Below are 71,254 nucleotides of genomic sequence, written 5' to 3'. Positions count from 1 at the left end.
CAAGTGCTCCCTGTGTTGGAGTATTTATTTACATTTATCAAAATAATGGTGGAGGGCTGCGCCGTCCTGTAGTGGTGAACAGCCCTGACTCTGATCAATGATGGCCTTGCTTTAAACAAGGGTTGGGATTTGGAGAATTTATGTGGAGTTCGCATGAATATTTCCCTCACAGGCGCCCTGATGAATGTGAATGTGTCTGACTCTCTGTGTTTACTGTGTGTAAACCCTCCTGGGGTCGACTCCAGCCCCCCCACACCCACAGAACACACATGGATAAAAATGGTGTCAACGATGACTCGATCTGCGTTTTTTTTTTTTAGGTAATATAAATGTCCGACAGCAGGGGGAGCTGTTGTCTTTGAAGCAACTTGGCATTTTTCTGAGGACACCACGTGAATTGGATGGCCGCGAAGAGGGTGACCTCATTCGATCCTCCCAGTTTGCCGCTGGACAAACTAAACAGAGTGGCTGTTAGAAAGAAAAGCTCCAGTGTGGCTGTCGCACTGTGAGTGAGACAGCTGATGGAGGGACGCCCGGCAAGATCGCCTGCTTCCATTTCCAATAAAGTCTCCCCGAAGACAAACATTGCAACGTCATCTTTGTGTGGAATGTGAAAACTCTTTTAAAGCTCGAGATAATTCCCGTTTCTGAATCTGATGTTGCTTTTAGGAGAGAACATTGGGCTCGCGGTCTGGCGCTCGCAGTGTTTTGTTTGTTTTTTAATCTGTTTCTGCTGTGCTCATTTTTATATCTGTTTGCATTTTACCAAACATGTGGAACCTACTGCTTCTGGTGTATGGCATTGGAACTTATTAGCGCGGCGAGCAGATGTCGATGCTCGATGGTGTTTGTATTTTTGAACTGATTCAAACCACACAAGTGTCCGACAACCTGGAAACTCTTAACTCCATCACACATTTTTATAGCTCCCTCAAACTGAACTGTTGTCCCAGGGGTTTTTTTTTTTTTTTTTTAATTCAATAAATTATGCAAGGAAGCAGAAGTCTTTAGCTTTTGTCGTGCCACTTTCACCCAAGAGTCTTCTTCATTGTTCCTTTAATAATAAAAAAAAGAAGACAAGATCTCCGGGTGAATGGAAGCGCGTCGACTTTTTCTTCTGACACACATGGAAATACTTCCAACCGTTGTTTCATGTACTCATTCAAAACATGGTCAACAAGTAACACGTGCACATACTATACCTGTAGTCGACACACACACACACACACAAAAAAAGCCAACCCCATTCAGAAACCTCTGGAGGAACTTTCATTGGGTCCGCTGGTGGGTGGTGTTTCCAAAACTACCTTCAAACCACATCCATGCCGTGACTGGAGGGGTGCCAGGCCACATCTGGAGCTCATTGCGGCTGACGCCACACAGCACAGGGAGATGGGGTGTTGGTGGGGTGGGTTGGGGTTGGTGGGTGGATGGGGGGGTGGGGGACATTATAACTCAGAGAATTGAGCCGAGGGAACTGTTTATGCTCAGTGACAAGTTCCTACTTCCACGCAAATTCAAAAGCCGTGACTGAAATCGCCTCTTTTGATTGCCACACGTCGGTGATTGCGCCAGAGTTTTTTTGCCGCGGTCCTGTAAATGGAAACAAAAGCACATTATGCGCTTTGAATTGAGCCTGTGGTTTTCGTCGAGGCTGCGGCCCGCCAGGCCCGCCCACAGCCCCCTCTGATTGTTCCTGCTCCAGGTTCCAAAGTAACGTAATCAAAGTTGATGTCTTAGATTTGCGAGCAGCAAGTGAGGTAATGAAAACCCTCTGTGTCACTTGGTAAAACTGGAGGAATGTGGAAGGGCCTCATTCTTTTTTCTTCTTTTTTTTTTTGATAAATTTTCCTGAGCTGGTTTGAATTTTGAGGCTTGCTTTAACCTCTTTATGTGGAAACAATCAAAAGAACCAGCTTCCGCTTGGTGAAAATAAGCAGATCTGTCAGAAAATACCTTTTTTTTTTTTTTTTTGCACTTTTTTAAAAGAAGATCATGCTGGTACAAACATCACAATGTGAAAGAACGAACAAGATGGGGGTTTTAATGTCTGGCTGTTGGAGAGCCTTCACGTAACGTGAAGACTTGGGAAGGACTCCACAAGATGAGGAATTTGGACTACAGCTCTGTTTAGCAAGATTTATTTGGAAAGCAATGAAACTTCCTGGCCCTGGAACCCACTTCCACCATAATGAGCCCAAGTTAAACCAGGACTGGATGTTATTTTCCTCAGAAATAGAAGGTGGTCTGTGTGCCATGCTTGCGTGGAAGGATTTGAAGTCAGAGCTCAGGACTTTATTTTTAAGTACTCTTTAGTCTGTGGGTGAATGATGAGAACAGCTTGTCCTTTGTGTGCAAATCCAATGTTTGACATTGGATTCAAACTGTAATATGTGTGTCTAAATCATAAACAAGCATGAAGGGACACACGCACACACACACAAAATGAAGTTCATAATGTTTTGTGTATTCTTTTGTTTCTTTTCTATTCCACTGGATCACAAACTAAAGGGTCTTTATGTATTCTGTGCCCACTTGCCATAAAAACTAACGCTGCTCTTCGGCCTCCCAGCTGCCCCGGCGGAGCCGGACCTGACTGAGCTCTCCAGAAATAATCAAGTAAATGGCTGGCAGATGGGCACACATTAGGAGTACAGACTCTGGCACGGAGGAGCGCTCCACCTCATCTCTCCAGCGTCTGGGGGAAGAAAGGAGTGCGGCGGTTGGGCGACGGGGACGTGTGTAATCAAATATATGGGAGCTGCTCCTCAGTGATGCTGCATAATCCAATCACGGCACCCCTCCCACTTCAAAGGAACACGTCGTCTTGTGGTTGATGTGATGTTCGCAGATCTTATGCTCCCACTCTCCAGGTCAGCGGGTGATGGGATCCAGGAGTCCAGAGGCGACGGCTCAGTTCTCCAAGGTCAATCAGCACTGGGACTATGGGAGGTGTCGCCGTCGTTATCGGGTGATCCGGAGTAACGGGGACATGAGACACACCTCCGTAGGCTGCACTCCTTCATCTGCACGCATGAAACGTGTCTCCGAGCAGAGCAGATCCGTGGTTTTGACCCGTTTTATGAGGCATTTGATTCTGTGTCATCCAAACTAGCAAGAGTGCAGTGAAAGCAATGACAGGTTACACGGCGGGACTGTGGGTGAGGTGTTGCTCGTGCAGGACTTTGAGAAGCAGAGCAGAACACTTGTGCTTGACACCAATCGTGGGAACTTCATCAATTCTATTTGCCACTTTGCTTCAGCGCTGGATCCCACATAGTGCTCCTGATTGACTTCATTTTCACGTGTACCATACACACTTAATAGATAGATCAGTGGCAGTATTTCTATTTTGAAAATATGCCCATGTCTAAAAAAATTTCATATTTAGGTTTTTTTTTTTTTTTTTTTTTTATAAAAATGTTCTCTTGTATGATTTTACTCCATGTTTACTCAAAGCTATTTGTTATGGCCTCCATAAGCCTCCAATCTGTACACCGTCTGAACACCCTGCTGTCACTGCTGATTATGAAAAGGCCTCAACAAGAATCTGTGTGCAGTGGAAACGCTGGAGCTTTTGTGTTATTATGAGTGTTTTTGTGTGCAATGGGACGATTTCCCAGATGTTTTCCTGCAGATGGATGGTTAAGTTTCTTTTTATTGATTATGGAGATGTAATCTTCTCAAAAGCATGACCAAAGAAACTACCCGTAAGCGGTTCCATATGAGTCAGAGGACAATTAATGAATCTTTTGGGATCATATATCTGTGTCCCATCAGAGCAGACTGTTTTCTGCAATTCATACAGTCATGGATCATCTAGTGAATCTCCTAAGGAGCTGCGCAGATCTACACTGTGTTTAGTGCTCCTGATGTTTACGCGCTGAGGTTTGCTTATCGCCGGCTCAGAGGAATTTTAATGTCTGATTTCTGTTTTCCATCTAATGGCGATGTTTACCTGAGTTCATTAATTCCTGCAAGTTTAAGGCAACATATTTCTGAGGCTTTTGTCATAAACAGCATGCGTTCGTAGTCAAGATGTGGGGCTGAAACAACCACTTTCTGCCAGTCCTGCTTTAATAAAGTTGCAGTATTTGACGTTGGAATCCGCTGATGTGGGTTTGTGGCTTCAGCTGCACTGTTTTCTCCTGTCTCACTGCTAAATATAATTGTGACCAAAAAAACCAAAACTTTTAATTATTAAGCTCATTAAATAGAAAAAATAAATTATCTGTGAAGGGAAAAGCTATTAGAGAAATTACAAAAAAGTAATAGCTTCATATAAACCAACAGAACAATAAAATGAATAAATAGAGAAAAAAGCTGAATACATGAGACATGTTAAAGAAAAGAAAGATTTTTGGATGATTACAAACAGCACAGATGAATGAAGTTGCATCCAATTATTTTTATACAATCGTACTTTGATTCACGTACATTTTATAATTCATTATCATTCAAACATTGAGTGTGATTGTCAGTGAAGGATACAATCATTGTAGATTAACCATATCAATCTGATTGCAGTAGTTTTGTCTTATTTTCTCAATAGTTTTATTTTATTGGAACCAAAGGGTGATGATATGATTACCGGTACCTAACAACTTGTGATTTTATTAAAATATATATATTTTTTTGGCTTCAGTTTATACCCACATGCACTCACATTCACACCTAAGGACAGTTGTAGGTTCACCACTTAACCTCGCATGCATGTTTTTGGACAATATAATATTGTGAATTTAGCGCCAAACATATTATATATGCTCAAATAGGCTTAAATAGTACTGAAATTGTTCTGTCACAATACAGTCCTGCTCACAATCACTCCTACGGGCAATTTAGAGCAATTTAGAGAGACCAATAAACCTCAATTGCTTGTGTTTGGATTGTGGGAGGAAACCAGAGTGCTGGAGCGCACACACACACACACACACACACACACACACACACACACACACACACACACACACACACACACACACACACACACACACACACACACACACCGGATTCTAATTTTGTAATGATCTCAATTCTATTCCTACATAAATGTGTTTGTAATAACAGTAAATGTTATATGACAGAGCAATATTCTGTACAAATACGTCTATATTATACTTCCGTTTTGCTGGTCACACTCAAACTTTGGAGCTTTTTGAACACTATCATTGCTCCAATTACAACTATAAAAACTCTGTTTAAAACCAAATAAGTATTGCTATTTCTTTTATTTTCTAGAGTTACGACATGGTCTCAGTGCTCACAAAGACAAAGTCCTACAAACTCTTTTATTTTATTTGTTTTTATGGATTAGATCAGATACAGTTCCATTTATACTTGGATGTTAAGGAGAGCAGGTGTAAATGATTACATTTAGTCTCAGTAATGAGTCCCAGCACAGGCAGTGGAACATGGAGCTGACACCTCATTCATTAAGAACGCCACACTACCAAACTGCAGCGCGGCCACAATGGCGGCGACAATACTTCTATTCAGTGTGAATGACAAGGGAACGCAACACCGAGCTGCACGTGTAATTGAACAAGATGGTTACGCTGATGAACTAAGACTCATAGAGGCACGCCGTTCCTCTGTCAGCAGGTGCCCGGCACACACTGGCCCATTCATATGCGCATTCCTGTCTCTCTGCTCGCGGCCCAGCAGGTTCCTCCCGGCCACTCAGGACAGGGCCTGACACACACAAAGGGTCTTCAATCTGCCTCAGACAACAGCCAGCATAAAGGCCCGGAAAGCCACAACAGCATTATGTCAAAGAGCTGGCTGGGGGTGGCGAGCAGAGCTTGGGGGGCCCTGCGTAGGACAGGGGCGCCGCTGATGGATGGATGAGGGCCGGACGGAGGCGAAGCACTGGAAGGCCCGGCTGGGGTTTTTGTGCATAGAGGGGGATATTTGTACTTGCCCGGTGACAATGGAATGCAAACAGAAAAAGGGAAGGACAATAAGACACCACTTTGGGGCGATGAAGAAGCTGCTAGGGAAATCATCATGCAAAGCGAGGATATTGTGCACTCTGAGGATCGCCTGTCTCTGTGTTGGTTCTCATGCTGATGTGCGGCTTCGCCAGCCTTCAGTTCGCGTTTGCATACGGTACCCCCAGCTTTAACAGTATCCGGCACATTTCCTTACCCTGAAAGGAAATGAGGAGTCTTCAGAAATGCCCCACCTCACCGTGGAACAGACCGTGCCGAGCCTCACCTTTTGTCAACCGACTTTAAAAACCTGCACAGTCCATGGTCCTATCTCGGCAAGATGACTCATTTATAGTGTCTCTGCCTTGTCAAACAACCTGAAAAACATTTCACAATGACCTCACGCTGTGTAATTATTAATTTAGAAAACGAAAATCATAAACTCTTTCAGCCTCATCACTTTACAGCCTTTCTGTGTGGTGTTGTCAGTCAGCTGGTCTATATGTTTCTGCAGCTACGGCGGCATGTACACATCACAGAGGCAGGTTAATGATCAATCAGGCTTCCCTCCACGTTATCCCCACATAAATGAGTTTGCTGCTTTTGTGGAGTCGTGACCCAATATGCACATACAGACATTATATAGACAGCATGTCTGTCCAAGGCTGCTATAAACAAACAAGAAACCTCTTTTACTAGTCTGCAATTACCTTCTTTATTCCGTCGCTTCTGCTCTGCAGTTTGGGGTTTTTTTTTACCACCCGGAGCTTTTTCTGCTTTCAAGAGTCGAAAAGAAATCCCTCATTTTCTGTCATCAATGAAAACAACGAGCAAAGTAAACGCTAACCATCTGTTATTACTTCTGCTGCCGCTTTCAAGTCCGTCGCTTTGTTTTTTATCATTAGCAGATTTATTCAAATGCTGAGGGAATTCTCTATCAGCGACACAGAGTGACACGGCTCTATATAATATGTGGCTCCAAACTGCTGCTGCATCAAAGACACTCGCAGTCGTGTTGCGATGCTGAAATCCTAAGATGTGGCTGACAGCTGCACATGCACGCCCAACTCTCACTGCTAGTTACCCTAATAAACATGCTTGGGTCTTTTTTTCCCCCCCCTCTCTGGTATGTGTGTGGTTGTCAGATTCACACTCCATATGCGACATGGTTTGCCGCTCTCTTTGAAGAGAAAAGTTAATTTTGAGCTCAAAGTGCATTTGAGACGCTCTGAAGCAGTTAAAAGTAAGAGTGTCTAAATGCTGCTCAAACGCGGTGTGTCTTTTGGCATCTAAGTCGGTCAGTATTACAGGAAGAAGCCAGCTTTTCAGGAAATACAGTACATGTGTCCGCTTCCCCGCCAAGGTTTCCATGAGGAGATGGACACCACTGTCGTGTCGGCGGGCTGAAGCCAGCTGCCAGTTTGTTCAGTGCAGAACAACGCCTCCAAATTAACACACGAATCCACACGAAAATACTCAAGAAGAAATGCAATTTAAGAAGAGAACATTTGGCCTTGCAATCGGAAGATGTTTATGGAAGTCCTGTGCGTGCAGCCACCTATGAAATCACATAACCACTGTTTATAGTCTATGTGTTGAGCTAAGATAACTTACAGTTAAAATTGGCTTTGGAATAATCCATAATGAGAGACTGTTTTCTATTCTCTTTGTTCTCCCTGTTTCAGTTCAGGCTGGGAACCCTGGCCCCACTTTTGAGATCAGGCTTCACACTTCCCAAAAGGTGCAGCTGTCCATTTTCATAGTTCAACTGCTTTGGGTTTACGCTGCTGGGAGACCTTTTTAATGTCTTTTTCTTTTATATGATGGAGCGCCCATAACGATATAGCCATTTCATAGCATTTGCAATAGATAGATAGAGAGAGAGAGAGAGAGAGAGAGAGAGAGAGAGACAGCACATGTAATTATGATAATGAATGTATAGAAAGTGACAGCGATGAGAAAAGCTCAGTGTAAGTCTCGCAACAGTCTGAACCTATAGCAGCGTGTCTGAATCCGCTCTAATGTTAAGCTTTATTAAATAAATAAATACATTTTAGTGACATTACACAGGTGAAGGAAAGCAGCCCTACAGAGTTGTTTGATGCTGGAGTCCATGGATACGTCATTTTCAAAAATAATTCCCATGTTACAAAAGTAACAAGTAACAAAATCAGCTCAAATAATCTCCTGCAAATATGAATAGTGCTGTTGATCCTGGATTACTTACATGACGTTTTTCTGGAAGTGAAAACATTTGGTAAACGCTGCGTTACTTCCAAGAAAGAACTGTGAAGGAACGACAGTGAGAGAATATATCCTAACATACTAACCATGATGCTGAGCACTTTAACCGTTAATTGTGTACAATCCAAACATTGTGTCGGTTCTTGTGTTTGTTTAATAATCTTTCAATAATCCCCTCACCTGTGATCACAGACTTTTACGTAATGATGTTACAACAAAATCAAAGGTGTCATTTTATGCTGCATGTTATTTCCTTGTCTTCCTAGCGTTCTGCCCGTATTACCCACAATGCAACAGCATACGCCTCAGTGTACATTGGTGGATTCCTTAGAGAAGATCCGGTCATCTGCAGTGACTTGTAACTCCACAAGTTCCAAATGCCACAATAAACCTTTTTTTCTTTTTTCTTTTTTCTTTTTCCTTATTTCAGGCTGGACTGATGCTGAAAGCTGATAAATCTCCTGGAGGCAGTTCATCACAGGTCATGCTTTCCCCCGCGGGACCACAAAAAAACTTGAATTCAACATTTTCCCATATGGAATAATATTCCAGAAGTCCCATAAACAGACTTCTATGTGTACGGTGAGGTTTTTGAGCTAATATGTTTATTCTTTTGACTGACACAATCTAGTTTACAGAATTGTAACGCTTGTAGACGTTTATTGTCTGAGAATATTGATCTGAACGTAAATAGTTGGTTTGAACACTTTTTGAGAATGTTTTACATATATATTGTTAACAATAGTACTTTTGCTTGTAATTCTTCCCAGAGTAAGTCTTAACCTTGCGTCTGGGTGAGTCGGGTTCAAATTTGCTGCTGTAAAGAACATCCAGAATAAAAAACTGTTAAAATATGCCGTGCAAAGCTGCCGTGGCTCAGTGTGGCGACCCCTGCAAAGGCATCAGCTGACATTATTTTACTTTCTATTTACACCTCTGCTGAGTACTTGAACAAATATTTAATCATTTCTTTGGGTAAATTCGCAATATTGGGCTTCCTTTTCTTGAATAAACACATGGTAACTCATTTGTTGGTGCGATTGAGACTTTGATTTTTGTGTGTGGCATAATTGTGATGTTTTATTACACTCTGTTAATAATCTTTTTTTTTTTTTTCATCGTCATATGAACTGAATCAACAAAGAAGCCAAACATCCTGAAATGTCTTCCCAAATCCTTTCCTGGAGCTTAACTCATTTGACACTATAAGGTCATGTTTACTTCCACTCTGCAGGAGAGGTGGTAAAATACTGGAGCAACAACAAATGCAAACAAAACCGGTGTGTTTTTTTTTTTTTTTTTTCTTTATCACTGTGTTTTTACTGTTAATGACTCTGGTGCTTCTTGTTAAAGCGGAATTTGGATCTCAAATGATTAACGTCCTCAGCTCATCCAAAAATTATTATTGATCTTTGTCGTGTGCATGTTCTTCTTCTATGTGAATGGGTTTTCTCTGAGTTGTACTATTCCCCCCCCCCCCCCCCCCCAAACACAAATCAAATGCATTTGATATTAATTAGTGACTCTATCTTGCATGTTGGTGTCAGTGTGTGGTCAACCTTAAGTTGAATATAGACGTATAGAAGAGATTGATTTTGAATATTGTAAATGCCAAAAAAAAAAAAAAAGATCATTTTTGTCGACGTCCTTTATCCCATCAAAGGTTCAAATTGCACAATGACTGAAGGGCGAACACATGGTGCAACGCAAATCAGTTTCCTTGTCATCTCATTCTTTAATCCGATCACGCGAAGCTGGGCTTCATGTGTCTCTTCCGGCAATGTGTCTCTGGTCGTCAATCATTTGTCAGCTGTGATGGGAAATCAAAGACCATATGACCACTTTGGATGTGAACCATGCGCTTGATCAAGAAGAGCAAAACTTTGAGTTTGCGCTGAACTGGCACACACATTTCAAACCCTGATGCCTTTTGAAACTCAGCCACAACATGCGATCTGCACAACAGAACATTAAAGATGTTTTATAGCTGCTTTCAATAGGAAGTGGATGAAGATGCCAGAGGCGTCACAATGGGGGGAAGGCAACACAGGCCAACAATTGCCTCGGGCCCTGAGCTCAAGTGGTCAATTTCAATGACAAAATAATGTAACTGCTTTAGACGCTGCAACGACAGCGCATCGACAATCCCCCGCACGGGGCCCTTTCCGAGTCGTCACTGGCTAGTTTCCAGCAGGGGGCCCCCGACAGACGGCAGATATCAGCCACACAACTTGAAACCCTTGGACACATGTCGATGATACATCGGGAACCTCCCTGATGGGGCCCCACTACTACCCTACATCAACACAGCATGCGATCTGCACAACAGAAGATAAAAAGCGGACAAAATCTCTCAGGGCACATGAAATGAAAATAAAACAAGGTCAAGGTCAAGGTCAAATTTATTTATATAGCACATTTACAAACAGCAGCCACTACCCCAAAGTGCTGTACAGATCCATACAATAAAACAATACACATTTAATACAAATAGAAAAATAAAATCAACATGAGAAGAAAAAAAATAAAATAAAAAATGCTCAGCTCAGCTCGTGCCGAAGGCCAGTGCAAAAAAGTGCGTCTTTAGCGAGCGCTTGAAACTCTCCAAAGATGTAGCAGTTCTAATATGTAAGGGGAGATAATTCCACAATTTAGGGCCGGCTACAGCGAAGGCTCGGTCCCCTCTGCTCTTACGTTTAGGCCTGGGATGGTCTAGAAGATGGTGTTCCGCGGACCTCAGAGCTCGGACAGGAGTGTGCAGGGAAATCAAATCTGACAAATAAGGAGGAGCTAATCCATTTAGACATTTAAAAACAAACAAGAGGATTTTAAAATGTATTCTAAATTCAACAGGTAGCCAATGAAGAGATGCCAGCACAGGAGTGATGTGGTCATATCGTGATGCTCCCGAGAGCAGCCGTGCAGCTGCATTTTGGACCATTTGAAGGCGCTGAATCGAGGACTGGCTAAGGCCAAAATAAAGTGAGTTACAGTAGTCCAGGCGACTGGTTACCAGGGCAAGAACGACCGTTTTGAATTGGTTAGGGGGCAAGTATCACTTCACCTTCCCAAGAAGCCTGAGATGAAAAAAGCCAGCTCTAACCACTGCGCTCAGCTGCTTTTCCAGCTTAAAAGAGCTATCAATAAAAACACCAAGAGCTTTGCCACAGGACTGGGGATGAAAAGGGGATGAAAAGAAAAAAATGTGATGTTGGTAAGTTAGTGTGTGTCACCTGTGTGTGTTACATTATAAAAAAGTTTGTCCCTGTTAGTCCCAGACACTGTCCCAAACTCCCAGTCATCCACCAAACACCAGAAAGGTTAAGTGCACATTTAAGTCCATGTAAAGTGAATTCAGCCATTTTCTTCGAAACACAGTCATAAAGTGTCTAAATATGTATATATTAATTATTCATATGACAGTAACAACACACTTCTGTGATATGACAAACTTAGAGCACATATTTATTCTCATGTTACACCAATTCTAACAGCTTTATTTTAAGAAGTAGTCCAGCTTTGCTTGCACAGTATGCCATAAGTCTTGTTGTTGTTCCAGGAGAGGCTGACAGGACAAGCACTGGTTTCCATAGAGACAGATGTTCGGAGGTCCTGAGATATGGAAGATATTGTGGCTGCATTTGCAGAAGCCAAGGCCTGCAAGCAGCAGTTTTAAGAAAAAACATTGCACTACAACTGGACTATAGATATAAGACCAAGGTGTCACAGTTCTTACTTTCCACTTCAATTCCTTGTTTTTTTGTTGTTCTTTTTTTTTTTTTTTTTATGCTTGGTTGTATTTTTTATCACACATAATATTTTGCACATTCCAGCTGTTTGTTTTTCTGGCATTTAGATATTGCGTGTAAAGGTTGAAATATTTATTTTACATGTTAATTATTTAATAAAGTATTTCTTTACTGATCTGTCGTTAATTCATCATTATTCTGGGGCCGGGAAGCCCCATAGTCCTTCTTGCCTCGGGCCCCCAGGGGGTCTAGAAACGCCCCTGGAAATTGCTTATGTTCTGCTCGTGAATTTCTATTGTTATTGTTGTTATTTAACCTGCAAAGAAAACAACCCACATAAACCCAGTCTCCCCCCTAAAGGCCACACACACACCAAACAGAAATGATCTCCACACATCCCTGTCTGAACACATCTACATCCAGCTTGTTCTCATTTAACGTGTACACAGCTTATTAACCCTTCAGTGACAAACTTACTAAATTCGATGACTTCTGCATTCTTTCCTGTTTCTTTCAAACTGGTTATTTTACACCTGGACTGTGCTTGTGCAGGGTTCTGCATGCATAAATCCGAATTGAAGTTTTAAATATGTCCAAAGTGATTAGGAAGTCACAGCAATCATTTTCACAAATAACACATTTTGAATTTAAACACAGGTGCATGTCACTCACATGAGAGAAATCCAAATATCTACTTTTTTTTTTTCATGATGTGTAGATAGAACACAGGTCTGTATTTTGGAGTAATAGTTAGAAATGATGCCTCAAAGCAAAAATGTCTCCACTTTGAGTTCAGGTGGGAAGGCTTCCCGTGCTGAGTGTGCGTCTTCTCCACGGGTTCCTCCCGCAGTGAATAAACATAGATTTGAGGCTGATTAGTGACTCTAAAGCACCAATAGGTGTGAGTGTTTGTCCTGTGGGGGACTGGTGACCTGACCTTCGCCAGGAAAGCTGCCCCAGCTCCACCTAAAGTTGGATGAAACAGGAAATGGCAAATTAGAATGTTTTACGATGACTTTGATAAGAAAGAGAAAAAATTCATGACATTTAGATTCTGGATCAAATTCTTTATTTACATGAAGTACACTTGAAACTGAAGTCAGCATCACATGGTTTCCTTCCACACTGTCCATTCGGATCCCTCAGATAGTGATTTGCTCATTTTTGTGTAATTGTGTGTGTGTGCGTGTGTGTGTGTGTGTGTGCGCGTGTGTGTGTGTGTGTGTGTGTGTGTGTGTGTGTGTGTGTGTGTGTGTGTGTGTGTGTGTGTGTGTGTGTGTGTGTGTGTGTGTGTGTGTGTGAGGTGCTGTGGATGGCAGGGGGAGCCAGGTTTCTACAACCACGCACAGCCACAAGTCAATTTCAATGGTGACAGCGTCAACTAAACCGGCAATGGATGTGTCTTCCTTTCAAAATAAGACCGACCATTGTCAACGTCAAAAGAGAAACGACACAGGGAGTCAAAAACGAAACGGTTCGTAGGGAGCAACGTTGAACTCTGAATCCCTCTTCGAGGCATGAAACATTCAGATGTTTTGTGTTTCTGTTCTGGAAATGTTTTGTTTTTTGCTATGTTGCGATGCTTCTTTTTAAATAATTTGTATTTGCTATTATTTTACATCCATTATGTATCATGTTTTCGGTCATTGTATTATAATGCAGGTTGCATCTTCTTCATTTTGCTTTTGTTGATTACTTCCTATTTCGTCTCTTTTTCACATTTTGTGACTCCATTGTGTCTCATTTCGGCTGTTTTACAACCCCTGTCGTCATGTTATGATCCTTATTTGGTTGATTTGTGTCTACTCATTTCGTAAAGTTCATTCTTTAATAACTAATTTTGGTGGCTATTCAATCTCAATTTATGTGTTATTTTGTTTGTTTTACACACCTCTAACAGTAGTTATTTATGGCCACATCTTAGTTGGTGTGTGTTTCTGCTTGTTTTGTGTAGTATTTTGTTTTCAGTCTCATTGTGATCGTTTCGGGATACTTGTGTCATTAATGTTTCAACAGTCTCTGCACTTTTTGGTCATATTATGCATCTATTTGAACACATCTGTTTGGTCTGAGTTTTTCCCCTCCATCTCCTTGCGGTAATTGTATTATGTTCTGAGATCCTTCCATGTCTCATCCGAAGACGGTGTCAAATATTGGTTGTTTTACATCCCTGTGTACTCTTGCTTGGCCGATTTGAGTCTCTGCTGATTTCATTTACACTTTTTAATTCATATTAGTTATTTTACAGCTTGTGTACTTTTCTGTGTATCTCTTTTTTTGGTCATGATAAGGCTAATTAAGGCCCATCTGTGTCCTTTGCACCTTTCTGTGATTACTTTGTGGCGTGACTTTTGATCGTCAACTCATTTTACGCAATGAATTGAACCCAATAATATTTTTTGCACCTCCCTGCAATGTCTTTGTTCTCTTTTGTGTTGATTCGCTTCTCTTGAAGGTTTGACTTCAATGCAGCGGTTTGTCGTGTGGATCCTGGCTTTTATTTGACGCCTGTGGAGGGCGGAGGTGCGGTGCGCGCGTGCGCTCGTGCGCGCTTGACGGCGCTCCGGTGGATGATGCGCACACTGAGATTTGAGGGGGGAAGGTTTGGAGCAGCTCGGACTCGAGTTGTTTTACTGCATTTCTCCGCCAGGAATGGTCCAAATACTTCCCAGGATTCATTTACAAATAATACGCCGTTTCGTGGAGAAAAGATAGCCCCCGATCGATATTTCGTTTTCGGATCTTACGCTAAAAGAAGGTTGAACAACTTTAGGAGACAGTTTTCGGACTTTAATGAAACCGAGAGCGAAACGTTTTGGGATAAAGGGAGTACCTTAAAAAAAAAAAAAAAAAAACTACCGCATTGGCTCCACTTAAGTGGTTTGGTAGGTAAGAATAAAAGAAAACTACTTAACTGAAATTCTTGGACTTTTTTTCATACGTGTTTTTTTCCGCTCCGTTGATTTTCTGAGTGGAAACCGACGTGTTCTTTTTTTTTGTGCGTGTCTTTTCGCACAAGTTTGGCACAAAAATGCGCAAACTTGCGAGCTAAGCGGCTAAAGTTTGGAGTCCAGGGAGAGGGTGAAAAAGGAGAGTTTTTGTTAAGAGGGCCTTGCGTTGAAAGTTTGGATTATCTTTTAATTTCCGTGGGGAAGTTTTCCTGCATCTAATCCGAGCTGTGGAGTCTTCCTCGTCGGGATTAACGCTGGCTGTTCCGCAGCTCCCCGCCAGTAAGGTGAGCTGCTCGGCTCCACTCCTCCGACCCATTGCGCCTCTGCTTTCTGTCTGTTTACAAGAGGAACTCAACGTATTTGTTTGTTTGTTTGTTTTTTTTAAGTTGCTACTTTTTGCATTTAATCTGTAAACACAAGACGGATTGTGACTTTCTTTCTTTCTTTGTAACCTCTTGCAGCTCAGTGAAGTTTCCTCACGTCGCGTGCATGAGAGACACTACAATGGGTTGCATGTGTGGAAACGACACATCTCTCATGCATGCTGGATAGTTAAATCCAACCATCAGCAGTAGTGATGCACGTTACTCTCAAAAAGATTCGTCAAGGTGAAAGAAGTCTGCTTTGTTTTTGTTTTTTTTCTATCGAGGCGCTATTTAATCCACATGTGCTCACATCAAGGGCCAGAATCCAGAAAAAAAAAATCCAATGTTTGAAACGAGCACACGATATCGTGATGTTGTCTCCTAATCAGAGGAGTTTGGCCTCATGGATCCACATGTTTTCTGGCCTGATTTTGCTTTAATGTTTTTGCTGCTGCTATAAATTGTGTTCTCTCTGTAAACACAACTTTTTTTTTTCTACCAACCCTCCCGATCTAAAATGCAACCACAAGTTAACTTCTTTCTAATCACAGGGCATAATCCTTAATGAGAAATCCTGTGAAGTTAAGAGAAAGGAGGAGAGAGAGAGAGAGAGAGAAAAAAACCCTCGAGACAGTCATCATTACTACATCTGTCATGAAGACTGGGTTTGGAGGGGCCAGCCTGATGTTATGCAAAGCTTTAAATGTTATGTTATAAATGGAGAGGGAGAAGATGGATGGTTTGGAAATGCAGGGTGTCCACAGGGAGTTCACCAAGGGGGGAAAAAAAAGATCTTCCTGAACCATATAATGGGAAGTGAGGAATCCTTCTGCCTTTTAATTTACTGGGGCTGCTCCCCTGGCTCAGACTTATTGTCACTTCAGCTGAATTTGTGTTTTCAACCAAACGTAATAAAAGATTCAACGCTGGATTGACAGTTTCTTATGTCTGTGTGGATTTTGCACAGGCTGATGTTTTCAAGGGAGTTTTTCTTGTGTGTCTCTGAGTGAGTTCTTGTTTAGTTTAGGATTGATTCTTGGCTTGTGTTCCTCTTTGTCAGGGGAGGGAACATAAACACTTACTGAAAAGCACTTTGGGTTTTAAGTGTCAAACCAAATGGCACGGTCTCCGATGGCTCCACATTAATTGTCTTTACATTTGAGTGTAATCTCATGACACCTGATCTCCCACCGTGGCGTGCCGGAGGTGAACCTCTCGATTCGGACTGAGTGGCTTCTAAGAAGAAGAAGAAGAAAAATAGTGTTTTTGTGAAAACAGTAGCCTGAGGGGAAATGGTCTGATGCTCGTCTGTCCACTGGACTGCAGCCGTGTGCAGACCGGCCTGTTGCAGACTGGACAGGACGGGGTGGGGGGGGGCTCCACAGTTTGGGAGCTGAGGAATTTTATGCATGGATGGAAGTGAACAGTAATTATGGTGCAGGCCATGTTATGGGTTAGGCCTGTAACCTTTGTCTTTGTATAATGAGAGGGGCTAAATGTGTCTTGTGTGTTCTAATCCGTTTAGTTTAACCCCCCGTTAGTGTGGCAGCTCCTCGGGAACAGGCCTTCGTTACTTAAGCGCAGGTTGGATTTGGTGGTCTTGATTTAGTATCTTTTTAAATCCTGTATGATGTGAAATCTCAAATATAAAGAAGGGAACGAGGATGGCACAAACCAAACGGAGAAACAAAGTCTTTTTTTTTTCTGCCATGTCTTGTGGATGAATACATTTTTGTCCACACATGCCAGATGAAGTGGGATCTGAATAGTGAATTCTTACACACATTTTCTTCCTCGTGTGTGTGTGTGTGTGTGTGCGCGCAGTGGATGGGTTTTCACTGCTTGGTGGCAAATGGCGATGACTGCAGCGTTTGAGATGTCACATGTGGGAGAGGCATTTCTTCACGGTCCTCTGCCTCGCACCGTCACCAGGGCGCCATCAGTCGTTTGAAAGCAGAAGAATCTCGGGCGGTTTTCAAATGCGTTCTTTGTGTCTTTTCCTGTTTTTGTTTATTAACTCTTAATTCCTCTTTAGATTTTCAATGTTCCTGGAGTTGTCCTTGATAGTGAAGTTGACATTTGGGCCGTGAACTGCTGCTCTGAACAAAACAAATTTCAGGGTCACCTCAAAAGTTCTTGAAACCCTTTTCCACCTTTTTCTCCCCTGCATTTTAAAATCCCCAAAAAGATGGTGCAAGAAGGTAATCTACAGATTGATACTTTGTTAATCACTACTATTACTATAGATCTGAATCCTGTATCAAAGGTAAAGAAATGTAGTGTTAAAAACAATTTTTTTTTTGCAAATTAACAACTGAGACCACCAATGTCCACAGGAAGAGCAGATTTCCACCACCTTAAAATTCAAATTATTAATTTTTGTGACACGTCTAAATCAGTTGGAAATAAATTATTTAAGAGGCCTAAGGTACTTAACTTTTATTATTCATGGAGGATAAGATTAGATCAGCATCAAATCGTATCGAAAGCAAATGTTCTGCTACTGTCTCACAAACAGGAAATGCATAATCTCTTATTCTAAGAATTAGTAAATCGATCAGTTATTGGCTGAGAATGAATGATGTTTCAGCCAATGAGAGAGAGGATGTCAATTTCATTTAACTCTCAGTCAGACATATTGTGCTGGTTTGTTAGAGTTAGACTGTTGGCAATAATTACTGCAGAAATATGCTGATTTTTAGCATGAGACCAAGAAGCATTGGTGTCGGATATTAAAAAAGATGTTTAGAACAGAATTCGCTGGGAATGGCGACAATGAAAAGTTACTTTGAGGATTGAAGTTGGGGGGGAATTCGATCAGTGAGACACTTGGACAGTTTGTCAAGAAATGCGATGTTTATCGGAAAGCATTTCGTGTTTACTGTAGCGCTGCCACTGACCATGCTGTGTAGCGTTGTCAGGTCGTGCATCGAAAGCCAAGAAACATTCAGAAAACATCGCACTTTGTCAGATTATTCTCTGAGGTCGGTGTTTGCCAAGTTGACATCGACTGTCGGTAAAGATGCAGACTAAGTTGATTTTCATTGACCATATAAGATTGATTCTTATACTGCTCTTCTACAAAATATTGCTAAAATGGGTAAAAATTACTTGAAAGCCTTAGGTTTCAGGGGGCTATGACCTTCAGGAGCCCCACAACAATCATTTTCCCTTGTTGCCACCCATGGATGTCATTTTTTTTTAAAATATGAATTTAGCCTTTTTGTAAAACGGTAACGTCCCGTATCTGTTAACATTCCCAAAACACCAAAGTGAAAACAGGAACACGACTCCATTACCGATCACCTGCCTGTGTGTGGGTCGCTCTCTGTGTGCAGCTGCTCTGAAGCAGTGGACGGGCGTTTGTGTAGTAAGACACACTTGATGTTTAACTCATGGTCCTGTGGGAGAGCGGCGTGACAGAACGTTGTGTCATACTCTGAAGAAGCTACTTCCTCCTCCTCGAGTGCGGAGCCTTGTTTTCACTGACCAGGGCCCCGGGAACGTGCGCGGCTGCTCTCTGCGGTTCCTTCTGTCTGGCAGCAGAAGCCCTTTCCTTGGATGCTTCCCAAACACTGACTCACAGCTTACAGAGCAGAGATGACCAAGCCCCCCCCCCCGACCCGGCTCAGCAGCTGGAACACTCAAGCATTCTTGGAAAGTGAAATTGAATTGGGTTTTTTAGGACACGGTGGCCGTTTCAGCGTCGGTACAAGTGATTACGTCTTAACGGAGCTACGTGGGTCCACAAGCTTTCATATGAGGATGTGCACCAAGATGAGGAGGACGACCGTGGTCCTGTTGTTCTTGTGGCTAATATGACGAGCGCTGCGGTATCATGGTTTCATTTCTTCACCGCTCTTTGACAGCTCTTAGGAACAAATGGCTACACGGGGGGGGGGGGGGGGGGGGGGTGTTGTGTTTGAGAAGAAAAACCAACTGTTGAGTGATAGATCTCTCAGCGTGGAAACGATGATGGGCCGGCAGTCTCTCACTCTACAAGGGTGTCACGTAACGGTCTGTAGTTTCTGTCTTTAACAAATTCTTCTTGGGGGCTTATGGGGGTTATGAGCAAGTGTTAATCTCTGCAGCCAGATGTGGCAGAGGCGATGATTCCAGCAGATGTGCACTCTAGGGTCACCCAGTCCTCATGTCGGAGGGCACTTATTCATCCTCGGAGCCTCAGCGGAGAGCGAGCGGCAAAAACCACAAGTTGCCTTGGTGGCATTCTCTGGGAACGATGGCGGACTTTGTGCAGTAGGAGGTCAATAACGCGTTATTCCTGACGGGCGATGGAGACGAGCCAGTATTTGTTTGTTGAAGTTGTCTGCAAAGGCCCAAAGTTCCTTATCAGTGTTTTGCGCTGGCTCGGCTAAATGCTGACGTCTCCACCATTCAGTCCTCCTACTGAATAGTTTCTTCTTCTCTGTTGGGGCACAGCCAAACAAAGTGTTTTTGTCACTGTGAAATCTGAAATGAACTAATTCCATGCCGCTGAAGGACTTGTGAAGGGTGCCATACATTCATTTGTTTTCATTGTCGTTTTCAGCTGCGCTCTGCGAATGACCCGCTGCCGATGCCCCAAAGATCTGAATGGAGTTGCAGTCGCAGAGACGCCAACAGCCGTAGCTCCTTCAGCAGGATGCTGATGAGGCCAAGGATACTTCTGTTTCTGGCTTTATTTGCCCAAGTTTTAAGAACCCAGTGCCGGCCTGCTAACGCTGATGACGGTAAGATGAGTCGACCGCTCAAAGCTGCTCTTTTCATTTATCTGTCCGATGCTTTTTTTCCCCTCCAGTTCTGGTGGGGTATTGTTAAATATTTAGCGACTGATTAAACTTATTAAGTCTGACTAATCTCGACTCTCTGCCTTGAGAAACAGTCCGTTGATAAGCACAGCTTTGTTCTGGGTACAGGAATGTAATTCTAACACACTCCAGACTTTGTTGAAGTCTGTCCTTTGTAGCGTCGGCCCCTCACCACCCCCATTTGCCCAAGTCTGATGTTGTTTGTGAGCACTTTACTGCATCAGATGTGGCACCAGTGTATTTTTTTTTTCTCCCCTCCTCATTTCTTCACCCTGATCCTGTCTAAGTCTTCTTTTGCGAGTGGCTTCGCAACAACTCTTCACAGACAAAAGCCTGCCAGTGATTGTACGTTTGTTTTTAAAGTGGACGTGAAAGTTTCCGGTGAAGAATTCAGCCCAGCCTGGCTGTTACACAAGTTCACTTTTGGGAAGAAAAAAAAAAAAAAAAAAAAAGAGGAGGGGGTGGAAGAGGCACTGAAATCAAATCCTTAAAAATGTGTTTCTTGGAGCCAGTCCAGCGGGGTAAACGCTGCCCGGACTTGTGGGTAGATGGGTTTGGATGTTTACACTCTGCCGTCGGAAGTAGAGAACAGCAAAACAATATGATAAAGCACAGCGTTATAATTGAAATGATTAACCAAGAGGGTCTCTCTCTCGGGCTTTAAGCCCTAAAATAAACTTGCTGCGCTGTGTTTAAGCCGGCAGTGAGCCGGCAGTGGGACGGGGAGGAGTAAATGACTCCCATCTGTAGCCCCGGGGCAGCTTCACTACCTCGCAGCCCTCACTACTCTCCTTTTGTAATGAAAAGGTATTTGTTGTCACTGAGACGGGAGTTAACTGCCAGGGAACTATAAATTATCCCCGGTTTTTTTGTTGTTTTTCTTTTGGGAGGGGGGGGGGGGGGGGGGGGGGGGGATTAAAAAAGATGCTATCTTAAACCTTAACTTGTCATGGAGGATGGGTTTTCTGGGGAGAATGTTTGTCTTCTGAGTTGAGCCATAAATCTCCTGGGGGGGTGGGAGGGGGGGGGGTCTAATGCGTTTACACTCCGGTCAGTTCTCGATCGCCAAATGGCCAGGTACGAACCACTCGCCTCTGTGCTTTTCCACATGCTCCCCTGCCGATTTTTTGCTTGGGAATGCCCCCCCCCCCCCCCCCCCCCCCCCGCTGCTCCCCTGCTGGTGACGGATGGCTTCAGCTGTCGACGAACAATCACAGCAGAAGCATTTGGTTGCATTCCTTTTGTCTTGGGTGGAGAAACAAAATAGCGATATGGAAATTGTCTTGTTTCATTCACGCTTCATTGTTTGTCTTGGGTGCCCTTTTTTTTTTGTTATGTGATGTTCACATTTGAAAAGGAGAGCTCGGCGCATTGAGTGTCTTCAGGGGCCACATGGACAGCCATTCAGATGATAGCAACCCCCCCCCCCCCTCCAATCCCCTCAACTATTTCCTCCTGTATGATCACACAGAGAAACCTTCCTGAATCTTTAATGATTTGTCAATTTTTTTTTTTGTTGTTGTGACGGTGACATATCGGGAATTTATTTTTGTGTTTTCCTCTGTGGGCTCTATTGGCTTTGCTGTCAGTCAGAGTGGAGGAGCCATTGACCCCCGAGGGGCTCTTAAAATGCAGAGCCACTCGAGTCCTGAGGAAGTGTCTTTTCAGACAGAAACGTTCGCCCGGAGGAGCTCAGTTCTGCTGAGTGGAGAGGGAGAGTGTAGTGAACACGGCCAGCATCCAGATAAGCCTTTTTGGATATTCTCTACTAAAATTTAAACACTGTAATCTTATTTTCTTTTTCAGTTGAGTTACCTTCAGCTGAAAAGGCTGAACCACGACCGTGAGAAAATCAGATGACAAAGTCATTAGTCCTTCATCACTTTGGTTCTTGGTTCTGTGGCAAATCTTCAGCAGGACTTCTTGAATTTGTGTGACACTTCCGCCTTAAACGTCCCATGAACACCAATGTCGGTTTCCATTTGCACACAAAAGGGCACAAAAATGCCTGACTGACTTGTGCTCCAAGTTTGTGATAAGAAATGACAGTACCTTTTTAAAAAAGAAAAAAATCAAGTGGTCTTGAGGACTTCTATAAGAAAATTTTTTTGAAATGGCTTTACATTGTAAAAGTTTGTGAATAAGATTTTAAAACCTCATGGAGAAATAAACTCACTTTCATTCTGAGGCTATAAAAGATGAAATGTCTTTTTTTGGTCATTCCACATATTTTACAAGTAATAAATAGAACTAAATTGTGTAAATTGTAATTTTTGTAAACGTTTACCCGTGAAACACCTTGTTAAAAGTTCCTAAAATGGAATTTAAGAAAAACTGCCTGTAAAATGTGGGACAGATTTATTATTATGATTGCATTCAAAGCTTAATCTCATAGATTCAACCCCACCGATTCAAAAGTCTTCTTTCAGTATCTAGTTGGCCGCCGTTCAATAATTGCTGTTTACCTATTTTCTGTTTCCGTTGTTGCAGACGTCTTAATTATGATACAACACCTAATAAAACACACCCTATGAAGAGTTAGTTTTAACCACCATTCATTTCTGAGTGATGACATGTTTTAAATGTGTGACCTTGTCTGGGGGAAAAGTCAACGTAGATTAATGACCGCAGGATTGATGTATATTTAGACTCCTCAAGATTTAAATGAACAGGTCAAGTCGAAACTGCAGCTTCTTTTATTTTGGTCCTGGCAGAATTAATAGTAATGAGAACTAATCACCTTTTTTCATGAATTATGAGGCAAGAAAACTGCTTTCATTTATCCGTCACTAAAGTTTTATCTCAGATTTATCTAATATTTCCACACGAGCAGACTGTACATGTAATGATTGTTTCTGTTGACAATAACTTGTTCCACAAGTCTGATGCTCTGAGCGGTTCAGACAAATGAAATGAAACAAAGAGCAACACGGCAACAGTCCTACTGCTTATTATAACCTCTGAAAGGTCTGTATTGTGTGCATGTATTGAGCAACAAGCCTCTTTATTGTGTGACCTTGTGACCTCCTGTCGCTGAGGCGGCAGGAAAACAGTGATACACCAATCTAGATTTTATGATGTTTATTCATTAAAAGGCCTAATGTTAACGCTAAATGCCGCGGAGCTCATTTGAAAGACACAGGAGCCACTCTGCGGTGCGCAGTAACCCCTGTGGCCCCCCCCTGCGTTAATCCACGCCGATTGTCGGAGGCTCATTTAAGAATGAAAAGCTCCTCCCTTGGAGTGCTTTTAAGGAAAGACGGTCGCCCTGCAAAGTTTTTGGGCGCTTGCTAATGAGCATTGTCCTCTTCTCCTGCTTCCTGCCGGCGCTGCCTTTTGTGTCTTATCAGTCTCCTCTGCACGTCGCCCGCCCCTTCACTTGCTCAAAAGCAGCAGAGGAGACCGTCTCTCTCTCTCTCTCTCTCTCTCTCTCTCTCTCTCTCTCTTCCCCCCTCTCATCTGTGCCACCAAGGGCCCGACTCTCCTGCATTCAACCATCACTGCAGTGAGAGCAGGAAATCCCAGAAGTCATTCACGCGGCATATTGCTTCCTATGTTGTAGTCAGAGAGAGTTCCGTAGACTGGCGCCAACTCTCCCTTCCAGTTGGTCCTGCGTTTACAGGCTGCTGAGCTTTTCACCCGCTCGTTTAAAAGCTCCTCACCCTGCGTGTGTGCGTGTTCACCAGCATTCCTTTCGTCATTCGTTTAATTAGGCTGATTTTAAATGATGTCAATCAATAATTTTTTTTTTTTTTTACAGATGGTTGGGGGGGAGAAAAAAAATAACAACACCCCATGAGTGCGTGTTGCAGGCAGATTTCTCTCCGAAAATGTGGCCCCTAATCCATTTTAATCCAATCACAGTTGCAGGAAGATTAACTGCGATGAAACATCCTCAGATTCAAAGGAAGTGTGAAAATGTGACACTTACTTTGTTGTCGAAGGGTTAAAAATGAATTCCCTTGCAGTGTTTGTTGGCAGGCCATTTACACACTGAGTAAGCCTCGAACTCGTGTTGGTGCTGATAAGACTGTTTTGACTACATTGTGTTTTATCTTTCTCTACTTTTTAAAGTTGTCACGGAGGCACAAGCGGTCCAGCCGCGGCCTCAAATGAAGCAACGGGCCCATTTTTACAGCTTTCGTGGTTTTAGTTTTTTAGTTTTATGATGTCTGCAGACAAATAAGTAGAAGGATGTGGACAGTGTCTTATCCGTGTTATCTCCGTTTGGAGGGCAGGGACAGAAACACTGGACAGCCTCCACACACGGAACACAGGCCTTGTCCTGCTTAGATAGTTGAAGCCCGTCAACATGTCTTTTTTTTTTTTTTTTCTTCTTCCCCGAGTTAATGACAAAAGCAGTTTATTTTCCTTTTCAAACTGAAGCCAATAAAGTGTCTAAATCATGACATCTTCAAGCATGTGTGAAAAGAGACACTTGCCCTAGCTTTTCTTTTTTTTTTTACATATGTTCAACCATGTTCAGTTACGCCTCCTTGAGATTCAGGCCAGACACAGAAAAGCGTATAAATAACATTTAGAGGAACTTTCCCCCCCCGTCTCTATTAAACAAACAGGTTGTGTACAGGTTGTAGGAAAGTGCCTACGAACACTAAACAGAGCAGTAATGTGCTGCCGTTTGGCAGCTCCAGCACTAATTCATGGTTGCTCTGTCTACGTGGCATAAATTTCATCATCTGCTCAAGTATACCAGGAACAGTACACACACACACACAGTGTACATGCGCCCAAGAAAACAAGATGGATGCTTTATTTATTATGGACGTACAGCTTGTGGTGGCTGAATTAGCTGTGTTGGCACACAGGACGGGACTCGGTGAGGATGGTGGGACTTTGTGGATTTTTTGCCCCCTAATAAAAAACTTCTGCACAATCCTTCATACATCGCTGTGCAAACATAGCTAACTGTGGACTGTACACGACTGGTGGTTGATCTGGGGATCAGTTCATTAAAGTTGTTTTTTATTTAATAATAAGGTTATAGGAAAAAACCTCTTTGCTTAGGAACATTTTCTAATGTTCAGATTTTAATCAATTAAAGTTTCACAAGACTCTCATTGTGCTAGTAACGAGGCGCTTTGGCTTAATGGGGAACAGAGTCGAGAAAAATGCAAAAGAAAAGTCAATAAACACAAGAAAAAAATAAATGCAGCAAACCACTGGGCTGTAAACTAGTGTGGAAAGAATTCCACACAATGATTATTGACTTTCTACTGGGAATTAATGGTTCGCCTGAATCTTTCAACATTTTGTTTTTCAAACTTCACGTGCATTTAAATGACATTGTAGTTGTTTGTCTTCAAAAAGTGTAAACATACAAAAAGACTACAGATTGACTTAATATTTAAAATCTGCACATGACGTCAGCATGATCATGTAAAGCAGATGAAGATCGAGTCCAGTTGTGGCAGTCGAGTAAAAAAATGTCCAACTTTCTGTTTGGTTTTGTCTCACATGTCCTGTCATTTAACACTGAATTAATACACTGGGCGAGGTTTGGGTTTCTTACCTTAGGTGAGGTGGGGCTCCTCTATTTTTAACCACGATCCCCGTGATCAAAAGAATCACAATTCGTTGCCTAGTTATTTTTGTTTCAGTACAACAGTCAGTGATTCTAATTGCATGCCGTGAACTTCATTGTGGATGAGTCACAGGTTCAATGGTTGCCCAGCCTCGAAGCAGCTTTTCATTCATAGACAGTTGCTACACACCTATTTAACTCCTCGCTGACACAAATGTCCAACCAGACAATGAAACGGAAGCAATGCAAGACATTTAAGCATGTGGACAGTTTGGTGGCAGCAGTATGAACTAGTAGGGAGATTTTAAACTACGTATGACTTTCATACATACATATATAAGGTTTATAGAGAACTGATTTTAAAATAAGAGAATAGACATTGGATCTTTGTTTAGAAAGAGAACTTCTGACCTAGTTGTTTCCAGAGCTCAGAAGAGGATGAACACTCTGGTAGGACATTTATATATATATAAAAAAAAGCCACAGTAACACAGATGAAGACTTCACTATTTAAAGCAGAGGTATACTGACAACCATCTCTAAACGTGTGTTGAAACGTGAACCAGATGTGCCGCAGAAGCAATCCCCATCGGGTGCCACCTCTGTCAACAACTACCAGGAAACTAACATAAAAAAACAAAAAGAAAGCAAGACATCATCCACACTGGTTCCAGCTCCTGCTGGCGCTGGAACGGTGTGAGGGATAGGACAAAACAAACCTCATAAGTACACGTTTCTTTAGAACAGATAACCATCCTCCGAGCAGCACAATGTCTCAAACTACCAATCATCTCAAACTGGTTCCATCAACATTAGTCTGAACTTAAAGGGCCTCTGCAGCTCGCAGTCCAATGGAGCACATTTTGAAAATGTCGAAATCGGGAAATGACGCTTGTATAGATTTACGCATGCAACAGGTGGAAGGCTGCTGTTTCACTCATTCAGTCTTGATTGGGTCAAAATGACTTTTTCAGCAAAGCAGTGTTGATCTACAGAGGATTGAATCATTGAGAGCTAATATTTTTGTGGCTTTAGTAGAAATAATCAGGCATTCATTCAGTCCATTTGACATAATCTTGACCAAAATATCAAATGTTTTCACTGCCTTAATGAATCCCTGCCCTGAAAACTAAAGGGAAAAAAAAGGCCTCTGGCTTCATTAGATAATGTCTACTGTACACATAGATATAGACAATTGGTTGTTGTCTCTGTCACGTTGCTCAACAGAATAAAGGTTAGTGTCATAGTTTCAAAAACAATGTAAAAATGTTTTGCATCTCAAGCTGGCAGTGCAAAATGTAAAAGAAAAAAGTTGGTTCTGATGCAGTTTCATTGATTTCAACTTCAAACAAGCCAAATAAGAGTACCGTATAATTTAATCATATAACACCAGTCATTCCAACCACATAAAGAGGAAACAATCCAACATTTCCACATAAGCAAGTATACGTTCTTGTGGGAAGAAAGCTCTGGTTGGACCAGACTGGGGTGTGGCCGTCTGGTTGAATCCAGATAAGAGTGTGTGTTTAGCAGGTGTCATGACTTATTATAATTCCATTTAGAATTTGTCTTCTATTCATGTCCTTTGGCCTTAATGTCCAGAATGTTGTTGGGTTTTTTTTCCACAACTGCCAGCCGCGAAACACTGATGTGGAGGCTTCTCAACACAGTGGCCTCGGTTTTTAAACTTTTTCGACGACTTAATGTCGACATGGTCCCAATGCCTCTCCTGCTTTCCCCCCATTTTGGTTTTTGTTTTTGAGGAGAAAGTTGATCCTACCCCCTGGCCCCTTTTCCTGCTGGGATTAAGGGCCTGTCAGACATATGTGATCCAGGAAATACCTTAACTAGGCCCAAGTGGGGTCACCATGGCAACTGGCACTAGAACCTGCCACTGCAGGCCCGCTGGCCCGCCGGCTCGCTCCTGTGCACATGCTCAGTGGCCTGCTCTCCCGGCTCCCTCTACCCCTTTATTGTTAGGAGCCCTTTGTTGTGATGGTGGGAGGGATTAGTCAGATCTGCTGATGTTGTCCCGAGGTTTTTCTGTATAGATTTGCTTCCTGTTGTGATCGGGGGGTGGGGGGGGGGCGTTTATGAAGGCACAGTGCACTTTGAGGATAGTTTGAAATAATCTCATGCTGAAAGGATTGTTCACCACCACAGCATTCGATCATCCAGTTCGAATTTTGTTACAGTGCCAAAGGGGGGCTGCGGAGGAAACAAGGATGAGTAAAAGGATTTTGCATTAGAGAGCTGCCTCGGGGGGGTTTAGAAGTAGCTGCATGGCACAAACAACACAATTTTTTTCCAATAAAGTTGTTGTGTCAATTCATAAATGAGTCAGTTGAAGGAAAAAGACCTGTTGGTTTCAGCTTCGCGCTCTGATTTCCTGCTTTCCTCTGTTTTTAATGTTGTTTTGATCCTCACAGACTGAGGGTTTAGATTCGTGGTTGGGCAATATCTAGTAGAATATCCTCAAGCGTTAGAATTGACGAATCTACGTTGTCTTTAATGTTTCCTAGTCGCTGACGGCAAAACTGTGAAAGATGTCACAAGATGTGAAAGATAACATTCAGGGACGTTGTCTGTATAAGACACTTTTAACCCTTACATTCATATCCTGTAATTGCTGACAGGATCTTACTTGTGTAATTTTCATAACCATAACTCAAAATGAGTTTGTCAAGAAAATAAAAAAAAACTAGCAGAAAGCAGAGAAACTGAGCTTTTTTATCATTACGTTGTTCCCCATTATTTTAGTAATACTGCAGTCCAGCAACAAGATTAATTTGTGTGCCTCATACTTAAGCCAAGTCTAAAACACAGTCATACTAAAAAAACTGCCAAATATATAAAAAGAACTGACGTTATCTTGGAAAAACCATCAGAAGCCATCACTCCTTGGACATTTTTCAACAGTTCTACAATCATTGAATCAAAGTTCAAGCACCACCGTCATAAAACACGATGAGTAATGGAAAATTCATTAATTAAAGCTACTCCCACTGCCACTTTTAACAGTTTGAGTTATTGTTATTAAATATTTGAGCTGAATTAAAAAAGAAAAAACATGATGTATAACTTTGAAAACTGTCACTCGATTCAACAAACGATGGAGTTTATGAAGTCCTGGCCTTTGCTTTTTATCACAGGGCACTAAGGCATATAGCTATGTAAACATAAACAATAAAGGAATAAATAAGAAACATCCGTTGCTGTTCTGTTGGGTGAAACGGGCATTTTGCAGTGCACCTATCAGATCCTAATGATTTTGGGATCCAGTGGTTGTCGAGTTGGAATAAGAAGCGCAAGCATGTTTTTACAGCTATGAAATCAAAATAAATCCAGGCTGTGGATAATTGCAGTCATCACAGGATCCATTGAAAAGAAGCACATTAGTTAGTCATTATCTCGCCCCATTAAATGGTTTTACAGTAGACATTAATAAAAGTACTGTTTTTCCCCGATAGTGTTTGGGAGAGGGGGGAAAAAAACAACACAAAATGAGAAAAACCAGTAAAGAAAAAGGCCTTGAGATATAACTTTCTTTTTTCCCTTCATGCACATTTTGCTTCAGTCTCCACTTTGTCTCGGCAAGAAAGCCTTAACTGGACCCAAACAGTATCAGAAGAGCTTGAGGATTTAGCTTGGTAGCTTAAGTCAGTCAACGGATACACATTATAAACTAACGTCCATCACAAGAGGGCATAAATGACGAGGCGGCGTCACGGGGGATTAAACTCCTTAATTATAGTTGTTGGATGTATCTTTGCACTGCATCTCAACATGACCCTTTCTGACATTTCACAGAATTCGAGTTAAACTTGGTAAAGAATCCTCTGCTGAACAAGCACCACGAGGTCTCTGAGAGCACTGAATCACCTCCGATGTGTTACGCCGTCAATTCAGACTGGGAAATCATCAGTTTCAGCTCGAAAGCGTCTCATTATCAGATTGTTGTTTCTCTTCGCGGGGGCTGCGTCTATTGTGTGTCTTCTTGCCGAGGTAGTGTGATACCAAAACAAGAATGTCAGAGCGATCTTTACCTTTGTAACCAGACAAGCAGCCGTGCAGTGACGGACACCTTGTCAGTGTAATTGGGTTACTCCCTCCCCCTCTCAGACTATGCAGTCATTTAGCACAGGGGGGCTCAGGTGTGTCGCCTGGTGACACCTCCCCTCTCTTCATTCCTTTAATTCAATTTCACCTTCCTCTCCCAAGGAGCTCCTTGCCTGCCTGGCGATGGGGCTTTGACTAATTTGGGGTTCGATTTAATTTGGGGGAGAGGTGAGGCTCGGCGGTGTGCTGCGAAGAAATCAAAGATGGACTTTTCTGATAGTTCTCAGAGGCTATTTTATGATATTTGTCTGTGAAGTGTCTACAGTGCATGTATTTGCCCTATATAAAACATGCATGTGGTCCTATTTAGAATACATGAAAACTTGCAGCATTTAAAACGTCCTGCGTTCTCTATGTGTGCTATTTGTGCCGGTCACATTGACGTGTGTGTGATGTTGTGAAGTCGCAGAGCGGTAAAAAGTCCTCTCAGCTGCTAAGTTCCCCCCCCCCACCCCCGTCCTGCTTCCTTTTGTAGTCTCTGCGGAAACGCAAGCCGAGCTGTTCACCCTCTATCTCGGGGAGCGTCTGGACCTGACCTGCTCGGCCAAGGACTCTCCGCACCCCGTCAACTGGACCAAAGACCATGTGGCCGTGGTGGACGGAGACCACACGCGTGTCCGCGGCGGGCAGCTGGAGATCGAGGCCGTGGAGCTGACGGACGCCGGGCTGTACGCCTGCACCACCTTCGGCAACCACAGCGTCTACTTCAATGTTACAGGTGGACTTGTTTGTAGACTTATTGATTCTTCAAATTCACATTTACAATCAATTTGTTGGTACTTTTAGTCTGTCCGAGTTTTGAGGTGCATTTTGAATTCAACGGTTGACATAAAGCCACACAATGTTGTTTCATTTACAATGAATAGCAGATACCATAGTGGAGTCACTAGAAAAGATTTTGTTGGTATCAGGTACAGTTTATAGCAGACCTGTTTAAAAAAACAATGAAACATCCACATTCTTTAACATAAACTGACATAATTGAAGCTTATATTTCAAATAAGTATTGCTTATAAGTTATAAAATCAAACACAGTATCTCAAAGTATTAAGGTAGACATCATAACTACTTAATTATTCAGATTCTTTTTTTAAACGCATGTATACTGACTGTTAAAGTACATTCCCAAACATACATTCACTGAGAAATCTGTACTTTTCAGGAGTTGGAAAAACAAAACAAAAAGTCCATTGTGTTTTTACACCAACTCTCTTTTCGTCTCTAGTTGAAACCCTGGCCTCATCAGAGGACGACGATGAAGATGAAGAGTCTTCATCGGAGGAAGCCAAACTGGGCAGTCAGAAGCTGCTGCGTAAGTGTGTGTGTGTGTGTGTGTGTGTGTGTGTGTGTGTGTGTGTGTGTGTGTGTGTGTGTATGTGTGTGTATGGGGGGGGGCTACTTCACGTTACTAATGCTGCCGTAACAAGTGGTCACTACTGAGTCATGCTAAACTCACAGGGTGATGAGTCATCCTCATGAAGGCTCGTGATTTGTGGGCTTTATAGCTCAATTATGAGCCCGTCGTGTGCGTAGCAGTGATATTGCAGTGATTGATTTCTCAGAAAGCTTTTTTTTTTTAACTACCTCAGTGACCTTTTCATGCCTCTTTGCTTAGTAATTGTGGTTAACTTTAGATCTCCTACAATTTCACAGTAGAGCGATTTCGACACTGATTCATTGAGTTACTTCTGTCCTCCCAGGAGTCACTGAGTATTGGTCAGCTGGTCAACCTTGACTCCGATGACCCCGACTATCAGCGCTTTATTCCTCCCTGCATGACTGGACTCGACTGGAATGTTTTTAATCTAAATTGCCCTTAAATTTATCTTTTGTTCATTTCCAGTGTTTCAAACCATGGCTATTTATTTAGGTGGAATGAATTGCATAATGTTTATACTGCAATTTGCAGTAGCAATGTTTCTATATGGTTAAAATTATAGTAGAATGCTTGTTTTATACTGCCTGAAAGTAAGTGTAGCAGATAAAAACGTGATTTTCAGTAACGGAGGGATGACATGGGTTACACACTGCATTTTTTTTCTAGTGTTTGTGTGTTTATAGACGTACTGTGTAACTATTACATCGTCTTGACCTTCTAGGCAGGGTGTACCCAGGTGTTACAGCAGGAAGGCATCGGTCTTAAAACTACCCAAGTACTACAGTGCAAGATGCAATAAGTTGCTGTGGAAACTCCTGTCAAAAGGGGGCAGCGAGCCAGACATTTCATATATTTAGCAAATTTGAGGTTTAAAGAAGTTTAAGTCAGTGTGGTTTACATGGACTCTGATTTGATTAGTTTTGGCCCATATAACAGCAGCTATTGTAATCATGATATTTCACACTTTTAATTATAAAAGTACAACTTTATGAACTCTGACAGGACAATATGTTAAATCAGTTCTACTTTTCATGTTGTACACATCAACAAAACAAGTATAAGCAAGCAAAGGGATCCTATCAGATACCAGTAACTGGCCCCAATGCTTTGTAGCTTTAAGGCCATTTGTAATGTCAATAAATGGCTATATATGGGACAATTGAATTGAAGATGTTTAAAAGCCTCGGTCTGCAGTTTTTGTCTAGCTTGTATAGAGATATAGATATATTTTGTGTCTTTTTAAAAGTTTGTTATTCATCCACTAACCGCTTCATTCTCCCTTTATTATTGTTTTTTAGCCATGGCCCCCCAATGGGCTCATCCTGAAAAAATGGAGAAAAAGCTTCACGCTGTTCCAGCCAGTAAGACTGTGAAGTTTCGATGCCAGGCAAGCGGAAACCCAACTCCCACTCTGAAATGGTACAAGAACGGGAAGGAGTTCAAGAGAGATCATCGCATTGGAGGCTTCAAGGTTAATGACCATAAAATACTTTGAATATTTCTACTTCCCAGCTTCCCCCTTACTGACGCCAGTCACGGCACTTCCTAATGAATTCCGGCAAACATGTTGACTACGAGTGGTTCGATGATTTCATCCACACATTAGATCACCGTTCCCTCCCCTGGAGGAAGAAATGCTCCCCGCAGGTAAAAAGAAGGGGCAGGTTTACACATCTGACCTGAGAAACAAAGTGACATGAAACCCGACGCCTCAAAAAGAAATGACGAGCCATAGATATACCTCCAGGTGGGCAATCCTAGCCATCCGTTTGGATGAAGAATAGCATTGGCTGCCCTCATTTCAGATATCGGTGTAATGGCGACTCTGTAATTACACCCATGCAGCAGTAAGTTTACCAACCATATCTCGGACGTGTGGTGTGATTGTTCCCTTTGTTAGCGTCTTCCCGTTTCCAGACGGGGGATGTGTGACGATAAACTGCTGACGGTCTGTGGGGCCATAATGGCTGATAAGATGACGCTTATCTCCATTTATTTAGCGGGTGCGGCAGGCGACCGTTCACCGTCGGTGGCATCCTGGCCGCGTCGAAGCGGTCATAAATGATCTGCGTTCATGTAATTTGTGCGAGAGGATATCTCTGAACATGAACGTGGGTTTCTCGGTGCGCTCGGTGGCAGTTGCTCCACAGGTGTAAGATGTATGTGCACAGACTGAGGAACCATCCCCTCCTTCCCCACATCTGTTCTTCCCATCAAGGTGCGGGCCAGTCCAGCCTTGTCTCGTGCTTCCCCAGCCCATCTTCCTCCCCAGCTGGGACACATTTAGGAGTTTCCTCTCAGCTGCCTGCTGCCCTCGTCCCGTCCTGCACCCCCCAGCCAGCCAGCCAGCCAGCCAGCCAGCCAGCCAGCCAGCCAGCCAGCCAGCCAGCCAGCCAGCCAGCCAGCCAGCACACTTAACCATCTGGCTGCTGTTTTTTCAGTCAAGGTGCAAAGGTCTGCATCGGCGGCCGGGGACGTTTCTCTTCCCTCCCACACTCTTGCTTTTATGGCCCGGGCTTCTATTGTTCATATCGTCTGCATGGAGACGTGCAGGAGGGAGGGAATAATGTGGACCACATGTATATGAAACCAAGCACAACACATCTGGCAGCAGGCAGCTGGACTCCCTCATCACGTTTGTAGCTAAATGAGGGAAACTGTATGGCTCGGGTCTGTGTATATGCATGTTTGATGTTGCCATTGCCTTCGAGGTTGGCTGGCTAATCACACACTGCCGGTCTTGGCAGATTTATGGAAGAAAAATTATAACATGTCTCAGGAAAAAAAAAAAAAACCAGACTTCAGTTGCTCCTAATAAGACAAGCTGGGGCAGATTTATATAAAACATGGAGCCATTTTCCTGTGGTCTTTGTTGGGAAGGACAAAGGCCTGCTGTTAGACGGTGGGTAGTGTCACTGAAACGGGGTGTAGTGTGTAATCTTGCTATCATCACATCATACATCACTGACCTTGTTAGTCGTTGTGTCCAAATGAGCTCAAATTGATTTGAGAACAAATCATGTTGGCAGGAAGTAAGAAAAAACAAAACAAAACGGGTGCTTTCAAGTTTGTCCTGTTAAACATCACTGTGGCTTTGTGCATAATAATCAAATTTTATTCAACATTGCGGTTTCGAGGTGGATCCTTTGGAACTGAAGAGTGTTTAGTAGTGAATTAAATTAGACAAAGCTGGTGACATTAGCCATTTTAAACTTTCAGTAAATCAAATTACAACATCCGTGCAGTCATCATCAGCTGCGTAGCTTACGTCTTGTATCCTGAGCCATTTATTCTTCCATGTTTTTGAGTGGATTGCTTGTTGTTGAGTTGCATTTGACACCAAATACATTTCAATTTCAGGTCCGTGACCACATGTGGACCATCATCATGGAGTCTGTAGTCCCCTCTGACAAGGGGAACTACACCTGCGTGGTGGAAAACCAATACGGCAGCATTAATCACACCTACCAGCTGGATGTAGTCGGTAAGAGTCCAACGTCGTCGTGTTGATCACGCTCTAATCAAGTGTGGCGCTTTTCCCGAATGCTCAGGGAAGCAAGCAATTCAGGGTTGAATTGAGACGTTTGATAAACTGGGCGTGTTTCCTTTTTGGCGTGAAGTGATGGATCCACACAGAGGAGAGAAGCGATTACTCCTCTCGGACCTGCCCTCTGACTCCGTCCTACGCCACTGTTCTAATAAATCACAGTCCCACTTCCTCCATTACTGCCGTCTCCGGGGGCTTTGCCTGGCTGCTGTAGCAGGTCCGCAGCCCAGCCAGCATGTAACATCGGTTCAATGAAAAGAAACTACTGTCACAAGTGCTGACTCAGTCCCCGCGGATGTCTCGGTTAGTGAAGTCCAAACAGCTGATATCCTGCCAGAATCCTTGGCTTCCGAGTTTTCTTTGGAGAGTTATTAGTCGTCAAAGTGGAGCCACAAGAACATTTCTTTTCGCAATAACGACATCATTTGAGACGCTTTAATTTGCTCGCCCGTGTTCTGAAGCCTCCTCCCAGAATGCAGCTGGGAAATGGCTGCTTCAAATCTCCACTAACGCCCCATGATTTAAAAATTGTATCCTGAAATTACAGTGACGAGGTCACAGTGTTTACCATCACATCCAGCGTTTCCCGTAAGAGAAGCCGATTTGATTGCTTTTCCAAAAAAACCCATTCAGCCGTTTGTTCCTCTTAATACATTGCACATTTTTGTTTTCGTTTGTCTTTGACATTGTGTTTCGACTTCACTGCTCAGAAAAACACTAAAAGGAAGCGTTTCGTGTGTCCTGCCCCAGAGCGATCCCCCCACAGGCCCATTCTGCAGGCCGGCCTGCCGGCCAACCGCAGCGTGGTGGTGGGCAGCGACGTGGAGTTCGAGTGCAAAGTGTTCAGTGACCCTCAGCCCCACATCCAGTGGCTGAAGCACATCGAGGTCAACGGGAGCCGCGTCGGTCTTGACGGCTTACCGTTTGTCCGCGTCCTCAAGGTAGGAGTTCAGGGTCATCTGTCCGCCATCAACGGGCCCAACTCGAAGCTCGTTGAGGCAATAGCTCAGATCGTTTGTTTACTCGCTGCAGAATCGTTTGTTTTCCTGTGCTATATTTGAGCTGTTTTTACTGTGAAATGAACCCCAATTTAAAGCTTTTTCTTGTCATTGACGGTCCGTTTCTGTTTCTGCACGTGACTTGTTTTTATTTCCAGCATTCTGGGGTCAATAGCTCGGACGCTCAGGTGCTGACCCTCTACAATGTGACTGAGGAGGAGAGCGGAGAGTATATATGTAAAGTGTCCAATTATATAGGAGAGGCCAATCAGTCGGCCTGGCTGACGGTCACCAAATATGAGCCCACAGGTAACCGCCACGCAGCAGTGCAGGGACGACACAGTGGATGCGCTTCTAGGACCACCTGGAAATACTAGAGCCATATAACTCGAGACAACCTCAGCTGTTTCTCTCCTCCCTCTCCCTCCCTCCCTCCCTCATTCCCTCCCTCCCTCCCTTCCTCTCTCTCCCTCCTCGGCACTCCTGACTGTAAATGACGCTATGGAAAATTCCCAGCAGAACAGTTGAAAATGTTTAGTCTCAGGTTTATGTTGGATCCCTTCTCATTCCTGCCTCATGCCTGCCCTGTGCCCGCCTAATAAGGGCCTCGCTTGCCATCTTCTATTACTCTCGCTCTCTTGCCCTTCAAAGTCCTCTATGCACAGCTCACGAATTCTCCCTCTCCCCTTTTCTTTTTTCTTTTTTTCCTTTTCCCAGCTGTCATCCTCTGCTTACCTATGATGCACAGACCTCCCGTTGTTTGCCTAATGTGCACATAGCCGGAATGAGTGAGAGTGTGAGTGAGCCCTGTTCTGCTGCGGAGTTTTCCATGCCCATCTCGTGCATGTAGAGATGAGACTGAGGTTATGTGATGTGGTGACGGTGCGTCCCAGCGCGGGGGTTCAGCAGTACAGACCTAACCTAACCATCTTTTCCACTAACAGATCCAGGAGGGCTCTTCCTGACAGAGTCCTCTGCCGGGTGTTACTTTGGTGTTGGATTGAGGAGGAGAACGCTCCTCCGTCCACTTTCTCTTTCAGAACCTTTTACTCATGGTTTCTTTCTCCCTCTTGGGCCTCTTGTTGGGTCTGCTTCCTTTGTTATTTTCTAGACCGCTGGCCTTAACACCACGGACAAGGAAATGGAAGTCCTTCAACTGAGAAATGTGTCTTTTGATGACGCTGGGGAGTATACCTGCTTGGCGGGCAATTCTATCGGTTTCTCTCATCACTCTGCATGGTTGGCCGTGTTTGAAGGTATCAGTGGTTCTGTCTTGTATTTCTGTCGGTTCCTCTTTTCCCACCTCAAGCCTGGCTTTCTGTCTCTACATTTACCAGGGAAAGGTCTTTTCTGACTTCGGCTCTGGGTAAAAATGTGAGCGGAAGCCAGAGCACACTACTGAAGCTCTCTTCTCTCTGCTCAGCGTGGCTCGTACTCCATCTTGACTCTCCAGATGGGAGAGTAGGAGCCATGCTCTGCCGTGTCTTTCAAACGAAATCGGCAGATGCCAAGCAACCCAAACATCTCTGCTCTGTGGCGGACCAAAACAAAATAAACGACCAAGCGGAAATAGTCCGAGGACCTCAAAGGAGAAAAACATTTCCAAGTTTATTTGAATGGTCTCAGCCAGGTAGAACGCCACATTTAAAGACGGGTTGTTTGGCAGCTCTGATCGGATTTCACTTTGAACTGTCTCCTCCATTCTGCTCTGTAATTGGTGTTTGCATTTGATTTGGTGTTAGGCTGATGTTCTTTGACAAGCGCTACAAATGACATGTATTGCTGATGTCATTTCCTGCTGTGAGCTCAGCGGCTGACTTTGATAATTGGCTCTCTGTGGTGGAAGTGGCTCATTCCTCAGGACCGGAATGGGCATTTCTCCCAATTATCAAACGGCTTGTCAGTTAGCCTCTTCACACAAGTGTAGCTCACTTGTGTTGCTGGTGTTGGTCATGGGTGTAATGGTTCACTAGAGTCGGTACGGCATCCTTGGATTGGGATGCATCGTTTGTCAAAGGGAGTCTTTCAACCGCAGCATAGTTGCCAGTATTGAATATTAAACATTTTGCAAAAAAAACCTCCTCCTAACCTTAGTTGATATGTATACATTAAATGGAGTTTTATTAAGAATCTAAGTTATTGTTAGTCAAATTCTTAAAAGCAAATGGGCAGATGGGCTGAATCTTCCAGGTATTTATGAGCAAGACAGAATAAAACTTCCCATACAGAAGATTAGTGCTACCGAAGAAATATCTAATATCAGTCCAAGAATTTTTAGAAAAAAATCTAAATGATTGGATCCGCCCAAATAAAATGTCCTTAATTAAAATTTGTATTAAAGAATAAGTCATATTCAAGTTTTCTTTTGTTGCATATGTTGTCATTCATTCCAATTAGTTCTCCGTTAGTCTAGACTCACAATAGTTCCTTTTTTAATGATTAAAAATCCATTACGCTATAGTTTGAATACACCTCATAGTTTACTGAACGCAACATGATTTAATTGAAATGATTTAAAACTGCTATACAGAGATTTAGGGCCTAGAAGTAAACTTGCATCCCAAACCAAGTTATGCATCAAACCTTTCTTTTCCCACGAAGTAGTGAATTCCATTACACCTCTACTACTGGTATGGATAAACGTTGGTGTTTTCATTAAATGGGAGGAAAAAAACAAGGTCTGAATTTGAAGGGTATCTTACTTTATTCATTTATTTTCATATCTTGGGGATTTTTTTTCTTTTTAAAGAGAATTCTTTATTACTAGCACCAACACACAAATTGCATTGAAAATTAAGTCAGAATTAGATTTTGGATATATTATTGATCAGTTCAAGCTGTTTTATTTTGTGAAGCAGAAATGTTTAGTGTTGTGTGATGTGTTGTTTAAAAAAAAAAAAAAAAAAAGTCAGATCCTTTGCACATTGTTACATGGATGATACGCAGTCCTTTAATCAACCAAAATGTAAGTTAACAACCTCTTTTGGGTTTTGTTGTTTTTGTAGCTTTTTCTGATGGTTTTTTTTTTTGTGTTGTTGCAGAAAGTAAGATTTGTGGCAAACAAAACTCCCACATTTTGTTCATCTTCCCAATTAGACTCCACTTTTACAAAGCCGTAATCCAGTCAGAGGAGTTACGGTGGAGACGCGCTCTGCAAAAGGAAAGGGATTTATTTGTTTTTCTTGAGGTGGTGAGGACAAAGAACAAGCTAGAACATTTTCTGCATCACGAGAGACTCCTGGGAGGATGTGGAGGGAAAAAAAATATACAAGGAAAGTGCGAAGGTGGCATATTTGCTTTTCCACATTCACCGTGCCCATGTCAAATTTCAGACCAATCAAACAAGAGTAGCTGGACTGAAAACAAGAAAGCAGTCCTGCCCAGAGGATGTGTCGAGAACGAGCTGCGACTTTTCCCGAATCAGGACTGAGAGAGAACAAATATTTATGTACAGCTCTTTAGCGTAAAGCTAAAACATAAAGATAAATGAAAGTAAGAAAACACGTGTGGCAAATTTTCTGCCATATTTTGTATTTAAGAACAAAAAATAAAACTTAATACTGTGTTTTTGTTGGCCACAAACCTTATTTTTAGATTTGCATTACAAAAAAAGAAAACTGACTCGATGTGAAATCAAGAAATTAAAACATTTGTCTTCATTTTGGGACTAACTCTTGCAGTAAGAACAAAAACAAAACAATGAAATGAGCCTTTGAGGGTTCGGTTTCCCTGCGAACACTTCTTACCCATATAAAGCTTGAAAAGAGAAACCCTATCATTGGGGGAAGTTTATATCAGATATGTGCTTGTGTCGGAGGCTCTGGCTTTGAAGTGTGTGTGTGTGTGTGTGTGTGTGTGTGTGTGTGTGTGTGTGTGTGTGTGTGTGTGTGTGTGTGTGTGTGTGTGTGTGTGTGTGTGTGTGTGTCCGGTGTGGAGTTTGTTTTATTTGTGACGACTTGAAAGGGTGTGCTTGGTGTACTTGTGCATGTACATTCAGTGTTTTTTATTCCTGACAGCCGAGCGTACCCCTCCCTGACTGACCCCTGTCACCCTGCCCTCCCCCCTCCTCTTCCTCCTCCTCCTCCCTCCAGCCGTCCCACACTACCCTCCGGCCAGCCACACGTACTTGGAGGTGGTCATCTACTGTGTGGGTTTCTTTTTCATCGCCGTCATGATCGCCATCGCGATCATAGTCAAGATCCGCACCTCCTCAAAGAAAAGCGACTTCAACAGTCAGATGGCCGTTCACAAGCTGGCCAAAAGCATTCCCCTGCGCAGACAGGTAACAGAAAGTAGATAGGGGGTTTGGAATATTTATACTTTCTCACATATTTTGTCTTGTGTTTGTATTGCATGCTATTGAATGTTGTTAAAACTAAATGCATGCGTTGAGAGAGCTTTCAGGTTGGGGGGCGTTGCGCATCTGGTAAGTTTGAGCATTCAAAGGGTGCTTAGACTCCGAGGTGACGGTACACTGTGCACTGATCACACACCGACAATTTATACACGGGGGGGGCCTCACAGGAATTGTAACAACAACCCACTTCTTCCTGTCCTTTGGCCACTAAATGATGCTGGCGTTTGTTCCGCTATGAGAGGAGTAATGTGAGTGTTTCTTGCCTCAGGTATCTGTGGACTCCAGCTCCTCCATCCACTCGGGGGTGATGCTGGTCCGTCCCTCCCGCCTCTCCTCCAGCGGATCCCCCATGCTGTCGGGGGTGTCCGAGTACGAGCTGCCCCAGGACCCCCGCTGGGAGCTTCCTCGGGACAGGTACGTCAGCCGCACGTTTCACCCAATACTCACTCGTACATTGCACCAAACGAGCGGGAATGGCAATATCGGGAATTGACTAATGAAGGTGATGACAAGCTGCCGGCAGATTTTGAGGACATGTTCCAGACTCGGAGCCAACGGTCTCCTCATGCGTCTTCCTCCCGTCCTATAGGCTTGTTCTCGGGAAGCCGCTGGGCGAGGGATGCTTCGGTCAGGTGGTGATGGGGGAGGCGCTTGGCCTGGACAAGGAGAAGCCAAACCGTGTGACGAAAGTTGCAGTGAAAATGTTGAAATGTGAGTCAAATATTCTTCATCTTTACTGTTTATTTAAAAAAAAAAAAAAAAAGTTTTCCAAGCAGGAAGGTGGTGATTTGAAGAGAAGATTGTAATTTCAGATTTTAAAGTTAAGTCCAGGCTTTGGGGAGGAGAAGACCAGTGCGATGAAGAGAATATAGAGGTGTCTGTGATTGGACTCCTGCCATCGTGCAAATAGGAGAGAAGAGTGAATATTGATGAGAACGTAACCTTTATTGTTTGATTTTGAATTTCAACAACTTTAACGTTTACCGATATTTTTAATGTAGATAAATAATGAAAGTTGTCTTTAGCTTAAGTAGCATCACTTTAAAGGAGATTTGAGATTTAAAAAACATTTTTTTTAATATAAATAAAATGACTGTAATAAAGGTGAATTGGAGAAAGATCTTATTTGAGTCAGCTGTATGCAAGTGTGTGGGTGTTTAGTATGTGAAAAAGTTTATGGTAGAAATGGAATGTTCATCAGATTGTCTCAATCGCATGCTATATGTCGAATTTTTAGCTTCCTGCTGTTGTCAGAGTTTGTAAGAGATTTTTATTTTGGGTGTGAAAACTAAACACGGAGGAGTTTTTCTACCAAAGCTTACCGGTCTCTCAAAAGCTGCAGCCTTTTCGTCTTCACTTCTCCCCGTGACGATTCTTCGGCCTTAGCGTCTTTCTCACAAACGCACTCTGACCTCATGACCTCCATGTGATTTCTCTTTACAGCTGATGCTACAGAGAAAGACCTGTCAGACCTGATTTCTGAGATGGAAATGATGAAGATTATCGGGAAGCACAAGAACATCATTAATCTGCTGGGCGCATGCACACAGGATGGTAAGGCCAGACAGAGGAAGGGGGCCCCGCTTCTGACCCGTCGGCCCAGGCCAACAATCACACAGACGGCACACACTCTTGTCCCTCAGACGGCAGTGTTGGTGTGTGAGCCTCGCGTTGAGGGGTGTGTAGGAAAGCATGCATAAGTGACTCTGACACTTCCGAGCTCACAGTTTGAACTGCCGTCGTTCCTCTTCAAACATCCCGGATGAAAAACTTTACGAGAGCGAGCTTCACGGGTCTCTCGGTGCAGGTCGCTCTGCCCTTTGTTTACTCCACTTCACTTACCGATTGTTTGGAAACCTATTTAGGGGAACTAGTTATTATGTCTTTTTTTAAGTTCCTGGTATTTGGAAAGTCTGCCAGCAGCTGCAGATTGTGTTTTCTTACTTGTCCAGTGTCTCAGGATCTTAAACGAAACAACTTTCATCCACAAAGACGGACTCCATTTGACTGTGAATAATTTGTCTTCTGGATATTTTTTTTTATTTTTTATTAAAATGTTTATATTTTTTCATGTTATGTTGTAAGACTGCAGGATGGATGCCAGGATGGCTGCATGCATTGACCAAAAATGGTCCTTGATAGGCTCTATTCTATAGAGTAAAACTATTACAAAATACACTAATAATTTACATCTTTACATGAAAGCAACACATTGTAGTAAAATAACTTTGTAGAATAACTGAGTCGAGACATCAGTGACGTAGTGGTAAAAGATATCAAGAATAGCTTTAAAACCGCAATGTGAAGGTACATTAGTGAAAGCATGCATAATGGCTGTAGAAATGATGTGCACTGGGGATTGACAGGATTTTGTCAACCGTTTAAAAAGAAATGTTGTGGGAGTTTAGATTGATTAGCAGATTTTATAATTCATCTCATTCATTCACTCATTCAACGCAACAAAATTGAAAAACATTCAAGCGCCAAATGAGAAACATGGGGTGAAGTACAGTGAAAAGCTCACAAGCTGTTAGGTTTCATTGAAAATAGCTAAATATAAAATAAGCAGTTAAAAAAAACACCACATGTACCCATATCCCTGCAGATGATTCACAAGCAATTCAAGCGTTTGTAATCATTACATGTTGACTTTATCACAATGTATTCATACTCCTTGGCTACAAAGGAAAACATTTGGAGTTTTATAAAAGTCTTTGTACAATTATTTGTCAACCCCACTCAAGACTTCACTGGGCTCTGTGTGATCCTTGAAATAGAATGGATTATTCATATTTTGTTGAAAAGCAATCTGTTTTTATGTTCTGTGTTCGATGGCACAGACTTTTATGTATGAAGGAAGAGGATGAGTCTTTGCCACATCCTCACTCTGTTTGTTTGTTTTTCCTACCGTTTGCAGGCCCTCTCTATGTGATCGTGGAGTATGCCTCCAAGGGTAACTTGCGGGAGTACTTGCGAGCTCGACGCCCACCGGGCATGGAGTACTGTTACAACCCGGACCAGGTTCCTGTGGAGAACATGTCCATCAAAGACCTGGTGTCCTGTGCTTACCAGGTGGCCCGAGGCATGGAGTATCTGGCCTCCAAAAAGGTGTCGACTTTTCCCATTATTGGCTTAATGCATCAAATTCAGTGTCACTTCAGTGAATAACGTCCGGTTGTACCTGCGCAGTGCATCCACAGAGATCTTGCTGCTCGCAATGTTTTGGTAACGGAGGACAATGTGATGAAAATAGCAGACTTTGGCCTGGCCAGAGATATCCACCACATTGATTACTATAAGAAGACCACCAATGTGAGCCTTTATTATTATTATTATTATTTTTTAAACTTACAAATCGGTTCATTTGGATTACACAGTAACGTGCAACGTGTTTCCCACAGGGTCGTTTACCCGTCAAATGGATGGCTCCCGAGGCGCTGTTTGACCGGATATACACACACCAAAGTGACGTGTGAGTGTCGCGTGCCGGAGCTCCGCCGGCTCAAACTCGGTCGAGTTTTGTGTCGTCGTGCAGAAAAGCTTGAGACTCTGGTTTGTTTTCTGTTGGCAGCTGGTCATTTGGGGTGCTGCTCTGGGAGATCTTCACGCTGGGAGGGTCTCCGTACCCAGGCGTCCCAGTGGAGGAGCTGTTCAAGCTGCTGAAGGAAGGTCACCGCATGGACCAGCCCTCAACGTGCACTCATGAGCTGTAAGGAAACTCTACGCTATAGGACGATTTCCATATCATAGACGGAAAAACCTGCTACATTTAACAGTATTACTACAAGGCTATGCTCTAAAGTGTCTGATTTAGTGTGTCACTGACTCGTTGTAGATGAAATAAAGCTTGTGTTGACATCAAGAGCGTTAAACTCGAAAACCTTGGTTTTTAGGATTTCAGTTTAGAAAACCATCCTGTGCTGCTGAGCCTCAGTTAAAACCCCAAATTGCACACTTGTCACTTTCATGACAGCTGTGGGGAAACATTTTGGGTTCCCAGTTCATGTCAAGCAGTCTGGAAGTCCTGATGTGGTCAAGACATACATAGTTGGTTTGTTTTGTGAAACTTGCTTGGGGAGAGAGAAATGTTCCAAATATTCAAGTGCATGAACTCTGCTTCAGTCAGCGAAGCAGTGAGCGGGAATCTACTGTTGGTTGATGCAGCCCAGCTTTTGCTGATTTATTATCATCGCTCAGGGACAAATTCTATCTCGTTATTTTGTCGTCATTGCAGTAATACAAGGTATTTCTAAAGCACACAGCATAAACGTCCGTTGAAATCCAAATACAGTGGAGGTCCTGACTCTGGCGTTTCTTGAGTAAAACATGTTATACAACTCTAAAATCTTACTTTAAGTAGCAGACTGTGAGGATCTTGTCAACTTTTGGAATTGGAATTGGAATTTTTCATATATAGGTGGTTCCCATTTTTTCATTTTGTCTGCATTATGTTTACATTACATTCAGATCTTAAAATTATTCAAATTTGTGTTGGCTTAAAACTCACCTATTCTTTTTTTTTTTCTATTGTGATTTGTGGTAATATTTACGGCAAATAATTATTCGGGGGAAATTAATCTATAACTACAAACCTGAGTCCTTTCCGCTCTTACACGCTGCATCGTTCATAAGAAACTATGTACAAGCTGTGAAATTATTTCTTTCTATTTCTTTTCCTTGCACAACAAACATGGATGATCTCATAGACATTATTATTTTAACTATTACAAATAATACTTGTATGAAAACGATAGACACCCCTGTTTTCGATGGATCTGGTGGAGATACAGAAGCGTGTGTCTTGTGCTGCGAAGAGCTTGAAGTAGATAAAACCATTACAAACATTGTATTTCTAGACAATTGTTTATTGATGCTTATTGTTGCTTATCAGAAACAAAACACTTGTTTAGCAACACACCGACGCTCCCTGAGATTGTTTGATGACCACACACACAAAATACTTGAGTTGATTGAGGTGCAGCCGGAACATGCTGCTCATGTTTGTTTTTGCTCTCGTCACCTCCGAGCCGGAGCCGACTCTTGAAGTTGTTAAACGAACGCAGGAAGGTTGGCTGTGTAATTGTAATATTGGTGATCCCTGCAGGTACATGATGATGAGGGACTGCTGGCATGCCGTGCCATCTCAAAGACCCACATTCAAGCAGCTTGTAGAGGATCTCGATCGCTGTCTGGTCATGACATCCAATCAGGTGAGTGTTTCTTTTCCCAAACAAGCCGAGAAGCAGTTACGGTGACGGTTTCTGGCACGACGCACTGATTTTTTTATTCATTTTTTTTCCCTCCTCCCTTTTGTGCCAACAGGAGTATTTGGAGCTCTCGGTGCCTCTGGACCAATATTCCCCAAACTACCCGGACACCCGCAGCTCCACCTGCTCCTCCGGCGAGGACTCGGTTTTCTCCCACGACGCCGGAGCGGAGGAGCCGTGCCTGCCAAAGTTCCCTCCCCACTCCAACGGGGCAGCCATTAAGAAACGCTGATACCTCATCTTTATTCAGACAAAAACGTTGACATTTCCTCCGCTCCTTGCCTCATGGGGTAGGACTCGTCCCCACATTCCCAGAGATGAAGCTAAAGAAAACAAACAAAAAAACAAACAAAAAACACTGGTGCTCTGTGTGAGAGGAGCCTGGAGACGCCTTGTAGAACGTGTTGGATCACATGGACTGACAGCCGCAGCCGTTTCCTCCTTCTGCTCGGTGGCGAGGTTTATGGGGCACTTTGTATTAACGGGAATTGTCAGAAAAGAAAGGACTCCCACTGTTTCCCACCACTTTGGGCATTCCAGAGTTTGGTCAGGAAAATTTAAAAAAAAAAAGGACTGACGAGGACTAGGTCAGATTTTTTTTTCTTTCTTCTAGATTTCCTCCGCGGTCATTTCATCCGTAGTGAACGACAGATTTCTGCTTTTCAGACCAAATCCAGAGAAAATACTACCAAGAGACGTGCAGCTCCGTGGTCCACTGCTTCGTTCACCGTCGTCTATCTTGTAAATACAGTTAGAAAATTATAAATCTGAATATATATTTACACTGTACACTTATTTTTATTACCATAATGATTTATTTTCTTTTGTACAAGGATGCGTTTGTTTGATCCATTTTTAAATATAGTCCTTAGGGGCAGTTGTTACATGAGGGTATTTTAAAATTGCTGAGGATTACATGGCCAGTTTTTTTTGTTTTGTTTTTTTTTGCTGTAGCACAGCTTCAATTCCCCTAAATTTACTGCATAATCCTGAATGATAAAAAAAAAAAGATATATATTGGGTTTTCTATGCTTTTAATGACAACCTTGCAATATGGCGCAACGATGTGTGTGTGTGTGTGTGTGTGTAGGGGTGTGTGTGTGTGTGTCTGTGTGTGTGCCTGTGTGCTCATATAACTTCGAGGATGGTCACAACTGTAAATATCCCTGGTTGTCTGCCATTGGAGGACCCGTCTTCAGCTGCCATCATGCACTTCCACTGTGCATGCCTTCCATGTGATGAACTTATCTTCTACTGTAAATGCTTTAACGGGAGTTACATTTGCTGCCATATAACTTCTGATGAAGGGTTGCAGAATGCGTATGTCATCGTTAAAAAAAAATAAAGATTACCCTAAATAAAATGCTATTGATAAACACGTGAGTTTCAGAGTGTGAACTCCATTGTATAAACTGCTCAATAAATATAAAATATGTCCATGTATGTGATGTAAATTGTGTTTTCAGAGATGGAACAGCGGCCACTTCAATCCCCCACCCATTTAACCGCAGGTTGCTGCGGCCTGATTAGATATGATAATGCGCTGCTGACATCAGAAGAGATGTGGGCGAGTGCAAGGGAGCCACAGCCGGCAGTGAACATGTAATTTATGATGGTGCGAACGGCTCGGCAAGTGCTGGTGCTCCACTTCCATCCATCAGCCGGCCGCACCAACCTTGACGCCTCGTGTCTGGCTCTGGCTTCCTGCCATTGGCCAATGCATCACCTGGATTGCAGTCTCCACGCAACAGGCTAAAACGAGCCGTGCAGCGCGACTTGCTCTCGACCCTTTTTGAAAGCCGCCTCTTCCAGCTCGGGTCAATGCAGTTAGCCTTCAGTGTATACTGTATTACAGTGAGGAGGGAGTGCAGTTTACTCGCTAATGGGTAACGGAGCCATGTTCCTTTTATGCCAGGAGTTATATGGATTTGATCTGCTGGGAGTTGTGAATTAAAACCAAAATACTGCATGTTCTACAGTACATGCAGTGGCCTTCAATGACAGAATCCGTCTTGCCCCGAATTGTAAAAATCCAGATTTCCACACTCACACTTCCAGGATTCGATCAAACAATATGACGTTATTGTTTTTCTTGTTTTTGGAAAATATCATTCACCCCTGGAAACGGACGGCAATAAAAAAGTATCATCTGTGTGCCGTGGTTGAGGTGACGATGAAGAGCTCTATTTAGGAATAGACGGGACGAGCAGGACGCCGCTTTATAACCTGCTAATGGTGCGGAGCCAGGAGCAGAGGTGCCATTAGGTCGAGGGTATTATCACTTCTGACAGATGGCACAGGAAGAGTTTGGTGGAGCAAAGTTCGTCATCTGTCCTCCGGTACTGTAGCGGTTAAGTCGCTGGCGCTCGGCTCGTAGCTGTGACTCATGGAGTCCGTCAGTGTGTGTCTATATTTTGCTCTGACGAGGACGCGCAGGGGAAGGTGTTTGTTGTTGTGACTGGGGAGTGTGACAGCATCTCATTAAATGGTTTGTTATCGTTCAGATGTAAGGAGAAGACTGCTACGTCCGGTTTTCGTCCCCTCAGATAGATTATCTGTTGACTGAATGGGGAACGCTAATTGATTTGGGAATACTGGAATTTCAGCCAACCGACTGTTTGCCTTGGCTTTATTTGGTTTGTTAGATCTTCAGCAACACCCTTGCTCAGTTTTGGCAAACAGCTTATGACCGATTACGACATGAAGGAAAATAGTAAACTGATGCTCCAAATTGGATAGTTGAGGAACATTCAGAAAAGTGGGCTGATACAAAAGACCTACAAAACATGATTTTGGCTCAATCCTTGAGAAATGACACTAAATATCCTACCCATACTCAATATTTGTCTTTGGGAATGTTACATACATCTTTCAAACATTGTGAGTAGGAATGTACACTCATATCATACTTTATTTTACCCCATATCTTATAGAAATATGTGTAGTTGAAATAAATTAAGCTGTGGTTCCTTCCTAGCCATGAACATGTGTGAGGGAGTGTGTCATCAATGACCCTTGGAATTTTAGAAAGTCATCTATAAGCCCTTAAAACATGTAATTATAGTGTATTTTATATGGGGGTGTTAATGGTATGTCATCAAATTACACAGTGGGGTTGAATTGTAATAGAATACGAAATTCTTCCACAGTGAATATCTCGGCTTCTTTAAAGTGCAGCAGGTGTCCAGAGAGAAAAAGCTGTGAGCTTTATGAAACTCCAGCCAAGAAGGCTAAAGTTGAACAGGTTTGTAAACTGATTTCATGTATTATTACTGCATTTTTTTTTCGTTCATGTATACTTACACATTTATTTCCCTTTGAACAATAATTTTCAGCACTGAATTTAGCTTGGACTAAATACTGGACTATACTAGTTTAAAAGTGACAAGTTGCAGTTTAACGATTTTGTGCACAATTTGCCTTTTTCATGGAGACCAGGCCACCTCACCATGAAGACAAGACTTTAGACAAGTCTTCAGGATAGTCTGATCTGATGCCACTTTTATTTTAACCAAACTAAACCAGCATTGTACAAACAACCTTCAACTGAGCTTCTTTCAGTCTATTCTTCTCGCAGCATAATTTTTCTCAATGAAGATTCACTGTAAAAGTGTTAAGTAATGATACACTGTTTCTACATCATCCCTGTTGCTCCTCTTTCTCTCCTTCAGCCTCCTGCTCCTTCACTTGCCTCAAATGTGAGGCTCAGTGAGAAACCGTCTCCCAGCATGCCTTCAACTAGCACCTGGAGACTGAGGACTCCTGTGCTGGAGGACCACCGGGACCACCAGGACCACCAGAACAGCCCAACATGGTAACATCCCTGTCACCTCTCCTTCTCTACAAACACCAAACCAAGACCGAAACGCTTCCAGGCAGGACAAACCCACCGCAACCAGTATCGTTTCACCGTGTCTCACCAGGATTGTCTCACCAGGATCGTCTCGCTGGGTGAGAAACCGTGTCTCTGTGTCGCCTCCATCAAGAGACCGAGGACTCCGGAGCTCGAGACACCGGTCAAAAAAACACAAAGGTGACATGGTAAGTTGAACTCAGACTTTACGAACTTCACATTCACAATAGGTTCATATCATAGGTCTTTTGACAAATCTTTTATATTTCTGTCTGGTCTTTTTTTCTTTTCAGACACCTGATGCTGAATCATTGGACACAATTTAAAAGCCAGTCCAAGCAGTAGTGACCAAGCCCCCCCGCAGGCTTAAACTCGTCAGGTACAGGAGACAAATATGAATGGAAACTCTTCCTCGAGCGACCAGCTTCTGAAAAAGTTATTTTACTTTTAATAAGTGGTATAAATCTGTCAATATTAGATGTGTTGTGCACCAAATGTACTCGTGCTGGGGGAGCTTTGAAATTCTTTCATTTTAATTCTACGATGTTTTTGTCCTGCTTGAACACTAACTTAACTGTTTCTCTTCTTGCTAACATGGAACTCCACTGAGTCTCCTGCGAACGTCACGACCACAGCAAGAGGACTAACGTCTGTTTGTTTGTTGCTCTCCGTCTGTGAGATGACTGCATTGTGTTTTGCACAGTAGAGAGAAAGAATTTCAGGGCCGTCACAGCTGAAAAAGTTGTGGGTTCAAATACTGGCCAGAGTTAGCATGTTCTCCCCCTTTGGTTGCGCGGGGGGGGGGGTTCTCCTGGATACTCTACATGCCACTGACTCGTCATTGGCAGACATTACAATGTATGGGAGAAAGTTGCTTTGAACAACATTTTATATTATGACAAATTAGTTTGTTTTTACATAGAAATGTCTTCAAAATTCAGTTCTCGGTTTAACTAATTAATAAACCAAAGGAGAAATAATGAAAATATATACATATTTTATAAATAACAATAATCCTGTTATTGAAAATACTGGAAAATTGAAATGCTTTTAACAATTTTTTTTGTAAATATCGGCCCAAACAAGCAATACTCTGTAGGGTTTTTTATTGATCTACGTAAAGCATTCAACACAATGAACCTCCTTACTTCTGCAGAAACTGGATCATCATGACATAAGAGGTGTTACACTAAATTGGATAAGAAGCTATTTAGACAGTAGATATCAGTATGTAAAAATGAATAATACAGTGTCACATGATGAAGAAGTAATGACTTGCTGATGACTTAAAATTGTGTAAATCTTTGTTGTGCTTAAAAAAACCCATAAAAAAGTAAACCCTGTCATCATGGCAGATTTTATTTAGAGGTGCACAAAATGATTGGGCAATCTCAGACAAAAACAGTGTAGGTATACTAAACCAGACAGAGAGACACAACACGAGCCTGAAGTGATGTGAGTGAAAACCTGCATTTAGTCCTGTTCACTCAATACATATAAGAATGGGAAGAATGGGGGTGTTACTCTAGATGCCTCTCTTTACTGTGGACTCAGAAGTCGTTTTCACAATGTGGGTATTGGCAGCATTTTTTTGCTGAAGAAGTAACTGATCTCTTTCTGGTGGCTTGTTCTTTATGACGTGTTTTAATAGAGGCTGTTCAGTTGGGTGAGAACAAACATATACATTTATTAGGATCAGGAGCACCCAAGTGACCGGTAGTTAAAATTTAATCTGGATCAACATGTGGACCTTATTCATTATTCTTACGCATGAGGATGTTTATTCGAGTATTTATCTACAGTATCACATCATGAACAAACTCTTTGAATAAATGTGTTATGAGCAGGATGAGCCTCAGGCATGTTTCCTTGGTGGCCTGTTAGAGAGATTGCGTTGCATCCTTGTTTACTAGAAACGGTTTGATTTATTTCACTGTGGGATTATCATTTGCAGGTCGTAGAAGGAAAGCCTGATCCCTCCCCATTAATCTCCAGGGAGTGTTTCCCGTCAGCGCTGACAGATGACCTGCCCTTCAACTCTCTGCCACCCTGGTGGAGGAAGCCACGTCGTCAATCACAGGTCGTTTCTCAGCGTTGTGCAGATTGGAGGGAGGTGACGCTGTCCACGATGATGGCACCGGCGATGGCGTGTGTGTGTGTGTGTGTGTGTGTGTGTGTGTGTGTGTGTGTGTGTGTGTGTGTGTGTGTGTGTGTGTGTGTGTGTGTGTGTGTGTGTGTGTGTGTGTGTGTGTGTGTGTGTGTGTGTGTGTGTGTGTGAGTGTGTGTGAGTGGTTCTGCTTACTCGGCCTCCAGGAAACCGGTCGCTGTGACATCAGCCTGTTGTTGAAGAAACCCTCACAAATGAACTGGTTATTTATGGGAGTGAACGAGGAGATTTTAGTGCCGGGGGCCTGTCAGTGCACATGAAAATGGTGAGTGCATAGCAATACTGAAACTCATGAATATCATCCTGGCCAGCATCCACTTACAAGGTGAAGGAGTCATTTCTCTCGTCCTTCCCTCCCTGCGCCAAAAACACAACGAGACCTCAGACAGTCCTGACTTGAAGTATGTGGGATACCACAACAGGCGGGCCTCAGTGCAGTAATTTCATTTTTCAGTTGGTTGTTCACTGTGACAAGTGCCCCACCTTCGTTAACAATAGTCAGGATGGTGTGCAGCTGCTTTGGGTATGAATGTCGCCACTGTGGTTTTGGGTGCAGCTCATTCCTTCACTGTGTAGGCGAATAATAATAATAATACTTAGAGTGATGTAAATATTTTTCTCAACGGATGTTGAGGTCTCTGTACCAAACATCTGTCGGCGCACTGAAGTGGAAAAGCAGCTGAGGACAGACAGAGTCTCCTTTCTGTCAGTGCTCTCTGGTTGTTGATGTTGCCGTCTCCTCGGAGGTCCCAGGCCGCTGTTTGTAAGAAGGATTTCTTTATGACAGGTCCCCGGTGCCCCGGCTGCTCCGCGGGACAGACATGACAGGAGGGGTGAGCCCGGGGCGGCCCCCTGTCACTCACTGCAGGCCTCACCGTGTTTTCAGCATCACTAAGAGACATAGGCAAATAAGTTCATGGGGAAGTTTTTTTTTTTTTCTACTTTAGATTATGTACGTTTGCATAAATATATATGGTGTTACAGGACAATGGCGACAACAATAATGATATGATTAATTATATTATGAGTCAATTTAGTAATATCAAATACATACTTTTCCTTTAGTTCTACAATGACATCATCACACAGAGTTATTAATGTCAAAGAAACATTATTACTGCTCCATAAATATGGGGCATGTGCAATGTAAAAACCATCTGCTCGACTGGTTTATTCTTTTACTGACCAACTTATCATTATCAGACACGCCAGAAAACAAGAAAAAAGAAAAATTGTGGTATAATTGCCCACTACAGGCTGTAAATTCAAGTTTGATATTATTACCCCTGTTTGTAAGTCGCAGCAGTTCATTAAGAAATCTATTTATGGAAAAATCTGTTAGTGGATGTTTATATGCTGTACTCATGTAATGGCAATGATAACATAATGTCCTTATTAATTGAAAGTGTATATGTAAAAAGAGTATCTCTTTGCTAAAGTGCTTGAAAAGAAGACTTGGAGTACACAGTCTTTTAGTTTAGTTAAAGAATGAAGAATTCACATCTTTGTTTATACACTGTCCGTGTTATCAGATGTAGTAAGGAGTCGTCTGAATATGGTTCGCACGTATTCACATGTTGGCATGTATTTTCTGACTATTGTCATCACTTGTGTGGATGACAATGACCAAAAAGTTAATTTCATCTGCAGTGACTTGCAGGAGTATTTATGGCGTCTGGAGGCGCGGGCGTGGTCAGGTAAATGAGATGGGTGAGGGTGTTTGTTTGGTGTCGGGCTGGAGGGGGGGGGGTGGAGGGGGTGGGGGTGGGGGTGGGGTGGAGGGGGTGGGGGTGGGGGTGGGGTGGGAGGGTGGAGAAGGGGCAGAGGTTGTGGTGTCTGCCTGACAAGGTGTGTGTTGGCGTCCACACAAAAACTGACGCCTCCAGGCATGGCCCCGCCTCTTTCCCACCAGATCGACTTTCTTCAGAGCTGGAATGAGACACAGACACCTCCTCCAGGCTGAGACATATAATCTGGGCCTGTCAGGGCCTTTATCAACAGGATCAACTGGTGTGCAGGGCCTTTCTCCACAGTCCCCACAGGCTGCTGGATACCTGCACACGCATTCCTTAGACACATCCCCATCCCAAGAGGCATATCGCTTGTCTTTTATGGCAGCTCACGTCGACTGCGGGGGGGAAAGGGGGGGGGGGTACAGTTGCTCCTCTGCATTGTCCTCAGTGAAAACTTAGATTGAAGTATGGCCTCCAGTCTGGAGGACTTTCTTGAAACCCCCTCCTCTGATCAACAGCAAAGACATTTCAGAGAAAAATGGGATTTGAAAGATAATGATAATATGACATGATGACGGTGGGAGATTAGATCAGAAAGCCTTTTAATAGCTGGCTGCAGCCTACCTGAGGGAATCTTCCATTCCACAGTCCTTGCACTGTAAGTGACCAGATAAGAGAGGATATGAATCAAAGCAGCAGCATCGGTGTGCGCAGGACTCTAATTATATCACTTGCCCCTGAGCCATATGTCTTTGCACTCTCTTTAATCGAATTGAGGCGGGGAGGAGATTGGCTGACATACCATCCAGCGACTGAGCTGCATGAAGAAAGCAAGTGATTTTTTTATTTTTTTTTTAACAATTTGGGGTGGTTGTTTTTCTTGACACTTCTTTTGCTATAAAATCGCCACATCCTCCTCCGGCCTGTCGGTTCCTTTTTACAGCCCTCGTGTTCTCCAATACCTCATATCATATTGTCTGATATGAAACTATTGCTAATTTTATGCGAAACTTTTGAAACCATACGATTGCTTGTTAAAAAAACCAAAAACCAAACAAAGGGCTCATCAGATGTGAGAGATTTGTGAGGCCGGGTGAGACAAACACTTTAACTTATTGAATTTGCAGTCACGTGCTGAATGCATTAGAAGCTCCTGACTCACCGGGGCTGACGTCAACTTGTCCTCACACTTGGCCGGCTGAAAACGCTGGCATCTATTGGCTCCTGGGCCCCCGCTGAGAGACACAAAGCGATTAACTTAATGATTTAATGTGTCACAATCACCTGTTTATTTGTGCCCTCATCCCTCTCTGTTAATCACTTTGTGTGAGGGATTGTAGAGATGGCGCAGACATATTTCTCTGGCGGCAGCAGCACTGTACCTACAGTAGAGGAACACCACAACGTGTGCCTACATGTTTGACTCGACACTCAACACTTTTGTGAGTGCATTGCCTGGGGCGGTTTTGGGTTTTCCCCGAAAAGAACTGAGGTGAGACAAATTTCATCTGTCTTTTTTTGTTTGTTTTGTTTAGTTTTTTTCTTGCTTCCTGTGCAGCCAGGAGGCCAAACCGTGAAAACTGAGCAGAAATGGAAACAGGCAGACAGAGTGGTCCTTTTAGGCTGCTTGGCTTATAATCAGAATGGGATGTGGGGTTTTTCTTGGTTTTTTTTTTCAAAATGGAAGATAGTACAGTCACTGGTGAATGTGGCTGTGATGTTAAGTTAAAGTTGTCCAGACAGAGGCAGACCTGGCCGACGAACATGTGAAAAGCTCCCATTTTAAAATCCTTAAACCTGCCAGAGAGGGAAGGACATAAAGAGTCTGGCAGACAGGAGCACTTGTAATGTTTGATGATGACTAATTTTTGCCAAACTCAGCATGGCCAAGTTTTCCTTTTAACGTTCAGCTCTCACGGCGAGTGTTACCTTGGCTCAACTTCTCTTTGTGACTTGACGGGACGATTTGAGACAAAGCAGTTCACGATCCACAGGTGTTAATACGAGGCGGTTCCTCCAAGAGCAATGTGCTGAAGCAGCACCGCCTATTAGTGCAAACTGAAAGTTCTGTCCTCTCTGCCGAGGCCTGTTTTAGAGAAATGACTTCAACTGTTCTTGTTCTGGAGAATACATTAGTATATCCAAATTTATTCATATGCCCCGAAGCACATTTAAAAGTAGTTTTATATGCCAGTTTAATGAAAAAGATGGGTTTGGATAACTTTAAACTATGAATTAAATAAGCTATTTCTGAAAAAGTAAGCTGACCGCCTTAAAGCAGATTTATGACGGTGCTTAGTTTGAATTTAATTCTATTTACATGCAAGTGAGGGAATGGATGAATTGTTTATCGATTTCTCAGTCCCGTTGTGGTTACATTGTGAAGTCAAGATTTTTATGGAGGTGGATTACAAATGGATGCGAGTTAAACCAACTCATGTTGACATTATGGAGCTAAATAGCTCCATCCCTACATCACCTGTGCACCTTTATCCACCTCAGGTTCATGTGGGGAGGCATGTCGCCAGTCCATCACACCGCCAGGCAATTCAACGGTCTACCTCAAGTGCATCTGTTTGGACTGTTGGAACAAACTAAAGTACCCAGAGAACTCTCACCAATGGACAGAAGGAACATGCAAACTCGACAGAAAGGCTCCCAAACCTGGACGACAAACCCCGGCTCCACTGTGTGGCCTCTGAGCTCAATATTCAAAAATCCATTTAAAACAATAATTCAATAATGCTCTCATGCTAATGAATGTGCTTGACTTTCGGTTGAGAAATGCTTTGTGTTTACTTGATTACTTTTTATCCCAAACACAGATGTTTATTGTTAAACTCATCTGTTGTCCTTTAGTTGCTAAAACAACCAAAAATGACATGTTTTCCAATTCGATGTTATTATAATTATGTAGCCTGAACACTTGACTTAGCTTTACACAGAGATGAGAACTGAAGAACTGGAAGACATCCATCTGGAAGAATGTGGGAAAAATCCCCATTCGACATTTTAGTCTGTCTTTGTGTGATTCCATACTATCAACAACAAAGTAAATAAGTGTGAGACTCTGTGCGTGTAATAACTCAGCATTTGAAATTGTTTTTCACTGTGAGATCACGCATGCTTTGATGTCATAACATCTTTACTGCACACAGCACTTTTTCCCAAAACAGTATTTTCAACCCAGACCTGTGATTTAGTGAGTGCGCTTGTGCAAACACAAACGTTTGTGGACTTATCTCAGCAAAATTTCAAATTCCTCTGCCACACACAGGCCATGTTGGGATTCCAGCTGCTGCTTCATGCTCCCTTCTCTGCGCCATGCAATTATACCGTTTCCCACCGGAGGTCTGGGTTGGGTGGAGCTGTGCAAAGAGTAAGCTCAGGCATTAACTGATCCTCACTGAGCATAACTCAACTTAAATCCACAGATACAGTTGGGACACAAAAAAAAAAAAAAAAAGGTAAGACACACGCAAACATGGAGAACTAAAGCATCTAAAGAAAGCAAACCGGACTCACTTTACAGGAAATGGCAATCCTGAACTCAAAGGGACAACAACACCCATACTCTTGTAAATAATTCACATTTCGATTTGCAGCAATAGATGCAACAAAACTTCACATTTCAGACAAACCAAAATGACAAAATTCTCTGGAAGTTACTAAACACAAATAAAGTTATCGTCTGGTTTCGGACCAAAGTATTTTGGGGTTTCCCTCTTTCTTTTTCATTTTGATGCTTATAAGTGGGGATGAATCAGAGAAGATGAGACTGTAATAGAAAATAACAGTGAATAAGAATCAGGCCAAACGTTTAAGGTTTGAGTACAATGAGCAGCAGCTGATGGGGGGGGGGGGGGGGGGGTCACACATGTGAAGGCACACGTGACGTGTCCAGATTGGGAACAATGAGAGGAGATGTGCACAGACATTGTGACAACAGAGCTGTTGTGCAGGAGGGCTGGTAATGCCAGGCACAGAGGCCACAGAGGCCACAGCCATGCCACAGGTCACTTCTCCCTGCACAGCTCTGCTCCCACACGGTCTTCATTGTATGAACGACAGCGCCCCCTGGTGTCAGGAGCCACAACTGACAGGAGTGAGGCGGAACTGTTTACCGACCACTGAAAATGTATCTCTTGAACTTCTACTGTTTTGTTCCCCCGTGATGATATAAAGAAATATTTTGATTTAATTTCAAGGTCCACTTACAGCTGATGTCAGTGTCAAGTAGAATTAGAGATATTAAAATGATATATATCAACACTTCTCCCAAGTTTATTTAAGTGAAGTCACAAAAGATATTTGCACATCATGAACATTTTCACAGTAAAGGCCTTTTTGTGACACCCAACCTGAAAATGCTATTTTAAGAAAAAGGGACAATCTGAAGTCCTTGATACTATTATTTTCATCTTGTTTGATATCATGTAACTTGTAGTAAGCTTGTTTGTTTGTTTGTTTTACATGTTTTCTATGTTTTATGCCTTGTCTCTTCTGTGCTTTTGAATTAACTTTTGATTTATTTTATTTATTTTATTTGATGTTTTTGATGTACAGCACTTTGGTTACCTTTTGGGTTTTTTTTAAAATGTGCTTTATAAATAAAGATTGATTGATTGATTGATTGATACCACAATGGTACTTTTCAGGGTAAAGTGGAATTTAAAAAAAAAAAATCACAGGACTCATGATTTCTACAGCATGTTTTCACAAACTTTATCTTAGAGTTTGGTATTGATGATGATTGTTTTTAGCAATAAAGTCGCTTGGTGGGTATCACTAAACTCTCTTACTCCTTACTGTAAAAGTGCACCCCCAGTGGACAGGTTAGGAGCAGCAATATCTTATATGTTATTCTTACACTTTGCAAGGCCATAATGTGGACAACATTAGACCCTTAAATCGGCCGATTTTAGCCCCTGAAACACATATTTGACACTCCATGTCAATATCTTTGTTATTTATCTCTGTCTAAAAATACAGCAAGATACAGCTGTTTGTTCTTTTAGTGATTAAAAATTCCAATCCTAGTGCTGCATGTGAAATAGTCTTTTGATTAATGAAAGGAAGTTTTGACCAACAACACAAAGATATTTATGTAAAAGTGAGTCCCTATTGACTCAGACAGGATACAGCTGGCAGTGAAATCCTTAAAGACTTGCAATGACTTAAAGTCACTGTGGAATAAATCATTGTTCATAGACAGGGATGGTTTAATACATTATCATGAACCAGTGAATTTCATGAGGGGTTTGTAACGTAGTGTTTGGTAGCAGGAGAAAGATAGTTTATTTTATTTTTCAGTGTTGACATCAATAATATGATTCATATAAATTATTTACTCTTTTTATGGGGATCAAAAACGTGAATATCTTTATGCCTTGATGTGACAGAGCAGAGATACGTTGATGACACTTTAAGCCTTTATAAGTAGACAGCGTGTCTCCTCTGTGACGACTGACTTCTTGTGTTTTTACTGTAATGCGCTTTGTGAACAGCTGTTAAACGTGCTTAACAAAACAAACAAACAAATAAACAAATAAATAAATAAAGTTGTACGTTTTGACCGCAGCAAGTTAAGAAAAAAAAGATATCAAAATTGAGTTGTTGATGAAGATTGTTGTTGTTGGGAATCAATCCATAAACGTGACGCAACACGAGGCGTTCATATTGAACTCCACATGACGTGATGCACGTGCATCGTGATGCCAGCACTGACTGCTGTCTTGAAGCCTTCCCAAGATAAACAGTCACCCACACATACGACCACTGACAAGTGAATATGTGCACACACACATTCTCCCTTCATTCTCCATTGCTCCTTTCTCGCTCTCATGACTGCAGCAGCTTGACAGGACTGAACACCGAACAGACAGGGTAAATACGTTTTCATGACAGATGACCTCTTCTTCATTCCCTTTCTGCCTGCCGCTGTGGGTTTGATTTTCCTTTTTCTGCACGGGCAGTAGTAAATAATTCAATGTCAGCGACGTTGCCTACAGGTCCTGTTGGGGAGAAAGCAGCCTCGCTCATCATTCCTGCAGCGGTGCTTGCTGGCGGCAGCTCCTCGCGGGGACACAGGAAAAAAAAAACATTGCACAGATTCAGGGAAGCTGCGGCGCACCCACGCCCACCGAGGATACACAGGAGTACCCTCACTCCCCCGCCTCCCTGCCTTCCTTTCTCCCTCACCCCCTCTCTCATGCTGCCTCTCTCAACTCTGCACTGAGCTTCACCACAGCTGCCGGGGCAGTGAGCAGGCTGACCACCGCTTCTCAACAAGCCACTTGCCGCCGAGGAGAGAAACTTCAAGAAGCCGGCTCGCACAGCTTGTCCGCCCTCCTGCCCAAGGATGCTGGAGTCCAGACCGAGATGGATGAGGCAGGTCTGCTTGTCAGTCCTGTGTCTGTATCTCTGCCTTCTGGGGGATTCGAGCGCCAGAAGAGCCCCCAAGGTACCCCGCTGCCCTGCAACCTGCTCCTGCACCAAAGACAGTGCCTTCTGTGTGGACACTAAGGCTATCCCCAAGAGCTTCCCCCCAGGAATCATCTCACTGTGAGTCCAGCATTCGTGTGTGTGTGTGCATCCCACCACCCAAAAGCATCTTTTCATAACCTGTGTAAAGTCTCAGCTGTGTGCAGGCTGGTACAGATGATGTCACCCTGCATTATGTAACGGCGCCTTAAACACCCTGTACCACTGAAATGACTTAAAAGTAAATCCCGGTGTGTTTCCTCGAAGTGTTTTGTTTTTTTTCTTCCCTGACACACAGTGTATTTGCATTGTCAGCATTATATAATAGTGCAGTTAATGTATTGTATGGTGAACTTATAATTTGAGGGAGCACAGCAGTAGAATCTTGTCGACCTCCAGGGACCAATACTAACAATAGATTCCTCTGCAGGAGACCTGCTTCCCCTCTTAGAGATTCAATCTTGAAAAGACATAGTCTCAATAAATGGAGCACATCTAATGAGGAGGAAAGCTTAACACATGACCAGGGTAATGTTATATTCTGCTGAGAAGACTATATACACTCCCTCCCTTCTGATATTGACCCCAATTGCCCATAGATTGACTATTAAGTTTACACACTCAGGGGAACTCGAGAGCGCATGCTGGAAGAGGTGTCCTCGTTTTACAACAGAGGAATTAAAAAAAGAGAAGATGAAAGTTATGTGTCCTACTTTTAACAGATGTAGCCTTCGAGATCAGATGTGTTCAGAGAAAACGAGTGAAAATGTCACCGTTCCAATGGAGAAAAAAAAACGTACGCTTGTGAGCTTTATCACTGCCTGTGTTTATGATATCTATTCTGACAACAAGATGACACTTGTGATTTCTGTGACGTTGTTTGTCTGAACAGGACGATGGTGAACGCGGCCTTTACAACGATCCCAGAGGGCGCTTTCTCACACCTTCACCTGCTGCAGTTTCTGTGAGTGCGCCCAGATTGGGGTTTATTATACCTGTTACACTCGACCGGATCAGAGTTATTTAGCAATGATTCAGACGTCCTTTGTTTTGAGGTGACAGTAAATGAGCTTCGGCCAGTGTCCTAGAAATGAATGGTTATTGAAAGCAGTGGTGACATAGCAGGAATAAGTGGCTCTGTATCAGTGTCATTAGCAATGACTGACTCCCTTCAGTTGTGCTCTGCAGCACAAAGGCCTGTTTGTCCGCTGCGATGCAATCATCAGTGTGTGTTCATGTGCTTCTGTGTCGGTCTGTGTGTGTGTGTGTAAAGTCCACGTGTTTGTATTGTGTTGCTACCCTCTTGTGCTTCACAGTTAGTGTTATGGATTGAATATGGTGTGTTTTTTTCCCCCTCGGGCATGACAGAGAATCTCAATCACTCTATGATAAACTGATATTCCCTCCTTTCTACAGGCTTTTGAACTCCAATACGTTCACTTCAATTGCAGATGATGCTTTTGCTGGCCTGTCTCACCTGCAGTACCTGTGAGTGTCACTTTCTACTGTAAACATGCTTTAAATGATGTCTTAAAACATGGATGACACTTCTTGCTTCACATAAAGAAAGTATATAGGTTGTATATAGGACCAGAATGAATTATTTAAACGTACTGCAGCTGCATTAAAAAGATCTGCATTCAAGCACATTGTTGAATGATTTTCTTTTGGTCTTGCATCGCTTTGCTTTAGTGGGTGATTAAGTTTGACTTGTTTCGCAGAGAAGTAAATAACATCAACCCTCCCCCCTGTGAAATATGAAGGGGGGGGGGGACGCTGCAGTATTGCAAAGAACGCCAAAAGTAAAGCTGAAAATTAATTCTTCTGTGGCGGCCAACGCTTTGCCTCTGCAGTGTGATAAAGCTGAATATGCCATCCTGTGAATTGATGGGCTATAGGAAGCAGTTAGCTGATGACTTGGAGTGCACAGATATCCGTGTGTGTGTGTGTGTGTGTGTGTGTGTGTGTGTGTGTGTGTGTGTGTGTGTGTGTGTGTGTGTGTGTGTGTGTGTGTGTGTGTGTGTGTGTGTGTGTGTGTGTGTGTGTGTGTGTGTGTGTGTCTGGCTGCAGTCCAACCATCAGGCCTCTGCATCAGGGCCACTACCTCCGCTACCTGCTGTGAATGCTAATAAAGCCATGTTTTTATATCCGGGCCCCTCCAGAGAGTCTGCACATGCCGCATGTCCTCAAATATCAATAGAGAAAATAGACACGGGACAGGCTCCAATGACGCTGACACGTAGACCTTTGTCACGCCCGTCGGACAGACTGAGCTATTTCTTTTTTTATCTCATTGGCAAAGACAGAACGCAAGCTTTTCTGATCAAGCCTCAGCTGATGATTTCAATGTTTTCTAAATAGAACATAATACATACAAAACGTAGAAGCATTTTCGAGATACATATGGCATCAGTCCATTCTGCAGGAACAACACAGGCTGATTTGCTCACATGTACTGGCTGGTTCTCTGATGATGATTACATTTTTTCCTAATCAGGTTCATTGAGAATAATGACATCCAGGCTCTGTCAAAGTGCACCTTCAGAGGACTCAAGTCCCTGACCCATCTGTGAGTGGTTTTCTTTTTCATACAGATTAACTCTGTCTATCAAAAAATATGTAAATTACCACTGTGCACTTAAACCACATCACATTTATTAAAAAAAAAACATTGCAACTAAATGCAGACTTAACATAATGGTCTAAAAATAGTAACGTTTTTCTTCCAGGTCTCTTTCAAACAACAACCTGCAGCAGCTGCCCAGAGATCTATTCAAGCATCTTGACATCCTCACAGATCTGTAAGTGTGTGTGTCCCACGAGGTTTGACCCGAAACTGCAGTTTGCTTACGCATCTGCTTTGTTCGGCATTGGGCTGATGCTGATGCACTTCTTCATTTAGAACCATCCTCTCCCTGTATTTCCACTGCATTGCTCAAGAGGAAGCCTGGAAAGGTTTGTGCGAGAGTGTTTGAGATTCTAACCAACATGACTCCAATGTGTGTGACTCAGAGACCTGCGAGGAAACTCTTTTCGGTGTGACTGTAAAATCAAGTGGCTGGTGGACTGGATGGAGAAGACCAACACGTCTGTCCCGGCCATCTACTGTGCCAGCCCCTTTGAATTCCAGGGACGCAGAATCCACGACCTCGCCCCGCGAGACTTCAACTGCATCAGTGCAGGTTTCACCTTGCGCCTTGTCTTGCCTTTCTCGCGCTCCGCAAACAGCGAAACCGTGAAGTAACTGTGGCTCTGGTGTGTCTCCTGTGGTAGACTTTGCAGTGTACGAAACCTTCCCCTTCCACTCCGTGTCGGTGGAGTCTTATGAGTTCAACGGCGATAACTTTGTGGCCTTCGCTCAGCCTGACTCTGGGTTCTGCACCCTGTATATCTGGGATCACGTGGAGATGGTCTTCAGGAAATATCACAACATCACTTGTAAGTTCCTGATGTTGACGGCATGAAGTCTGGGCGGCGTCATGTTGAGAGATTCTCATGGCTTCTGGGGGTATTTTGTTGTGTTTTTCTTGCAGCTCGCTCTGCTGTGTACTGCAAACCAGTGGTGATAAACAACACGCTTTATATGGTCGTGGCTCAGCTGTTTGGTGGATCCCATATTTATAAGTAAGGCTCATGATTTTAACCTCATATATACCAAGAAACCAATTCTTATTCTTTTAGTAGGCGTACACTCATCTTGTTTTTTAAAAGGTAACCTGTTTTAATAGATTTCTCTCATCTGCTCTTGACGTCAGCTGTGAAATCTTTATCTCACTGACTGAAAATAAGAGTTTTTCTTCCATGTTTAACTTGAGAAAGAAAGACATAATGTTTCTATGTTCAGTTCAGCTGAATCGACGCCTTCGTCAGCTCAGATTGTACTGTGATGGTGCCACCCTGAGTTAAAAATGTGTTTCCTATGCTCACGAGAATAGATTATAGTATGAGAAGAAGTTCAGCAACTTTATCTGTTCATTTAGGCAGTTTAATCCTGGGCAGGTACTGAAATACTTATTAACTTTTCATAGACAGTAAAACTAAACATATCGATGTGTCGGCAGTATGTCCATTAGTTGACTATCAAATGGCCTATAAACTTTGAAAGACACTGTTCTGTAATATAATTGACAAAAAACAACCCAAACTTTTTCTTGTAGAGGCACTTAGTGAAGGCTAAAACATGTTTTTTCTACGTTGCAAAAGCTAAAGCAGTCGGGCTCACTGCTACAATTAATTTAACAATCATAAAGATTTGAAGAAAAAAACACGTAAGACTGCAGAACTTTACAAATATAACTTGATGATCACTTAAATGACAGACGGTTTTAAGGCCTTGCCTAAAATCTTAATTTCTTCTGACTGGCCACTTCCTTGATCAGATCTGGGCGTCACACGACCCGGGGGACATATTTACCTCTTCATTGTTATTACCAGCTTTCTTACATCTAAAATGGTGAAATGTTTTACCATTATTATACTATTGGCTGTATCTAGCACCTTGGCCAGCAGAACTAGCAAATATGACCTCACAAAATGGATGTTTTTCCATTGAAAATAATGACGGGGAATGAAAAAAATATAGTTTTCGTTTACTTATGCATTGAACTTGAAATCTAGAAAAATCTAATCATGATTTAACGAAAAAGACTAGAAAAAAAAAACTAGTGTTTGTAATTTGACACCAGCCTCGGCAGCTTTGAGGCTGGTGCACAGCCTGCAAGATGACCTAATATGGAAATCTGTGTGACCGTTTGTGTTGGAGCCTCTGGTGTATAAAACCTCATCTCTATATTCTCGCAGACAAATTACAAAAGGGTTGTTTTTATTGACGTCCTGTCTCACTCAACGTCAAACAAGAGGAGCAATACTCTGATAAAATATGAAGCAGCACACCTCATGTTGGTGTGAAGACTGAGAGTACAAGGAGAAAGCTAACGTCTGCACGTTGCTAGTCGGTTCTGCCCACCTGATGTTGCTGCAGATGTTCAGTGAAACACCCAAGGTACCTGGTGTGTTGTCAGAAAGTCATGTTCGGGAGAAAGAACTTAAGTTTTTACATTAAAAAAATAGTCAGACAACCAAATGAAGTTTCCAGAAGTTGAAGTGGGCCATGTTCGAATCCAGATGTATGAACCCCTGTTTCATTTAATAGATTGAAATAACAGCAGCTCCTGTGGAGACTCCGGCCCCCTTGACGGCACTTATTTTTTATTAACTTTGGACGGAGCGAGAGCAGCTCTATGTCACTACTGCCAGCAGCTCAATGGCCGGCTGGGAGCTCCACCTTCAGAGACAGAGACAAGCTGGTTAAAATGAGAAAGTGAAAAGCTCTGGGATCACACTGACAGTCTTCCTGTGGCCGCAGGTGGGAGGAGGACCCCCTGCGCTTCGTGAAGATTCAAGATATCGACACCAGCCGGGTGAGGAAACCCAACTTCGTGGAGACCTTCCAGCTGGACGGGGAGTGGTACTTCATCGTGGCCGACAGCTCCAAGGCGGGCTCCACCAGCATTTATCGCTGGAACAGCAACGGTTTCTACTCCCACCAGTCCCTGCATCCCTGGCACCGCGACACTCACGTGGAGTTCCTCGACGTCGGCGGAAAGCCTCATCTGATCCTTTCCAGCGCCTCGCAGCCGCCCATCGTTTACCAGTGGAACCGGAGCCAGAAGCAGTTCGCTTTCCACTCCCAAATCACGGAGCTGGCCGACGTGCAGATGGTGAAGCACTTCTGGGTGAGGAAGGTTCTCTATCTTTGCCTGACGCGCTTCATCGGCGACTCCAAGATCCTCCGCTGGGAGGGGCAGCGTTTCGTCGAGATCCAGACTCTCCCCTCTCGGGGCTCCATGGCGGTGTACCCCTTCACCGTGGGCCTCCGCCAGTACCTCATTCTGGGAAGCGATTTCTCCTTCTCCAGGGTGTACCTGTGGGACGACCTCACTCAGCGCTTCCAGCCCTTCCAGGAGCTCAACATGAGAGCGCCGCGGGGCTTCAACCTGGTGTCCGTCGACAACAAGGACATTCTTCTGGCTGCCAGCTTCAAAGGCAACACTCTGGCCTACCAGCACCTGCTGGTGGACCTCAGTGCAAAGTAGAGCAACAGGTGGAGCTTCTGGAAATACTGCATATCGTACGTGCCAAATAAGTAAAAGACTGCAAAATGTCTAAGCCATTTATCAAAAAGTCAGCTCTTTCCTCTGATGTTTTAACCGAGGCAACTAATTAAATGATTGTTTAACCTGATTTTTTTTTTTTTTGCACTGCGTGTAACATCTGCATCATGTGTCACTGCTTCTGCCCAGAATGATGTTGTTTCTGAATTATCATGTTATATATTGAGCTTTACCGACGTGGGGATGATGTGCATGTGCATCTACAGAATTATTCACTGGATGAGGCTGGATATTGTGGAGAAACTACAGATTTTTTTCAGGGGAACTGAACAGCACTTTGCATGGCACTGTATAATGACACAAGCTCACGTCACTTTGACTCCATCTTTATAAATGGCGATTTGAGTCTGTTCTGTAGTATTAACTCAGGAATCAAGCTGGCCTGAGGCATGAGCAAACCAAAACATAGAATACATTGAAAATGTGAAAACTACTTTAAAACATACATTTTTGTTCCTTGGTTTTTATTGCACATGCCCTTGTTTATTTTAGTTGCAGGAAGATATAATAAATGATCTCAATCTGGAAATTTGTGGGAGCTATATCAAAAATATCATGTTCATGACTTCTTAAAACAAATGTCCCGATCATATCGCTTCTTATGTTTTGTATGGTCACATAAACTGTATGAGTTGCTGCTGTGTAGATCTGCATATTGAAGGGCGGATGGGAAGGGGTGTAAATAAATTTTGCTTATGACCCCTTAAAATGTGTTTTTATTAGTTAATAACAGGATTCAAAACCCCCAAAAATCTACACCTCATGTTAAACACCTGGAAAATGTTTTCAGCTATACAAAAGTCCTCACTAAAAATTATACATGGCAAAGAAAAACACAAATCAATACACAACACATGGAACACCATGCAGAAGCAAAATGTTCAGCCTTTTTAAAAATGAACTTAAGTCTTCAAGACCACTCTGCTCGATCTTAAAGTTAATTTGATTTGTCGGCTCCTTGTTATTATTAATCATAACTAGTTATAAAATATATCAATTAAGTAAGCGAAAATCAAGGATGTTGAGAAGCAATTTACGGGTCAGTTTTTTTGATTAACCTTCCTTCCTTCCATCCATCTAATCTTTAATTTAATAAACTAAGGGATTTGGAGTCTGATGCATTGAATCGAACTGTGGGAGGAGGAAACCAGAATATCAAGGTAAAATAAAATAAAGCATACACAGGGAGAACACGCAAACTCCCCAGAGAGGAACCTAGCCCCGATTCCAACCCATGAAATGTTCTCAATTTCACGCTGGTTACCCCTTATTTTCCTCTTGAACGAATTGAGACAAATTTAGACTGACATGGCAAAAGAAGAAAATAGAAATAAAAAGACCAAGTTTATAAACGATGAAGATTTTGCAACGTGAACCTTGTATTATATGGAGTATGACTATCCTGCTTCATTATCCACAGTTAACTTATTATGATAATTTCACACGCAAAAAGAAAAAAGAAAAATAAATTTATGCGCAAAAATCGCGCAAACGTGACGCTTGTGAGCGCTCGCTGAAGCTGCGATTGGTTTGTGTGACAGCGTGTCTGCAAGGGCGGGGTTAACAGAGCGACGAGTGTGCGCAGACAGTGTCACTGTTCCGCGCAGGTGTCAAAAACAAACCGGAGAAGCCGTCTGTTGTTTTCGATACGTTAGCCTGTTAGCCTGTTAGCGGGGAGCCTCTGTGTTGACGGACGGGAACATGTGAGCTCCAGATTCAGTGTTTTATTTTATTTTCGAGCGCTGCTGGTGCTTTTGACGAGCTGACCTGACGTGACTTGAAGCCCCGAGAGAGCTGTCAGGGTGTTTCAAGCGCCCAGCCGAGATGTCCCTGCCGCCGGAGTGGGACGACGACGAGCGCATGAACTTCTTGTTCTCCGACTTCAAGGAGAACCGAGACGTCAACACGACGGACTGGGACAGCAAGATGGACTTCTGGACGGCGCTCATCGTCAGGAGCTGCCGGGACCGCGGCTCCGTGTGCGTCAACCTGCGGGAGCTGAGCCGGACCTTCCAGAGGAAAGAGAGAGCACCGCTCGGTCTGGCGACCGTCCTGAAGTCCATGTCCAGGTAACTGTCTGCGCCCCCCCCCCCCTGGGGTGTCCCTGTCCCCTCAGGGTGTCACTCAGTCTGGACGCGACTCCTCCCTTCCATCCAGGTGCGGGAGGATCCAGAGGGAGTCTGAGTTCGCTGCCAACGTGGACTGTGGCTGGCTGTCGTGGGGCGTCGGCCTGCTGCTGGTGAAGCCCCTGAAGTGGACCTTCTCCACCCTGCTGGGCAGCAGCCGGGTGTCGGTGGAGGAATCCTTCGTGGTCCTCGAGCTGGTCAAGGTGCGTTTGATTTCACAACCTGATCTCGCAGCTCCCAGTGTGGCTGCTTTGACTGGACATCATTTAACAAATTATGTGTCAGTGTCTTCAGTTCAACCCCATTTCTGTGTCTCAGTGGAGTTATTGTTAGTCAGTTGTTCACATTTGAGTATCAACCGATACAGACACTTTCCCGATCCGACACTACATTGTAAATATATTTATTATAGTAGCATCTAAGTTGTCTTGAGATAAACGCTTCATTGCAAGAAACTTTGCCTCACGAGAATTATTGCGTCAGTCAGCTGTAACGAGACTAAATTCAACTAAATTCAACCATAACAACATACATGCAATTTGCAGTTGTGCGTCTTCTCCCTGAAGGATTATTACAAACCTCTAGGTTGTTCTGTTTTTTTTATTTGTTCCACTTCAGAGATGTTGACCACAACAGTGCTCCTGTGGATTGTTCAGCCACAGACGTACTTTTCATTATTTTCCAGGAGAAGGCGGCAGAATTACTCCGAGTCTACCGCGGCAGTGAGTTTTCCGGCTGTGCCGTGGTGTCGTTCCAAGAGCTGTGCGGCCTTTCCTCTGACGTGTGTGCGGACGAGAGCACGCTGTGCATGGCTCTGCTGCAGCTGCAGAGGGACAAGCAAGTCACGGTCTCGCTGCACGAAGGAGAGAAGGTCCATCACAACCCCCCCCCCCCCCCCCCCTCCCCCCCCACGCTGGTCCAGACGCCCGTCCAACCACTGCAGGAGCTCGTCTCACCAGCAGTGTGTGTGTGTGTGTGTGTGTGCAGATTGTGAAGTTCTGTCAGCCCGGACAGGACCGTGTGTCTCCGGTCGGTGACGTGGACGTGGGGATTTACCAGCTGCAGCGCAGTGAGAAGCTGCTCGGAGAGCGGCTGGAGAAGCTGAACCAGGAGTCGGACAGGTACGGACACAACGCTGCTATGGAATGTTCTAGTATAATATTAGACGCGCTTGAGGTTTTTCCCTTTCCAAATGACCAACGCTTTAATCTTAGACTGGAGAGCTCGCATCTTATAACGTCAGGACTGTTTAGGACATCTGGAAGATTCAAAAAGTGCCAGAAGTCAGGGAAATGGAGCCGTACTAGTGATTCCCTTCACCACGGAACACGCAGTGATCCTGAGGATGTGCCAGAGTTAGAAGTTATCTGGGGGTAACGGTGCAGAAGGACTCGCTCACTGCACTTCTTTTGACAATTCTCCCGCAGTTAAAATCACAATAGTTCCAGTCAAGCTACAAGTAAGAGAGCGAGGATTGTTTGTGGTGGTGAAATGTGCTTATTGGCAGTATTTATATAAGAACCCCCAGTGTAATGTGGCTGTTGGATCGTTTGATCTGAGTGCAGGTGCAAAGAGGAGGCGAGGACTTTGCTCCGGGAAGGAAAGAAACCGCAGGTCAGTGGGGAAGATCCTCGTTTTTCTATCACTTCCAGCTCAATGTGTGTGTGTGTGTGTGTGAGACTTTCATCCCAACCGCCCGTCCCAAAGGCGCTGCGATGTTTACGAGGCCGCAAGAGAGTGGAGAAGAGAGCCGACAGCCTCCTCGCCCAGCTGGAGTCCATCAGAGGCATCCTGGACCGAATCGCTCAGTCGCAGACTGATAAGATGGTGAGACGCCGCCAGGAAACCGTGTCGCTTTAAAGATTAGTTTTTTTTCAAAATAAGTGCATTTGGTCATTAAAGTGTGTGTGTGTGTAGGTTGTCCAGGCGTACCAGGCTGGAGTCGCTGCACTGAGACTCTCACTGAAAGACGTGACTGTGGAACGAGCCGAGAGCCTGGTGGATCAGATCCAGGAGGTTTGGACGTTTTATCTTTTTCTGGACAAAAAGTTATTTATAACCAAACTTTAGGTTGTAGAATATAACAAAACAAGTGAATAGCATTTAGTTTCACTGTCAGCCTCTTAAATGAATGGACCTTTAGTTCTTCTTAGCCATATTACACTTTTATATCATATTACACTCTTTATATATAACGTTTTATTTGAGGTGTTCAGTCCAGTCTATGAAAATAATTAAAACCTTCAGCTTGTTACTTGTTATATTTAAGTAATAAAGATTCAACTAAACCAGATTTTGATTATATTAAGGACAGACTAAGTTTTCAGATTAATAGACTGTATAGATGCACCAGGTTTTAATTCACCAAGCCCACAGTCACATTACTCTACATACAACGTTAAACATTTTCCAGTTTGATTAAATGATCCTCATTGTGGTTCTCTGTCATTTCACCAGTTGTGTGACACTCAGGATGAGGTGAACCAGGCCATATCGCGCGGAGTGACGGCCGCAGGTTTGAAATCCTCTCTCATCTTTCACTTTGACCACATCGATGAAAAAGGGGGGGTTTTCAGGTTTATCCACGTATTTCTATTCCATTATTTTTCTCTTTCTGTAGATGAAGACATGGACGAGTTGGAGGAGGAGCTCAAGTCCCTGCTGGACGAGTCGAAGCCGCCTGACTATGTGTCAGACTTGCCCTCCGTCCCCGCCAACGAGCCGCGGCCCCCCGGGGAGACGGCCGCCGCCTCGCTGCCCGCCGTCCATCAGAGCCGCCTCAGTATCACCGACGAACAGCTGGAGGACGAGCTGAGACACTTAACTCTCACCGAGTCGGGTCAGGACAGCTCCAGTTCTCCTTCTGTGTGGCTCTGGACTCAAACTAGTGTTTTGTTTGTTTTTGAGTACATGAGGATTGTTTTTATTCCAGACATGAATCATAACATCTCAGGAATCATAACATTTGAAAATATATTTATAAACACAATTCATGCTTTATTTACTCTTATCTTTAAAGCTAATATCTCCAATTGATTAGAGAAAAGAAAACACTTTGTTGAGTCATATTTTGACGGATATACTCCGTTGGTCCCATGCAGCAGCAGCACAGACGGCAGAAATCAACATGCGAACGTCAGTAATTCAATATTTAGTAGTAATAGCACTAGTTGTTGTATAACACCATTCAGAAGAAGAAGCAAGAACAGAAAGAGAGTGTAATCAGAATACTATTCATTCATTTCTCTTGATAATATTAGATGTCTTTGAAAAATGTGACATTCCTGAGCACACCACTAGAGGGGGCTCACACCTTGGAAATTCCCAACAAGGCCTGCAGGATGGACACTTCACTGCATTTATTTCTTAAAAAAATTATATCAAGTGACTAATATACTTAATTTGAAAGACCAGAAGAGTAAAGGGGAGCTTTCATGGTAGCTGCATTAGCAGATAAAGTA

The 71,254-nt window shown here is 43.1% G+C and overlaps 3 protein-coding genes across 4 annotated transcripts in view; all 3 read left to right on the top strand.

The window, feature by feature from the left end:
• Positions 1–14,525: 14,525 nt before the first annotated feature.
• fgfr1a (fibroblast growth factor receptor 1a) lies at positions 14,526–46,690 on the top strand. 2 transcript variants are annotated; one of them, XM_080500107.1, is made up of 18 exons: positions 14,526–15,161; positions 19,792–19,972; positions 30,187–30,429; positions 30,937–31,023; positions 32,388–32,560; positions 34,450–34,573; positions 35,387–35,577; positions 36,746–36,890; positions 39,726–39,916; positions 40,260–40,405; positions 40,581–40,702; positions 41,435–41,545; positions 42,909–43,099; positions 43,181–43,303; positions 43,393–43,463; positions 43,563–43,700; positions 45,096–45,201; positions 45,314–46,690. In XM_080500107.1, the coding sequence occupies exons 2-18, from the start codon at positions 19,819–19,821 to the stop codon at positions 45,488–45,490; spliced, it is 2,493 nt and encodes an 830-aa protein (XP_080356233.1). In that variant the 5' UTR covers positions 14,526–15,161; positions 19,792–19,818; the 3' UTR covers positions 45,491–46,690. The 2 variants fall into 2 exon arrangements, with proteins under 2 accessions (XP_080356233.1, XP_080356232.1); XM_080500106.1 differs by lacking the exon at positions 36,746–36,890 and adding an exon at positions 35,793–35,943.
• Positions 46,691–59,295: 12,605 nt separating this feature from the next.
• Positions 59,296–66,310, top strand: lgi3 (leucine-rich repeat LGI family, member 3). Its single transcript, XM_080499403.1, has 9 exons — positions 59,296–59,575; positions 60,387–60,458; positions 60,911–60,982; positions 61,992–62,063; positions 62,224–62,295; positions 62,507–62,676; positions 62,768–62,932; positions 63,028–63,118; positions 64,860–66,310. The coding sequence occupies exons 1-9, from the start codon at positions 59,373–59,375 to the stop codon at positions 65,587–65,589; spliced, it is 1,647 nt and encodes a 548-aa protein (XP_080355529.1). The 5' UTR covers positions 59,296–59,372; the 3' UTR covers positions 65,590–66,310.
• A 992-nt stretch (positions 66,311–67,302) lies between these two features.
• chmp7 (charged multivesicular body protein 7) overlaps positions 67,303–71,254 on the top strand; it is a 4,803-nt gene continuing 851 nt past the window's right edge. The window contains exons 1-9 of the mRNA XM_080499541.1: positions 67,303–67,736; positions 67,825–67,996; positions 68,479–68,664; positions 68,781–68,914; positions 69,359–69,407; positions 69,501–69,620; positions 69,711–69,809; positions 70,251–70,308; positions 70,414–70,632. Coding sequence (XP_080355667.1) covers positions 67,492–67,736; positions 67,825–67,996; positions 68,479–68,664; positions 68,781–68,914; positions 69,359–69,407; positions 69,501–69,620; positions 69,711–69,809; positions 70,251–70,308; positions 70,414–70,632 — 1,282 coding nt within the window. The 5' untranslated portion in view covers positions 67,303–67,491. The remainder of the gene's footprint in view (positions 67,737–67,824; positions 67,997–68,478; positions 68,665–68,780; positions 68,915–69,358; positions 69,408–69,500; positions 69,621–69,710; positions 69,810–70,250; positions 70,309–70,413; positions 70,633–71,254) is intronic.

The sequence above is a fragment of the Blennius ocellaris genome (genome assembly GCF_963422515.1).
Source record: "Blennius ocellaris genome assembly, chromosome: 7".
Lineage (NCBI taxonomy): Eukaryota > Metazoa > Chordata > Actinopteri > Blenniiformes > Blenniidae > Blennius > Blennius ocellaris.
The sequence above is the reverse complement of the archived record's forward strand: the minus strand, read 5'-3'. Positions and strand labels throughout refer to the sequence as shown.

Coding starts and splice junctions, on each gene's coding strand:
- fgfr1a (XM_080500106.1), top strand. CDS start 19,819: ATGCCCCAAAGATCTGAATGGAGTTGCAGTCGCAGAGACGCCAACAGC. Junction 34,574..35,386: donor CTACCAGCTGGATGTAGTCG/GTAAGAGTCCAA, acceptor GTCCTGCCCCAG/AGCGATCCCCCCACAGGCCC. Junction 43,100..43,180: donor AGTATCTGGCCTCCAAAAAG/GTGTCGACTTTT, acceptor GTACCTGCGCAG/TGCATCCACAGAGATCTTGC.
- lgi3 (XM_080499403.1), top strand. CDS start 59,373: ATGCTGGAGTCCAGACCGAGATGGATGAGGCAGGTCTGCTTGTCAGTC. Junction 60,983..61,991: donor CTGTCTCACCTGCAGTACCT/GTGAGTGTCACT, acceptor TTTCCTAATCAG/GTTCATTGAGAATAATGACA. Junction 62,064..62,223: donor CTCAAGTCCCTGACCCATCT/GTGAGTGGTTTT, acceptor TTTTTCTTCCAG/GTCTCTTTCAAACAACAACC.